Source organism: Polistes canadensis, unplaced genomic scaffold (genome assembly GCF_001313835.1).
Source record: "Polistes canadensis isolate GaletaPanama2010 unplaced genomic scaffold, ASM131383v1 scaffold_14, whole genome shotgun sequence".
Lineage (NCBI taxonomy): Eukaryota > Metazoa > Arthropoda > Insecta > Hymenoptera > Vespidae > Polistes > Polistes canadensis.
Genome location: NW_014569561.1, coordinates 265,988 through 336,978, shown reverse-complemented (window position 1 = coordinate 336,978; position 70,991 = coordinate 265,988). Strand labels below are relative to the sequence as shown.

Here is a 70,991-nt window from a genome sequence, read left to right as displayed (position 1 = left end):
CTTTACGCTCGAGAGACCCCGATTGTCTTGAGAAAGCAAGCCGTTCGTTCGATTCTCTTGTCGCCCTGCCGCAAAAAGACTCATTCATTGCAACGAGAAAAACAATTAAAGAAGTTATATCCGGTGAGGTGAAAAGCCTTTGCTTTCGTGCCCCACCTTCTCTCTCATTCTGTTGATGTGCGCGTTCGCGTTTTACGTGCATACTTTATGACACGCCCAAGCAACAAGCCACCGCGAAAGCCGACTAGGAAACGTATCGTTTAAAACCCCTATAGTTTTCCTTTTCTATGGGATACTAGCCCTATCTATCCTAACCAACATATTTACTGACGTGTCACCTAACTCCGAGCTCGTGCACGATTTGCGCACCATTCCTTTTTGGATGCTTTGCGATAAGCACTGAGACGACGGCTTAAGATTTTCTTCGTAGAAGAACTTTGTAGCCTCTCCTTGGGGCACCCGAGTACCTGCGGATAAACGAACCAACGCTCGGAAGAAGAATGGATGGTATACGTAGTAACGCGTGTGCGTGAGTTGTGTGCGCCCTGCCCGCGCGCGCAATCGAGCACGTGTGAGTGCTCGCGTATAATTGCAAGCAGGTGCCACATTAATCTTGCGGCCACCGTAACCCATTTTCCTCACTCTTCTATTCGCTCTCCTGTAGCCGCGCCGCGAATAATATGAAATAACGCGGAGAAGAGAAAAAGAGAGAGAGAGAGAGAGAGAGAGAAAAAAGTAGTATATATATATGTAACTCATTACTTTGTAATCAACCAGTTTATTTTCTCTTAGAAAATTTCGAATACGAAAACCCGTCTCTCTTCGATTTACTTTCATCGATCCCATTTTAATTCGTTAAAACTTCCGAAAGATTTCTTTCGAAGAAGTTTTGTAATTGAAAAGTTTTCTTTATTCTTCTCTTCTCATCGATTTTACGCGAACGACTTTTTCTTCTACCTCTCCCATCTCTTTCTCTCTCATTCTTGTTTCCACTCGAGAGCTAAGTTTGGCGTGATTCACGAGCGGATACATCAACGGAACGATATAAACCATAAAAAAGAAGGTGGAAGGGAGAGGAAGGAGAGTCATCGTGATGCGTCGTAAGAGTCTCTCGACGGGCTCGTTGTGCCGAGGCAAATCGAGCGAAAGGGTGGAAGAGATGGAGGAGAAGGAGGGGAAGGTACGAAGGACGTGCAAGGTGCCATGAATGCCACTTAGAGGATTATTAACGAGCGACCGATGCTTAAGCCGGCCAATGGCGATGGCAATGGCGATGTGCTTTCAGGCTATTCGAAATTCTTGGCTACGCAAGGCTGTTTAACGACGAGCATGTTGAGATTTACGTTGAGATCCTAGAGGCGAGTCCTTTCGCGCAAAGTGGGCGGCATAATCGTTGATAAACCTTTCGAGGACCTCTTGACCATCGAACAGCGTCGACGTAAAAAAACAAAAAAAAAAGGAAGAATAAAGAGAAGTCCTGAAGATATTCGGACGTGGAAGAAAAATCGATTCTCTTGTTGTCAAATTTTACAACGAATTTCCTAGCCGAGATATTCTTCTTCCTAAAAGAAGAAGAGATGCGTTACCAATTGTGTTTACACAGATTTACCTTTTCAAGAAACTACTCACTTATTTTTCAGACGTTAACAGATCGCGAATGAGATTCTATCTAAATCTAATAAATCTTACAATGTTTATCTGAACAATAAATTCTAAACAATGTTTTTTTGTTACAGCCAGAAACTGTACCACAAGCGCGAATCGATATGACACGAGTATTGGAGGTTGCAGCTGCTGAGGATATCACCGGGCATCCTTACAGCCTGGCCGTGACCTCCCCCGAAGGCGTCACCTTCGTTAAGGGCACGTGTCGAGATGAAACCAGATGGTGGGCCGACGTTCTCCAAGTTTATTCGCGAAACAAAGTACGTCGAGAATCTTTCTTTACTTGGAAAAAAGATAATATAGATTAAAACCTACCATAAACGCGCGTGGCTTCCCTTCACCTAGCTAGCTTACCGTACGTAAGTTTTCCTAGATCCATCCCGTAGTTCATTTATCGATCAATCATCTCCTTCGAAGCGTTTAGGATCCTGTTGGCGGTTACATTGTTGAGAAGGTTTACGACCGTGCGCATATCGATTCTGTTACGCAAGGAATGATCGATCGAGTAAATGGAAACACCTCGTCATCGCGAACCTGCCGTTGGAAACGCGCGAACGAACGATCGCATATGTTAGGAGGCCAAGGCGATGCGTACGTGATATCTCCTGCCGAGAGACCACCTACCTATACATACATACATACATACATACACACACCTACCTATATATTGTTATTATATACACATACGCTCACGCGCGCCCGCGCGTGGAAGAGGTGAACGTACAGGAAATGCGAGGGTTCCTGTGAATTTTTTTCTTCCCCCCTTTTAGTCCATGGATTTTTTTTTTCATTTCTTATTTTCCGCCTTCTTTTTGCTTGTCCTTCGTTCTTGTAGATTGCTATCTCCATAATAGCAATCGTAAAAGTAGCTACTTTCAGGAATAACACGCTTTTCCTTCTTGAGAACAATAAAATTGCACGGGATTATTTTTTTTCAAACGCGTCACTAAAATATCGGTAAAAGTATAAGCGAGAGAGAATGAAAGAAAAAAAAACAAAAGCGAGAGGAATTTCAGGACGAGATCGATTTGCATCGAAGGACCCCACTCTTAGTGATGGTATTTTGATTCGTTTGGATGATTTCTACAGAATTATTGATACACGACATCGAGCTCGGCTAGCTCGTAGATTTCTAACCGAGTCGGTCATTTACGTACGTTCGAGATTATTGCTTCGGACATACGTCGGTGTTCTTATGAATTATGCACGCGGCGAGGGCTACACCTTCGTGAAACATTATCAATGTTATTGTTTATCTGCCATTATTACGATTGCCTACAATGGACTTCTCTTTCTCGCTATCCTACGTTCTTATTCGAGAAAGAAAAGACCTCACCTACGTAGAAATACTAGTACATATCGTAACGTGGAATCTAATAGCAAGATAAATTCGAATTGGATTTTTCAGGGTCGGCACAAGAGAAATGCAACATTTCCTGGCAGCCAGACGACGATCCTCCAAGTTACGCCGAACATTCGAAGTGAGTAGATTTGTCATTCGTCAAAGCTAAAGTTTTGTCAATGTTTTATTTTCAATGGGGTTTTCTTTGAAGGTAACACGCCGAATCCGCCACGGCCTCGGTTCAATAGCTGCCGATCAGAACCTCGAAGCAATGCCATTTGGATTTCGGAAACGACGGGTGGCTCTTCGGAGCTCTGCTCTTCCGTATTTTCATCGACGCCTTCTTTGATCACCACCAGCGTGGTGACGATGACGAGTTGCTCGACGAATTCTTTGCTAAGCAACGGTAACGTAGACAGCAGCAACGTTTCGCCGTTACGAAGCAGTACTCCTTTGGAGAACGGTACGAATGGCCCTTATTTGACGTCGTCCTCGTCGTCATCATCGTCATCTTCATCGTCATCATCGTCGGCAGCGGTAGTAACGTCAGTTTCCATCAACGGAAACGGTATAGTCGTGAGCACGACTTATACAACGACACCGACGAGTACCGTCGTCGTCTCTTCCTTGAATACAACAATCTCGAGCACTTTGTCCAATAGTGGTTCTAGTATCACGTTGACCGAAAAACCACCAATGATACCTAACGATGGTAAAACAACCTACAGGGATCAACCCGCCAGTGGATCCTCTCCACCTACCAGAGACAAATTATGCGCCGAAGACAAGGCTAGACGCAGGTCGAACCATCAACAAGGAGAGCATGGATCCAACGAGAAGTTAGGTCGGTTTTGAACATTCGTTATACATCGGGAAAATGTTCTGTACTTGATATTAATCTATAGATATTCATTCATAGACGACGATGCATGTCGAAGAATATTCTTAGAACACGAAAGAGAACGGGAAGGAAAATTGCGGGACATTGCCGCGTCATTGACTCAACCGCGAATTCGCAGGATTAAGCCTAGGAGTTCCGAGCCAACGAGGGACGTCGTAGATGCCGCTAATGCGGTCCATCGAGACAAACTCGTGAGTACTGTTCGATGTGTAATTAATTGAAAATGAAAAGAAATAGTTTATCGATCTTTACTAATCACAGGTTAGAGGCGACCCCGACGGTTGTGGATTAGATATTTCTAGCATTAGATATTCACCGACCTCCGAATTAAGGGTCGATTTACCAGCGGAAAATGTACTGAATATTAAGAAAGGTTGGCTAATGAAGCAAAGTTTAAATAAGGTGAATATATTTGCGCAAGTTTGAGAAGAAATATTTAATTGGTAGTATACGATCGATTTCTCTTGTTAGGAATGGAACAAGCATTGGTTCGTTTTACGAGGTTGTGGCCTGATGTACTATAGAGATCCTTGTGCGGAGGACAAGGGCATCATGGATGGCGTTATAGACTTGAATACCGTTACTGCGGTTACGCCGTTGCAGGTTGCAAGAAATTATGGATTTCAAACCGTGGTAAGATGCAACAGGAAAATTATACACGAGCGGTGCTTCGGAATTACTTTTTCTTAATTCGTATAGAAAGATCGTAAAGATCTTTAACGTCGGCTCGTATAAAAGAATGATGGTTTGATATTTATTTGTGCGATAACTCGTGATTTTCTTCCTAATACAGGCCTGGGATGAAAGAGGTAGCACCGTCCTATCCGCGGTGACAGCCGGCATTAGATCCAGCTGGATGTCGGCTATCAGAAGAGCGGCTAATCTACCTGATCCCGATAACAATGGGGAATCGTTGCCGATATGTTCGGACAATCAACAAGATACTAATCCTCAATCACCGACAACGTAAGCGATGTGATAAGTGTCTATTGTTTCTTTTCTCCACCAATTGTTGTTCTCTAACAACACGTCTTACAACTAATATACAAAGATTCTCCTTCTATGAAAGGTCTATCAACGATCGTGAAAGAGATTCGGTGGTTCCTCCGACTTCGAATACGCCTCGATCGGTCCTATTTTCCTCCGATGAAGAATACAGAACCGCATCTGAGGGTGGACGGAGAGAATCCGGTGACTGGTCGGAAATTCCGGTTTCGCCCCCTCTTATTAGAAACGGCGATTGGTCTTTACCATTGAAGGGGTCCAACTGGTCAGACACGACGAATCACGAGTGGTCGGAATTACCACCTTCGCCACCCTTGACGAGAACTGCTCTTTCGAGGGTCAAGGCGAGATCGAGGTCGAGTTCGAGATCGCGAGTTTACAAGAGGAGTCGTAGTTCGCCACCGAGTTCGCGACGAAGTACTCTGGATAGTGTCAGATCGGAGGATCTTATGATGGCCTGTTGCGAGTTGGGAGAAGACGAGGAGCAAAGCAACGGACATATTCAAAACAGCAGTCGCCTTTCCGGTTCGAACGACAGTCCTTTAATCGTCGAGCTCTTGGAGAACCAAGTCTCCCTCTTGCGCGATCAACTCGATCACAATCAGCCTCATCCGAGCGCGCTGCTAGTCATCGTTGAACGTCAAGAAAACGAGATAGAGAAATTAAAGTCGCAGTTAAACACGGCGCTGTTAGACGTGGCCAACGCCGAGAAAGAATTGTCCAGATTGAGGCAGCAAATGGCAGAGGCGGTAATCAGAGAAAAACAGGTGGAAGAATTGCTCGGCACGATACAGAGAACGGAACAACAGAGGAACAAGGATCTCGATGATTTGGAGAAACTCAAGAAGGTCTATTCGAGAGAGAAAGAGATACTAGAATGTAAATTATTGGAAACCGAGGCTATTCTTAGAGAAACGAGCGAACGATGCGAGATGCTTACGAACGAGTTGTCATCGAGTCACGGAAACGTCGAACATTTGCAGGAAGAAGTGCAGGCACTTGGCGAAAGACTCTCTCAAGGTTAAATTACTTTTCCTTCTCAGAATTTATATATGCATCATTTTGTATCTTAATTTATTCATTTATTTTCCTGCTTCTCGTATTTTAGGTATCGAAGAAAACGAACGATTATACAATAGAATGAGAGAACTTGAAGAAAGAGGTGGTCTTTCCGGATCTCGGGAACGCGGTAGAAGCTTTGATTCTCTCAGCGATCTAACCAATATAGATTTGGACATGGATCTAAATATGCTGGACAAGGAGAGGTAACTACTACTAATCTACGTGATTCTTAATTCGAAAACTCGTTCGATTAGAATATAAAATTGTTCGTAACTATTTCTAGGATCGTTGAAGAGTACGACGAACTGCGGGTTCGATTCGAGAAGGCCATCTCGGAGATACGTGCTATGCGTAAAGAATTGCGCGAAGCACACTCGACGCAGGATGCATTAGAATTGGAGATATTTGCTTATAAACAGGATGCCATCGGTGTCAGCGAGACGAATCAAGCACAGGTTCAATTGATGGCTGCTCGTATTCAAGATTTAACCAACAAGCTTGCCGCCAGCGAGAAACAAGTCAGAACGCTCAAGCAGAAATTGACGAAGGCGGAAACTAGGGACAAGAGGAGATCGCTCTCCTTGAAGGGAAGAGAATCTTTCCAGATATCTCAGGAAATGGAGGATAAGCTGTTGGACTTGGAAAATAAGATATGCGCTATAGAACGTGGTAAGAGCATCGGTGGTGGTCCGATTTCCTCTACCGGTGCTAGTTCAAAGGAATCGAGTCCTACTTCGAAGAAAGAGAAAGATAATAAGGAGAAGAAAAAGGAAGGGAAACATTTGGATCGCGCTAGATTGCGTAGAAAATCGTTGGACAGCGCGACCAGTTCGGAACCTATGAAAGTGTTAATCAGATTAAGCACACTGGAAACCAAAGTTGCGAGCGTAACCGAAAACATGGCCAGCGATGCGGAAAAAGATTCGAGCGAATGCAGCGAGATGAGCGGTAGTGCGGCGGCGACTTCCGCCGGTAACGAGCTACCTTTGGAATTTCTCTCGAGGTTGAAGAAATTGGAGAGAGTCGTGTGGAAGTCGAAGCGACGATTGGAAAAATGTTTGGGTTCGACTCAGACCGAGGACAAAGCGGAGAAATGCTTGCGCGAGGTCAACGATATTCTCGATTCGTGCTTAGATTGTAAGAAAGGCCAAGTCAGTGGTCAAATCGGGGAATCGGTAGGAATAGTGGTATGTAGATTAGAGGCTATACTTAAGGATAAACTAAGCGAACTCACAAAGAGACGGCAAACGCTCGCATCGAACGACCGCTTGGATGATAGGGAGAAAGTCAAGTTGATCGCCGAAAGGATAGCGTTCGAATCCGTGATACTTGGACGATTAAAGCGCGCAATCGGCGGTACCTTTGGAGATAAGAGCGCCGTTCTCAGTGAACTAATCGAAACTAGTCAGCTTGCCTCAAGCTTAAAGCATAAGATTCATGGAACCAAGCCCAAAACCTACCAAAACACGAATTACATTCAGTATCTTTCTAAAGTCTTAGCGAATAAGTTAGTTCTCGTAGGAGGCGTTCTCCCAGTTAAAATGGAGACATCGCTACAACTTTGCAACGCTAGAAGCGAGAGCTTGAATTTCTTGTTGCAAAAGCAAAAGGAAGTTGACGGTATCGTCGGACGATACAAGGAGACCAAATTAAGAGAGCTGGCCCAGGCCTTGGCGGTCGAGACGCTTAATTTGTCCGATCAAGATGACCATCCCGCGAAACAAATAAACCTTTCGAGCAAAAAATTGCTCGAAGACAAACGTATTCGCGAAGCTTGGGCTCTCGCTCAGGAGACGGTCAACAAGGAGCTTGTGCAAAGCGAGGTGTCACGCGTTATATTGCATTGCGCGCAGATCTACGAACAGGATATCTCGTCTGTCCTCGACACTTGTCTCAACTTTAACGAGGCCGGATGCGTCGGCTTGGAAAACTGGGCGGACGAAACGCGATCTAAATTACGCCAAGAGATTCAATTTTCCGTAGATGAATTATCCGAAGTTTACGAAGATTCTCTTCGAACGATGAAAAGGAACAAGAGTTTCGCCAATGCGGAATACGATTCTCGTCGACTCTTGACTGATTACGCCGATGTAATCGCGCATAAAGCTTTAATAGATGCCAGAATCTCTCTTCTACAAAAAAACACGAAACCGTCAACCTCTTTCAACGGTCAAAGCGGTCAGAGTTTTCTATCTAGTCTCATACGAAACGAAGACCTTCTCTATCATTTAACCGAGGATAAATCTAGTAAATTCGATAACGATCTCGTTCTCGAAGCAGAGTGCAATTATCTTTATCGACAGTTTGCCGAAGAGTGCGAAGAGAGAATATCTGGTAGGCAAGAATCGAAGGAACGACTTAAAACGATAGGACAACATTTAGGATATCTCGAGGAGGACATTTGTGGACTCGCCAAAACAATCAAAGAAAAAACAAGCGCATCGGCGACCAAAATGGTCTGCCAGTTTCAACGTTCCAGTAGTGGACTAACAGATTGGACAAACGTTTGCGAAAAGTGTTCTCACTTACGTGAACAAATCAAAAGATTAGCCGATTACGTCGATCGTATGTCCTGCAAGCAGTGCGAAGAGTTACAAGAAACTATAAAGAGGCTAACGGCTCGTCACGAGGAAGAGCTGAAAACGCTCAAGAGAAATCAGGAGAAGGACATAATGGACATAAAGGGTGAACTCGATAATCAAAGACAATCCCTTAAGACGCAGTACGAGCAAGAAGCGGCTAATCTACGAGAAAGGGCGAGAAAATTGGAACATAGATTGAACGCTATGGATTCCGAACATTATGCTCACGTAAACGAACTGCGTGCCGTTTATCAAAGATCCATAAGCGCAGAATTGGATACCGATGCTGAGACGAGGAAAAGATACAAAGACGAGATTAAGCACCTCAGGGCACTTTGCGAAAAGGGATTATTAGCCATGGAAAATTCACATCGACGTATTATTTCGGAAATGGAAGAAAAGCATCGACAGGAATTGGAAAATTTGAGAGTCGAGAAGGAGCAAGCTCTCTCGGAAGAAACACAAGCGACTTTGGCTGCCTTGGATGCCATGAGAAAAGCGCACGAACACGAGGTGCAGAAAGAGATTGCAAAGTTCAAGCAAGAATTCATTAAGCAAATGCAAGCTAGAGAAGATATCGGTGAGCTGCACAAAGAACACGAGTAAGTATGAAGATTACTTTTTTATTGAATTCTATATCAAAGTTAGAAATAAAAATGATGGAATTATTTCTTAGAGAAGAGATGGAAGAAATAAAGCAGGAAATTCTTTCATTATCTGCCAAATATTCATCGAAATGCGTCGAGTCTGCTGCTTTGGAGGAAAAAGTAGGTACGCTTACAAAGCAACTTGCACAAGCGCAACAGCACATAATGCAGCTAGATGCTAGGAACAAGCAGTTGAGGGCCCACTTTTTGGTCGATTGTAGCGACGCTGGTATCAACGATACTATTCAGATTTTAAAAAGCGGAGAGAATGACACAGTCGAACCGAAGGAGGAACTTTACAAGCTACCACAGCACATAAAAGTATGTAAAATTAGGCTCGTCTAATCTAAGGTATCATTTGTGAAAAAGTAGACGTGGTTAACCAACGTATCATACCTACTATAATATCTTAATATCATTAACTCTGCTGCGATTACACGTTAAAAAGCAAAGAAATGTCGAAGATATAAATGATAACGTATTAAATCGTCTATCATTTAAGTTAACATCGATTTCTAGCTATACCGTGAATTCGCATTAGCCGTACTGACGCATATTTTCGATATTTCACTAACAGCATGGGGACACCCTTCGTGAAACGACCGGTGTACCACAGAAATCTTCGTCACTAAACACCTCGCCAGCGTACTCACCGCAGCGTGTAAGAAATAATCACGAATTGATGCAAGGAACGAGTGAGGAGCAGAAATTAACGAGTGAACGCCCAAAAAGCTCCTTATCCACGCTTCAAAAGTCCCTTTCGGCGGATAAACCGACCAGCTTCTCGTACAAGCTCGAGCGAATTAAATCCATATCGTTGCCTTACTCGAATAATTTAGTTAGGCCGGGGAGTAGTACTGCTATTTCATCGCACGATAGGAAAGATACGATCTTAACGCAAAAGAACGAAGAACATAATGGCATAGCATCGCCATTATGGGACAGCTTAAGACCAAGGAGCGGATTGCCCCATCAGTATCAAGGTACAGAAGAGAGGTGAATCGAAACGTATCAAAAAAGCATCTCTGGTGGTGGTGGTGGATATGCATCTGTATTCGGATTAAAAGTGCTGCTTTTTTTTCTCTTCTTCTTATTAAGTATTCCGCATTAAGTGTATATACATTTGTCAGACGTGTTTTACTCAAAGGAAAAATCAAATTGCTTTGTCTCTGGTATATCGTTTGTTATGCTGTGTGAACTACAATCGTGTTTCGACTTGGATACTTGGAGCATGCAAAAATTCAATCGATTTTTACTTTTCTAACACAGATCTTTTAACCGATATACGAGATTTTATCGGACATAATCCTTATTCCGATTGATATCTAACTGGTGCACTTAGTTAATAAAATTCAATTACCCTCAACGAATTGCTTACAATACGGAGCAAAATATCGTTTAGAAAAATTTATTCATATCATTTTTTATATAAACTTTTGTATTTGTAAGAAAAAAATAATTCTTCGAAAGAACGGTGCAAAGTAAAAATGTGCAATGATAGGAGGAACATGTTTACCAAAGTGGCGCTCATTCTTACACACGAGTATGTTTGTATCTGATTAATCTAACGCAAAATTTGCACGAGCCTTTGATATTATTGTTAGTAGGTATAAATCATATAATATTTATATACGTGTTAAACGTCAAAGCATGAAAGTGATAATGAGTTGAATTATAACCGATAATTATAATATATTCTTATTTGCTAACATGTGTTTGAAAGCAAATTAACAATGCGAATGTTCAAGACGACTGTGTCTTACTCTATCTATATAGATGTCTGATCCTCATACTATATAATACTTAACTGACTTTTCATAGAAATCGTAGTTGTATCTCTATGTCTATGTATACACTTACCACGTGGAATCATAACACTCTTACTTAGCAATTTAGTAGAAGGATATGTGTATGGGATTCAATTAATTGTGATGTTTGAAGCAAAATTAAAAGCTGATGCATTTTGACGTTGAAATACAGGTACGATTTCCTGCATTTTCTTAGAAAGAATAAAAATATGCAAATAAGAGTAATATTTAATCCAAAGAAGTTGGTACGAATAATAATGTATCCGAGTAAAGGGAACATATAACTAAAATTCCTTGGAAAGGTATAATCAAAAGTAACTGAATTTTCACTTATTGCGAGATAAGCTATAATATATCTATATTGCGTATAACATAAAATATCTGTGAGTCTATAAAAGTCCTATTAGCGCATAACTGTATCTAGACAATTATTTAAAATAAAAGGTGGCACAGCAGAGATGCGAATCAACGGTACTGGCAGTCGGAAACAGGAGGACAAACAAAGTAAAAAGCAGCAACAATCGGAGACATACACCCTCCGTACCGACACTCGTCACCCATCCTACCTCAGCTCGGAACCCCCAGCTCTCTCCGTTGCAGGTCTGCCATTCAAACTAATAACGTACCTATATCTTTCATTTGTAATTTTTCGATACAAGCATTATAACGACTGTTTTCTTTTTTTTTTTTTTTTAGAGCTGATGAGGAGGTCTCCATTATTGAGGTGGTCGAGCAGAAATTGTCGTAGCTTGCCTCCTACACCTCTACCGAGTTATCATCAACCGCTCCACCCCCCACTCCCCGCGGTGGGCATGGTTGCAGAGAGGAAGAAGCGTTTCGAACTTTAAGCCCTGTCCATCTTTCGCTTAAATTACCGAATCATCGATTTGTACGCACGAGTCGCATCGTTTTTTACGCTACGTATCCAAACCGATTTTACTAAAGCGTGCAAAATTCATTGTTCTTTTATTCCTGTGCTCATTTGGTAGCTCATGCACATTCTTTCCTTTTTTTTTTTAACGTTTTTCTTTTTTTTTTTTGTTTTTATTGCGCAGAGATTCAGGAATTGAAATGCGTGAAAACTCGACATTTAAAATGCATTCCTTGTAAATGTTATTTCAAGGATACGCATACATAATTAGTATACTTTGATAATGTGCAATAAGTCGTGCTCAAATACGTGCTTACCTTGTATCGCATCACTCTATTGAGCATGTTTATAAGGTAAACATGATTCAATAATAATAATCGAAAGGAGTCTTTAGGCTCGTCTAGAAGGAAGTGGATTCTTTACGTCCATCTTCGTTTCAGGTGGCTTATACTATGAATGTTCATTATACGCCTATTCGTACGATGGGTTGTTTTTGAGAAAGTTTATCCAGAAAGTTTTTCTAATTACATTCATATACGAGATCGACGCAAGATCAACGCGAGATCAACGCGGCGACGACTGTCCTTTGATATGCATTTAAACTTTGATAACAAATTTTTCCGTAGATACCATTAGTCTCTTTGCTACGAACAACTTTATAATATTTGAAAAGCGCTGTTCTTCGTTCTCTTAAAAAAAAAAAAAAAAGAAGAAAAATATCATTTTTAGCCGAAAAAAAAATTTTCTGCGCTACAAGCTTGGTGCGATAATTATATACAATTAAACGAAGAAACGAGCGAAGAATAGGGAAACATTAAGTCATGAATCATGTAAACAAGAAAAATAATTTCGTGATAATTGCTATAGTATATATATCTACTATATCAACGCATACGTATCTCGATGTTTAATCGTCCGAGATAATGATGATATAATCTATTTTAAAATATCTGTTTTGCAGATATCTACCTGTTACACACACACTTCTTATGTTGAAAAAGAGTTAACAGAGAGTTCATTTTAGCTGGAACAAGCTCAAATTTCTATTATTCTGTTATATATTTTTTATTTTGATATTAAAATTTGGTCTGTATTATGAACTTTGTGATCGTGACATGGAATAAATCTAAATTAAAACTGTTAATATGCAAAAAGAGGAATGATATAAAAAAGAAAGGACTTTTGTTGATTTAGAATCGAAAAGAAATGTTATGCTTGTTTTTTCTCTTGTTATGTACAGATTTTGCACATAATTATGCCGTTATATCGTCGCATTGTGTATTATCGCATCTTTCATCGTGTAAATGTTTTCAGATTGCGATTCATTTGATGTTAATACTGTATAGTTTATGATGTTTTTTTTAAGATATCAAATATAAATAGTTTGGAATTAATCATTTTCCATTGTAAATGGATTGATTCTATATATATATATATATATATATATATATCACTATTGTATTTTACTTTACAAACCCCATCGCGATCCGTTATTGCAGCGTAACTCGCATGTTATTAGAACGGTAAACGATATTAACAAAATTCATTATCTCTTATGTAATTACTCAGGATTGTTTAACAATTATAATATATTACGATTATGATATTGTATTTGCATTATAATTTATAACACGTTTGAAATAAAATATGGCAACTATCGTGTATATTTTGCTTTATCTTGCGTTTCGTTGATTATTTTTAATATGTTAAATAACAAACAAGGTATGTCATGATCTTTATTATCTTAATAAATATATTGCAAGAGAGAACGCGCGGTGATTATATAACTAGGATGTTAATAATAGAACAATTTGATGCGTATTCAGCAATTTTCTTGTGATTATTTCGATTAGAACAGGCAGATTTTCATAGAGCTTACTTTCGCGTTTTCATACATCTCCTCATAACTGGCAGCTCCACAAAGTCAACCGAAACGGAGTTCATGTAACAGGCGATCATGATATCCAATAAGTCGACTTACCAAACTAGTCGAAGTAGTGGGTTGGCTTTTGTTAACGACCGAAGCATGTAGCCAATTGCAAGGTGAGGTACAAGGCACTCAATGAAGCCATCCCAAATAACTCTATATATTTATTCGGAAGAAGCCGAAAACAGCTGTTAATCGGAGACTTTCTTGATTTCATACGTCTCCTTCTACCTCCCTAGCTTCACGATGTCGGCCGAAATGAAGATTTTGTAATGGCATAATAGAAAGTGCAAAGAGGTTAACGTTAAGATGTTTTACTCTTATGATATGATGTTTCCCTTGTAATTCGTTCTTTTTGCGGCCAAAATTCTGTCTTTCACGACCGAGAAGGAAACAATATAGCGCCATTTAAAATACATTATAGAACGCTCGAATGCTGATGTCTCTCTTCTTTACAAGTAAATAATTTTCTTCTTATATTTTTGATTATAGATATATAAGAAAGGAATTGATAATAATTTTTATTTTTCCCTAAAATAAATCCTATTTCTAAGCAAAGGCAACGAAATTTACAACAGCAGAAAAAAATGAATGAGTGCTCTTAATTGCACACTTTTTGCTCAACTTTATTTTATCAAATATTTTTTATTTATCGTTAATTAATTGAAAATTTAGAATAATTATATGAAATGGTGACGTCATGAATGGGAGATATGTTATACACATGCGCAACCACAAATTCAAGGCGCAAGCCCACCATTGGAGGACGATAGTATGTGCTTAACGCGATGACGGTACAATACTATCAAATTTATAATTCTTTTAAATTTTCTTACAATATAACTATACTATATATACTATTAAAGAATATTGTATTCTTTGATAGTATTGTACTGTCATCGCGTTAAGCACATCTATTGTCGAATGGTGGGCTTGCGCCTTGAATTTATGCTTGCGCCTTGAATTTGTGGTTGCGTATGTGTATAACATATTTCCCATTAATGACGTCACCATTTCATATAATTATTCTAAGTGTAATAATTATTTTCAATTAATTATCGATAAATAAAAAATAATTGATAAAATAAAGTTGAGCAAAAAGTGTGCAATTAAGAGCACTTTTTCATTTTTTTTTGCTGTTAATGTTCCTTGCCAGCGTTCCTACCATGGAGCCTATGTTTCCTACGGTAATAAAAATATATATTTGATTAAAATAAATTCTAGTTTTAACACCTGCCGCTATTAGTCGCTTTAATCATCTCTCGTTTTGCGATCTGTCGGTAATGTTGATCGAGAGTGTTTGGATCACGAGAATTGAGGTTAAGAGTTTATACTATTTGGTTTAATTTCTTTTATTTGTTTCTATAATTTTGATTATAAATTTTTTTGAGTTTTTATTATTTTTTTATAAAAATAAAAATAATTTTTATGATCAGACTTCTATTAAGATAGACAATTACAAAGAATCTGTTGTGTTCTTATCTTGTTCTAAGTAATATTATATTAGTTTTCAGTCGAATTCAGAACTGTTAGTAATTTTTATTAAAAAAAAAAGACCGATTCCTTGGAAAGTTGACTGGAAAATTGATCAAAATCTACATTGTAAAGTATCATTAATCACTGGTAAAATATGATACCAGTAAGAAGATTAGCATGTACCTTATTTAGGCAAAATTCAATAGCAAGTGTATCTAGTAAACCTTTCTTTTGTTATACCATGACATTGAATGGTAAACAATCTTGTTGGTATTCTACACGGAAGGATTTAACTAAAGCCGATCGTAAAGACGCTAAAAATAAAGTAAGCACGGATTTTGTGGAAGTAGGTAATTTATTTTAAGAAGTTTCATATTATCTGTTAACGATAAAGTCCTTTATAACGTTTTATTATATTTTCTCTTTTATTCTAGTTAAAGAGAATACAATGACTGCTGGATACTTAGTGATTATAGCGGCTGGTCTTACTCTTTTCATCTATATCGGTTATACCTTATTAAACGAATTGTTTTCTAGTAATAGTCCGTATGGAATTTATAAAAGAGCTTTGCAATGTTGTCAAAAGGATTCAAAAGTTTTAGATGCTCTTGGAGAACCTATCAAAGTTTATGGCGAAGGAAAAAGAAGAAGAAATCATTTCAGGTATGTTGAAGCAGATCTTTTTTAATATTTTTATATAAATACAAGATATATTTATCAAACTATTGTAGTCATGGGCTCTATGAAAAAGATGGCATCGTATATTTGAAATTAAGATTTTATATGGAAGGAATAAGACGTAAAGGCATCGTATATGTGGAAGCTAAAGTAAGTATATATATATATTTTATGTATTACTTCGTTGGTTGCTTAAATTTATGTATTTATGTATGCGAATATTCAATTAATTATACAATACAATTTAAATTTCAGAATGTATCTGATAATTACGAATTAACACACATATATATGAAACTCGATGATATTCTAGGAAGTGTTCTTATAATAGATACTAATGGAAAATAAAAATAAACAGTGGCGTTAATTAAATTTATCGATTTAATTTATTTTGTTTACACGTCTTGAGAGAATTACATTAGAAAAAAATTGTATCTATGAGAGATATTGTTTATCGACAAAACAATATATATATATATATATATATCGTATAGAAGCATATTGTGAATTCATTAATCATAATATTTCTTTAGATCTAATATGTAATTATGTATGCATACGTGTTTTTTTCTGAGAAAAGATTATTAAATTTATATAAATATGTCTAAACTCGCTGAGGATATGATTCGAAGAATACATCAATATTCTATCATCATTTTTACACGAAACCCTATCGAAAGAAAGATATAAAAAAGGCACGCGTCCAAACTCGACAACAGAGTAACCTACCAAAAGTAAGAACGTGTAGAGTGTCCGTGAGAGCGGGAGAGCTCTTGAGCGCGCTTCTTTGCCAATACCAGTGGATTCGATCTGACAGTCGTACATTTGTCGGCGAAGTAAGAACGACTCGTTACGCATGCGCGATTAAGTGATTAAAATTCTGCATCAACGGAAAAAGTATTTCTTATTGTTAGTTTTATAAAATATTAATTATAACAACATTGCGATCTCGAAGGATACAGTTTTCTCACATCTTCTTCTTGTGTTACCGATTTAAAGAAACTAAACGAAACAAATTGTTCAATTTTCAATTGGGCATTTGCAATTAATGTATGTTTTTCTTATTATTTATATTTTTTTTCCATACTTGTATATCTCCAAAAAAAGTAAAGTAAAAATAAAAAGTAATAAAAAAAAATTTATCTAATAATTACGGATCACAACGTCACAGTTGTTCGTAAGGAATAAAACTAGCCGTCGACGTCCTTGGCTAAACTAATCATCGATAAGTCTAATTGAAGAATCAAGTTTTCCTTCGGCTCGCACTAAAGGAAATTCATCGGATCGAGTGATCGATAAAGATCGCAAGTGGCACTCAGCGTCCTATTATACGGTGCGCCTCTTCATTATTTCTTCCGGAATGTTTTCATCTGTCTGCTTTTCTTTTCTTTCCCTCCAACAATCCAAGAATCAATAAGATAAACATAAATGCGTAAAAATAACACACCGTATTTTTTCGTATCTTTGTCAATAGGATTATGCAAAAGAAGAATAGTAAAAAAACGATGATATCTTGATAAACAAGAGGAGTAACTATTGGTAAATTAATCGAATTAGCGTGAACTATCGATAAAAAAAATGTTGAAAAAGTGTTGTTCCTGCTTTACGGGATTTAAGGCCGTATTTCAGCCCGAAGAAAATGGCCCAGCTTGGAAACCTAAATGCACCAAACCAGAATGCCTACCTCGTCCCCCGAATGCTTCCGAATCAGGTAAAGATTCACTTACTGTGTACACATCTCCTACCGTTTTTTAATTTTTACTCCCACGAGAATATGTCGTGAGTTATTTCAAGGACGTCACGTTGCGAGTATGGATAACCGATTATTTTCACAGCTTCCCATTTTTTTTCTCTAAACGCAACGATTTACGTAATTAAGATTCTTGATGAAATCGAAAAAATAAAACACGAGAGAATTGCATTATATAATTATTTAAATTATTCATTAAGATCTAAAAGGTAAGGAAAATAAGTCGTTGCACTTTCGATGATGAATCATTGCATTTTCCTCGATCGAGAAATCACATTCCATAAGATGCTCTCGTCAACGATTGTCGTTGACGTTGCGAATGTTATGGAGCAAAGAATTATGGGTTATTAATGTAATTATATAAAAGATAACGGGAATATTCTGTGTCGTTATGATTTGAATTTTTATAAATGTTATTTTTGCATCTTTTTAAAATTCATCGCGATAAAGCATACGCGTGCATCATTAATATGGTATCACTAATAGAAAGATGAACGTCATCTTTGTAGCCTAGAAATTATGCAGAAAATGATTTCACTTGTAGACACGCCTGTTTTGCTTACGATTATCTCCTAATGGTTATATGCACTTACGTGAGTACTTCCGAGGAGTCCCGGATCTTTCGTTCGATAGTATTTGGACAAGTTTTTTCTCTATTGTCTTAGAATCGATTCATTCATCTGTCCACAAATTTTTAGTTAGTTCTACGAAAGTTGGCCAAGGTGAAAATGCCTCGAGCGTTTACACGCCTTTAGGAATATAATCCGAAAGTGCAACAAGCGACGATATGTTTATACTCTTCGCGGGTGTGAGAGTTTTCTGGTCGATGATGTCACTGCACTCTTACACGGCGATATGATGATTATTTAAATCTTTTCTCGTGCTCGAAGATCGGCGTCCTCTATCGATCACGTTTCTACGAATATTATTTATACTCGAATTTCAAACTGGTACATTGAAACTCTTATTTTGTATGCCTAACGTTCGGTCATTTAAATAAGACGAGAGAATAATTAATTTCGATGAACTGTAATTGAGTCATCAAGCGTAGTAGCGTTATCCAGTTAAATTGTGGTATCATTTAAGAGAAAAATGCCCTTGATATGGACCCTTTATACGAAAATTTAAACTCGTACTCTCTCGATGTTTTTAAAGACAATAAAAAAGATCTAGCATAACGTACTCGATGACTCAGAATCTTTAGAATAATTCGATTCGACTCGATTTGCGAAAGAAACTTAACATTTGTACAAACATGTATACGCTCGCAAAGGAATTCAAACACGTTCATTATTTTTATCCATTGGTAATTGAAAGTTCTTAGCTGTCTAAAAAAAGAATTTCGTTAACGGATAACCGTGGATAGCGTGGCGTTTATTTTTCGACGCTGGTTGTGGCCCGTCCCATCGAACAGGGAGAGAGAGCTTTAACAATTTCCAAAACAAACATAGAAAATATCTATAAGTTAGAAATGATGGAGAAGAGATCGTGAAATCTGCTGCCAACGGCTGATTTGAATGATTTAAAGGCGCCTTCTTGACGCGCATTGACGCTTGTGCAAACGCTTCGTCACGTTGATCCCATTTCGAGTTTGACAGATGCGTTGCTCCGAGAATTCGATCGTAATCGTCCACTTTAGTAAGGCTTGGTTGGGGGACTCGGTTTCTCGAGAAAATACAACCACGAGTGATTCATGATTCGACACTCTCGTTAAACTACGCAACAGGTTTTTTCGTCATATTTCATTCATCCTCGCTTTTCACGTTAGATCTTTACCTTCGTTGGAAAGCTGTATCCGGAAAAATTGATATACCGCAAAGAGAAATCTTCTTTGGTTGGTGTACTTTAGCATACCTATAAATACATTTGCGTAAAAATATACGGAAGTGGAGTACGTCATCGCCATGCTATGAGTCAAGCATTGTAGTCCGTCCAAAATTAAATAGAATAATCTTCGTAAGTTAAACAAGTAACGACGCTTATGAAATTGTTAATGGGTGGTGTCTTTAGATTGCTTTGATAAATTACTTAATAAATATGGTAATCGAGGTGACACGTTTTATAGTCGGAAAAATATGCGTCATTGATCCACTTTTCATAGATATCGATCATTAAAATAGATCATAACTCGTTAATCCTTTCTCGATCAAGATTCGATAACGAAACGGTGTTTCTTTCTAGAAAAAGATACCTTTAAGATAGATGGATATTCTATTAATCGACTAATTTGGCGAAAGAATTAGCTTTACCATTAAAGAATGAAACAGACTTTTCTGATATGGATAAAAACGTTCGTTTGAACGCGATCCGAAAATGATCGGTAGATAGATCAATATATTACTATATATCGGTATAGCGATATGTGTAGAGGTACGTCTGGAAAATACGTTATTATCGAAGCTCTTTATTAGTTTCGTTTGACGACTCATTTAACGATCTCTTGTTGGCAATCGATCTTGCCTGGCATGCTCGTTAATTACCCGCTATAAGGAAGCAGGCGTATCAAAGATCTAGATTCGACGAGTCTCTCCTACCTTCGAAACTCCGTTTCGATCTTATCGGGGCTATTCATCCAGCGAATGAGAATCCTCGTAAATTGATCGTGATCTCTAAAGACGGCAGGTAGAATGATATCACTTTTCATAGATCGGTAAATTGTATTGATTCGCGGCAGACCCGCGTAGATCGCATAAAAAGATAATTAATAGCAGGAACAAAGTGGGCGATACGATCTAGGATAGAGAAGCGACCATGTATGGTTGTGTGCTTCGTGCACGTGTCTAGCCTTGCTCCTTCGACTTGCATTGAACCAGTTGCGTTCGCGACTCTTCAGTGCATCGACGGATCTCCTGGAGAACTTAACCGTAGATATTGAATACGAGATCCTACGAGCGTTGCGTTACATCGGTTTTATTTTTACATGGATTCGGTTAGGCGCATGTTTAACAGACATCAACCACCCCAACCGATTCCCAATCGTCGCAGAATGTTTTACAGATTTTACGATCGTTACCGCGTATTCAATGATCGACACTTTCGACCATTTCCATTTAGATTTCATTGTGAGTGCGTTGCATTGATCAAAATACGTCCAATGCTTTCATTTCTATTCGATATTCGTTATTATGTTTTGTTTTTTAGGGGAACATTATGGCGTGCCGATCTTAACGATCCATCAAATCGATCCTTGCATATCAGAGAATGGATACAATCATAAAACTTCGAGGTACGAATTGATGAACCGTAAAGCGGACGAAGCAAGACTCATTGTTAGGCGTGGTCAACCATTTTATTTACATTTGATGTTGTCGAGAGACTACGATCCTAATATCGACGGTATTTCCCTTATTTTTACCGTCGATGGTGTGGAGAAGCCTCAATACGGGCATGGTACTCTCGTCGCTATTCCCGTTCTTAATTCTGACGAGTATTCCGAAGCTTCTTGGCAAGCCATCATCGAGACGATAGAACCGACTTTTATACGATTGAAGGTACAAGAAAAAAAGAAGAAAGAAAGAACAAAAGTAGAAAAATAATGCTTTTAAGCGATGCCGCGAATCTTAATAAAAAATTATTTTCGTAGATCACACCTTCTCCGAATGCCATCATTGGTAAATGGAAAATGGATATCGATACTAAAAATAGAGAATCCGAAGGTGCGGTGAGTTACACGATGGAGCATCCATTTTACATTATTTTCAATCCGTGGTGCGAAGGTAAGTCACACTCTATGAAAATAATAGATATTTCTTTGTTAAAAAGATTACTCGATTATTTTTTCGCGATCTTCCAGATGATACAGTGTACATGGAAGACGAAGCTCGAAAACAAGAATACGTAATGTCCGACGATGGCTTGATTTGGCGCGGTAGTTATAATCGTTTGAGACCGACCGTATGGAAATATTCGCAATTTGAACGGGATATATTGGATTGCGCTTTGCATCTTATGACGAAAGTTGGAAAAGTTCGAATTTCCGGACGAAACGATCCCGTCGTCATATCTCGTATCCTTTCTGCTGCTGTGAGTATAAAAATGGTTGGCACAAATATTGCCTATCGCAGGGATAGATCTGTCATTTTCCAAAAAAAAAAAAACTCGTTGAGAGGGGGAAAAAAGATGAATTCGTAGATTTTGATAAATCGTAAAAATGATATCTTATTCCCTATAGGTAAATTCGCCGGATGATAACGGGGCCGTGATGGGTAATTGGTCGGACGATTACGAGGGTGGAACACCACCGACCAAATGGATGGGCTCGCAAAAAATCCTTCAGCAATATTACAAGACAAAGAAGCCTGTTAAATATGGCCAGTGCTGGGTATTTTCCGGAGTATTAGCCACGGTTTGCCGTACTCTCGGTATACCCTGCCGAGTTGTAACCAATTATTCTAGCGCCCACGATACTCAGAGTAGCTTGACGGTCGATTATTTCGTCGACGCGGAGGGTAAAATTATGGAGGAACTTAACAGCGATTCGATATGGTAATAAGAACATAAAACGCTATCGCGGACTGTACTTTTAAACCACTTCATCCTTACGTCCAATTAATCTCTCGAGAGATTCGCTGTTAAAAATTGTGGCGTCTCTTCGAACAGGAACTTTCACGTGTGGAACGAGGTATGGATGAAGCGTTTGGATTTATCGCCTGATTGCAATGGTTGGCAAGCCATTGACGCGACTCCTCAAGAATTGAGCGAAGACGCTTATCGTTGTGGTCCAGCCTCCGTGGCTGCTGTTAAAAACGGCGAAGTTTTACGTCCTTACGATAATTCCTTCTTATTCGCTGAGGTAAACGCCGATAAGATATTTTGGCGATACAACGGCCCCACTCAGCCCTTGAAGTTGATACGAAAAGATATTTACGGGTAAGATGTGAAAATCAATTGAACTCTATTTACTAAAGAGATTTATTTTTCTCATTTTATTTCTTGCTCGTGTAGAATCGGTCAACTGATAAGTACGAAGGCAGTTGGTCGGTGGGCCAGAGAAGATATTACGAATACTTATAAATATCCTGAAAGTAAGTAACACGATATCTGTTTCCTGGTATGATTCGAAAGCATCATTGTTCTTACAGAATCAGACGAAGAACGGGCTGCTATGATCAAGGCGTTGCGTCAGAGCGAATCTCTGTTTAGTCGCTACTATCTCAACGAAGAGTTTAATGACGTCATGTTCAATTTTGAGCTTCGCGATGATATTATAATAGGGCAACCATTCAGGTATATAGATAGAATCAAAGATTTATAGATATTAACAAAATGGATATTCAGATCGAAAGGTTTTATCATTTTTAGCGTCGTTCTTTTGATCAAAAATCGAAGTCCTTATCAACAATACGAGGTGTCCGTTATATTGAGGGTCGAAACGGTTCTCTATACTGGTCGCGTTGGTACTCCGGTAAAGAAACAGGAAATCGAACGTTTGGTCAAACCTGGGGTCGTCGAAGATGTACGCATGGACGTTTCATGGGAAGAATATGGTCCACGACTGTTGGATCAATGTGCCTTCAATATCGCCTGTTTGGCTACTGTTAAAGATACTAATTTTGAGTATTTTGCTCAGGATGATTTTCGCGTGAGGAAGCCGGACATAAAGATCGAGGTAAAGCGTACATATATTTTCTTACTTGTTAAATATTTCATTTGAAATCATTTTCTTTTAATGATTAGTTAATGGGCGACCCTGTAGTAGGCCAAAAACTCGATGCAAAGGCCAAATTCAGAAATCCATTACCTATTCCTCTGAAAAAAGGCAGATTTTTAATCGAAGGGCCCGGCATGGACCAGCAATTAAAAATCAAATTAACCGAACACGTCGAAGTCGATGCCGATGCAGAATGTGTCTTCTCCATGACGCCAAAACACGAAGGAAGAGCAACAATCGCTATTAAATTCTATTCGAAGGAATTGGAAGACGTTGATGGATTCATCAACTTTATGGTGAAATCTGAGAAAGAGCCTCCGAGTAACGAGGATTGATGCTACTACAAATTTTTGGGAATATTCTTACGTCATTAATAAGTTAACCATAATTTCTGTGCATCGAAGGCAGAAGTTTTATCATAATGGACGAGAAAGAGTACACTATGTATAGTATAAAAATACACAGGGCATATTTATTGTTTCCGCAAGCGGTAGATCATATATTTTTGGATACATATATTTATAAAAGATTTATATTTTTTCCTTACGCATACGTGAAAAATTGTATATGTATATATATGATATATATGTAACATATTACTTATATATTTTTGACGAATGTTTACACTTTAACACACAGAGACTACTTTATTAAAATTTAACTCACTCGTTGTTCTTTATTAAAAAAATCTATTGGAAAATGACCTTTTTTCTTCCATCATTCTTCTTAGTTTGACGTAGGATGCAGTGGAAGATCTCCTACCGGTAGATAATAAAAAATTTAATAAAGCAAATATATTTGAAAGAGAGTAGTAGGATATGCATGATTTTAGAACGGAATGGGATAAATTAATAGCCGTCAATTAGGTATCCTTCTTGTTGATCACGAAGTTTAAGCGGAGGATAATTATTTTTAAAAGAAAAAAAAAAAAGAGGACAAAAAAGAAAGATGATGGCACATTAGAAAGGTACGAGCGATCCTGATGCAAACGATGTATCATCATCCGAAAAAATTAATGTTGAAATATGACTGTTGGAGAATGATAGGAGAGTTATAGACATATGTAAATTTACACTACATCGAAGTTTCCGAAACGAGAAAGGGATACCGAGTCGGAGAAGTTATTGCGAGATATCGATTAATGAATGCCGAAGCAAAATCTTAAGGTGGTGAAAATAGCGAGGCAAATTGGACAGAGAGTTGAAGGGAAGACTGATGAAAGGCATCGACGAAAGCGTTGTAGGTAAAATTAGCCAAACCAACAAGTATACCTCTAACTTTTCATTTTCCTATTACGATCGTTTACGCTGATCTATCAACGATAGTTTACGTATTGGTAAATGCAGTTTTCTTTTTTTTTTTTCGAGAGATCTCGAATTTTCGTAGAAAGTTGACCGACTATTCTTTTGTCCGTCAACTCATTGAAGGAAAAAATATTGTAAGAGGATTGGTGTATGGGACGGAAAATAAAAGAAAGAAAAAAAAAAAGAAAAAGACACAAGAACAAACAGTGAGATATGTCTACGAAGGTCAGCGTGACATTTGATGGACGTGTAGCGGCCCCCTGTCCACGGGGTTCTCGAAGAAGAGGAATCAGTGGAGAAACTCGGAGAGCAGCTTGGAAAGGATCCATACAGGGGGTTCATTTCGGTTCAACGTGATTCTGGACTCGGCACCATGCTACGCGCCATGCATCAACACCCAAGATCCATCCCATTATGTATATCTCATCAAAATAACAAACACGCCTTCCACCGTTAAACTAACATTCCTTTGTTGGCATCGAAAAGCCGGTATCCATCAGAATTGCCACGGAAGATGCGTCAGTGACGTATACCCTTTACTATGAAAGAAAGAGAAAGAGATACAACCCAGTGGGACGTCGAGCGTGGTAGGGGGCAAAATTTAAAGATTTCTCCTCAAACGTTATTAATGCCGGGGATCAAGACGATACGCACAATCAGAGTGCACACATCCCCTTTCTTAGATTTTTATCTCTCTCCTTCCTCTTCGTCACACAATTAAAAATATTTTTTTATTGCTTTTCAATCTTTTTTACAGAAACTTTCTATCTTAGCAGTCAACGTTTCCATTGGCTTTAGTAACCAGTTTTCTCCGAGCTCGTTAGATGGCGCCGCGATACTACATCTGCTAAATATCAGCACTATTAACTTTAGAAGAAAGGAGACATAAATTTCGACAAATTTTTAATCAACCATAGGTCGATTGATTTCATTTCTCGATTCGTTCTTCGAAAGAGATCATTCGCAAAAAAATATTTGTAGAGTATAATTAACACGCATCGTTCGACGACGCGGTAGGCAGATTACCACCTGTCGAGTCAGCTTGCATAGAAGACCACCGAAAAAGACCTAATCGTTTTTCATATTAAAAAAAAAAAGGACAAGAAGGGGAAAAAAAATGGAAAAAAAGGATCGTTTAATTTTGCGGTTCGTCGGCGTGTCTTTCGTCTATAGAGAAACAAATTACTTCCTTATTAGATGGCATACATTTTATGAAAATTATAGTCGGCACATAATGGTCTCTGTTCCCATAGAAATTGGCCCAATTTGGGTGACAAGCGATTAGGACACGCGAGGTTAAGCGAAAGGTATAGCTATAGCAAGTAGTGGTTCTTTCTTTCCCTCTTTCTTTCCCTCTTTAACTCTCTTCGTTGCTGGTCACGCCAATCGTAGTTTGTCTGCAATTTGTGAATGTTTATCTCCTTTATTTCATCGTACCACGAGAAAAGCACTTGATCTTTCTTTTTCACCGATACGCTTTCACCTTCTCTATTACTTTCTCAGCCAACTGTGGAACCAAGTCATTTTTTCTTTTCTTCTGGTAGACTTTGACGCCCTGTTGCGGTTTGAAGCAGTCGGTATTCGCAAGAGAGATCACAGCAGTCGAACGAATACGGTAGTCAGCGCGCCAGAGAGTCATTGTTTCTGAAAAGAAAGAGAGAAATTGGAGCATGGAACATCATTCTGGTCTCGTTACCCGAATGTTTGTGCGACAGCCTATTATTTTCATTGATCATAACCATAGTCTCGGTTGGAATAATAGAGGAACCCATCTGAGCAAAAAGAAAAAAGAAAATATGGTAGTGTGACACAATGGTCGTGAAAGAAGAAGAAGAAGAAAAAAAGGAAAAAAGGACCGGGTCTTTGAAAGTTGGAGCAGGATAAACGGGAGCTTTTTAATCTTGTGTCCGTTGAAGACAATTTAGGGAGAGAGCGTTCCCTCCTACCCCTCCTCTCTCACTCTCTCTCTCTATGTCGATCGAAATTCGTGAAAACTGGAAACTTGATCGTAAACTTTCGTCAAAGATTTTGAAGAGTTGGCAGGAGGAAAAGGAAAGTCCATTCGTCCGGCTGTTGGCGCGGTAGAGAAGTTCGAAGTAAACCCTATTACCGAGGAGATTATGGTAAAGCGAGTAGCAATGGCAGAGGTAGGGCAAGAAGGGCAGGGCGATGCTGTAATTAGGGCGTTACAAGAGGGAGAACCGATGGCTCGCCCGAGGACACGCAAGTAAGTCGGAGTAGTAGTAGTAGTAGTAGTAGTAGTAGTAGTAGAAGAGCGAGTCTTTCGAACAAGTCCTCGGAAGCGAGTTTACACAAGCCGAAGGGGAGAAATAGAGAAACGATTTTCCATGGGTGCGCCTCGTTCGGAAACCCAACAGGAGAAAGCCGATATTTCGACGCGTGTTTGGGTAAACGTTTCTAGTATGTACATTTACCCACAACCTTCCGTCTCTAGATACCTAGCCACCTAACGCCTATGTATATACAAACCTATGGATATAGGTATAGGAAGTAGTGGCTGCATAATAGAGGCGTATAAGTGGGAAGAAGGGAGGTATACGCGTAGTCAGTCAGTCAGTCAGAGATCCTTTTTCGACTGGGGGTGCATGCGTAATGAGGAAGGCGCGCCATTCCAAGCTCCCCTTTTTCGCATATCATCCCTCTTTCTCTTCCTCACTATCTCGAAATCCCTCCTAGGGAGAGCGTTCGTACACACCCCTCTCAAAAATATTCTCCCTCGTTCTCTCTCTCTCTCTCTCTCTCTCTTTTTCTCTATTTCCTTGGTTGGAAAAGCGTGTATCGTACTGCTTTTCGCGAACGTCCAACTTCAACGTAAAGTGAGTGCTCCTCTACGTCTTACCATTCTCGATTAAAATTCCCGATAAGAAAGAGGGAACTGAAGAAGGAAGGAAAGCTGCTGCTGCGTGTATCGTTTCTCTTTGAAAGAAAGGATAGTTAAACCCCTCATTATTATGCGCTCGACATTCTGCCAAAGTCAATCTCTCGCGTTCGGTTGTTCACCGCATCTCCCTTTGTTTGGACAAACTGTCAGCGAGTCGCTAGCATCCCCGTGTAAATATAGTAACGCAAATAACGACGCGTCGAACCAGCCACGAATCATGACACGCTCGACAAAAACGATTTTGTTAGCTCGGCTTTCGTTGGAATAACGAATAAAAAAGATTAAGAAGGGGCCGGTCTCGTGTCCTGCTGCCCGTCCTGTTGCCCTTCCCGCTTCGTGAAAGAGTTTGTGGCTCGCCCGAACAAATACCTAATTATCGATAAGATCTAATAGAGACGTAAAGAAGAAGATTTACAGCTCAAGAGCTCTTCTATTATCTTTGGAAATTATAGATAGATAGATGGATAGATAAAGAAAGGGAGAGAGAGAGAGAGAGGGAAAGAAAGAGAGAAATAATAAGAAGAAAAATAGATCTATCGAGCCAGGTTCTTTTCCAAGGTTGGCCTTGGTGCAGGTAGGACGTACGGTCGATAAAACAATTGCCGAGGGGATAATCGGCATTATTTACGCCGGATTCACTCGAAGATAGGATGGGGGCAGCAGCTGGGTGTTTGCGGCACGAAGAGAGAGGGTGGCGCGGATAGAGAAGATTTCTCCTCGGCAGTTATAAGCCTAGGGTGATCTCCTACAGTGGGTCCGTCGGCTTAAGCTTTATCCCATTCATCCTCTCTCTCTCTCTCTCTCTCTCTCTTCTTTACTATATCTACCCACCTCCCCCCTCTAAAGTGGCCTCAATTAGATATGTCAGTGGATTTCGATGTCAAGCAACTAGCCCGGATCTCGATTCCTCCCTCGGGAGAAATCCTTTCCCCTCGTTCCCCTATACTTTCTTCTTTCCTTCGTCTAGATTCCGCGGAGAAAAGCCTCTTAATTAATAGCACCCTCTATTTTTATTATCACGGCAAATTGCGTGTTCGTGGTTATTCATTTTTGGTACATTCTCCTTGATTATTTCACTTTGACCGAGAAGCGAACGAACAGCTTGCCTTCCATGAGCTTGATAAAATGCGCAGCCGTTCGCTCTCCTCTCCTCTCATTTCCTCCCCTCGCTCCTCCTCACCGCTAATTATGCTATTACTCAAAAACACTCTTCCTCGTTTCTCGAAGCAATATTTGAGCGCGAATTATGCCGATGTTCCTCTTTATCCTCCTCATTATCCCACCACTTTCTTCCTTCTCTTCTTTGTTTCTTCCCTTCTCGATACACACACACACACACACACACATCAGTGTATGTGTACCTATATACCTACTTGGGTATTTCGAGTAGGAAATCTCTCTTTGGAAGACTTTTTGTCAATATTCCGATACTCGATGGTTATTCCACACGATTAGTAGACACAAAAAGAAGAAAAAACGGGAGGGGGGGTGGGGAAAAAAAGAGAATAAAGGTGCACCGTATGTCCGCCATTACCAGTACCAGCCCTGCTCGGGGAAACTAACGACTAAATAAGACTCAACAGTTAAAAAACTAATTTCAAAGCAGAATTCCCGTGCGGCCACTGGAGCCTAGGGGTGTCGACGATCTATCCCAGGTAAATAAGAAAAAAATAGGAATTATTAACTTTGATATGTACGTGCTTGAAAAGGAAAAGGTGGAGTGGTTAGGAAGTTTAAAGAGGGAGGGTTAGAGAGGCAAGCACGAATGGAATTCCAGAAGAGAAGCGACGCCGTGCGCGTTACAACGTATTTCACACTTCGGGCAAGTCGCCCACGCCCAAACAAATATATAATGCGGCATTAGAATAACAAATAGTGCTTGAAGCATCCACGCCTGCGAACCGCGGGGCGCCCTCGGGCCCACGGCACCCACGTAAATACTAATACGCGCATAAATAATTGCATCTTCCGTGGCAGCGGCAGCGGCAGCTCCGATGGTGGCACCGATGGTGGCACCGATGCTGCTCCTGCTGCTGGCATCGACGATGTTGCTGCCTTCTTTCTCGACTTGGATTCGTCGCTAAACCTTTCCAGATATCTACTTCTTCCCAAGTATTATATACTCAAGTATATTATACGTTTCCTCGTAAGAGTTCGAAAACGTCAAACGTCAACGAGGAGGAGGAGGAGGAGGAGGAGACCATCCTTATCGACTACTACAGGAAATGGAAAATTTGTTGATAAAGGGAGTAAGGGTAGAAAAAGAAGGTTTTTTTTTCTAAAGCTATGGGTCCTACCGTTAAGAAAACTACTGGTAGACAAGGTACAAAGTTTAATGTCTACATCGCGCGAGATCCTCCACAATTTCTCAAGTGTCTCTCGAAAAAGGGTAAACGTGCCTTCCTTCCTCTTGGCCGCTCCTAGTAACAACGGAAAAAAGCATCATCCATGTTGCCGATAACGAGGAGACGATGCGAGACGGACGACTTTCGAGAGACTGCTCGAGAGGACGACGTCCCGTCCTGTTTCGTCCCTTTCCGTACCGTTTCATTCCGTCGATGCCCTCTTTCCTCTTCGAAACTCTCAACAAAGAGGAAAGACAAACTTTTAACGTAAAGTCTGTCTATGTTTGCTCTCCTTCTTTATGGTTTTTTTCCCCCTCCCCACGTAGGATTTTTTTGACGGAAAACGTTTTGCTAAATCTTCGCTCATGTTAGTATATCTTTTTTTTTTTACTCGCTTCTTCCTTTTCTTATTCTCTTTTGGTAAGCGCATCGTTGAAATTATGGGACGTGAGTCGAGACGCAAGATAACTAGAGGGAAGAGAGTGGAGAGGACAGGCAGGAAAAGAGGCGTGTGCGTGGCGTTAGAACACGTGTAGGGTGTAAGATCGAGGACTACGTATCCCATGAATAACTCATACGAGCCGCGCACACGCACGATCGTCTTCCCAACATGAGAAACCTTATGCGTCGTTAGTTTTGTATCTAAATAATCGTTTTAATTTATATTATCGTTCATTATTTTCAAGCAAACACGAGCCACCGGTTGTTTAAAAAGTTCCAATTTTTCCTATCGTAACTGCGTAAAAGAGATGCGGAAAGAACATGGCTCGATGAACGAGAGGAAACGAAGGAGGATTACTGGATAGAGATAAGATCGACAGGATGTTCCGAATAGACCAAGAAAGAAAAGTGCTGAGCCATCATCTCTTGAATATCTGATTCTTACTTATCGATAACCCGTGTCTCCGATCGTTGAAGTTTTTCTTAGCTGCATTTCCATCGCTTTTTCCTTTTCGAAATTGGCCAGACTCTATTATAAAAGATACTTTTAATAATCTCGCTAGTATCTTCATACTTTGTTGGGCTAATTCGAAATTGATTTATCTCGCGATCGGTAATCGATACGGGAGATCCTAATTACGAAACGTAACTCGAGATGCATCGTGCGCGGAGAAGGACAGGAAAAAAGAAAATGAAAATTGTGGAAGACTCGTTCGGAAGGGACTAGGTAAAGTAATGTGTCACCAGACACCCTCGCTGCATGTGGCCAGCCATAGTGGAGATTCGCGTAGGTAGGTGGGCGCGCAAGGGAGAGGAACACGGAGAGGGGCAAAAAGAGAGAGAGAGAGAAGCGAGTTAAAAGTGCGTTAGCGCGATGCGCGTGGATCCCCGGCCCTTTCTCGAGCCTCCGGCTAAACGGGCGCCTCGTATATTCTACACCTACACCCGGTGCCGTCTTGCTACCGTCGCTGCTGCTGCCGTTCTTGCTGTTGCTAACGCGAGACGCGACACCAGCAATAGCCACTATATAAAGGTCTCGGCCTTTCTTCGGATTCGTCCCGTTGCCCTTGCACATCGACGACGATGCTGCTCCCCATAGGCGCGCGACGATTTAACGGATTCCTCAGAATCCACCTGATTTAAGAAAACTTTATTACGGAGTATCATGACGAAATAGATGTAAACAAAATTGAAGTAATATCGGTACAATTTTAGGATACGATATTCGTATCCTCTTCAAATTTTAAAGCCAATCGAAAATTTTTAGATAAAGATTGTCAAAGCGACGCCTATGTTTCTGCGTCTACCTGTCTTGGCAGCTACATCGGATACTACTCGGTGGTATTAAGCGATACACGATGCTTATCTAGGTCCACACACGACGCACATCGTTGCACCTATAGTCACCGTCTAGCTTCTTCTCTGTCATGCTCTCGCGCTTATTACCTCGCATCTCTCTACGCCACACTACTCACCGTGCTACTTCTTGAAACCGCTTCTTTGGTAGCCATAATGGACGAGCGAGTGAGCGAGCGAACGAACGAACGAGCGACGAGCCAGCAGTTCCTTTACCTACCGCATTAACGTCCTCTTTATAATCTCGGCATTAAGTATGAACTATAGCTCGAATTTGTATTTTTCAGCTACGCTCGAGATGACACCGTCGAAGCTCCATTCACGTCCATTCGGTCAAGCAAAGCGATACATTCAGTGAGAGAAAGAGAGAGAGAGAGAGAGAGAGAGAGAATGAAAGTGAGTGAGGATTACGCGCGTGTATTAATTCTTAACCGGTGACAAGAGGCCGGACCGGCTAAATCTTCTACGAGATTCGTATACTCATCGGATAACGTCATTAGCTTTCGATCCCTCCCCCTGCTTGTTGCTAGATGGATCGATATTTTTCACAAAGCTCGAAAAGATACTCCGAGTGTTAGTAGACTCGTCGAGATGCCCTTGCTGGCTAGTCAGCGATCTCGAACGTTCCGCGTGGGTGGCCTACCGCTTCCAGACTCATTCCTCCAAACTTCCTTTGCCACTCTTTCTCTCTCTTTCGTTCGCGCGCTCGCGCGAGCTCGATGATGAATGACTCGGTTTCTTCCCCGCTGCTTCGTCGCATGCGTGCGCCTCCTCCATCGTCCAACTAGGAGGGACGGTACGGAGGAGGACCGTCCAGCCTCTTTCTCCTCTTCCTTCTCGATTCCATCTGTTCGCGTCCCTTTTCTCTCTTCCTTCCTTCCTTTTCTCTCTTCCATTCTCTCTCTCTCTCTCTCTCTCTCTCTCTCGCTTTTTTTTCACAGCACAATGGCGCGCAATTTGCATCCGAGCAGCCCCTGTCGATGCCACTGCCGTTGCTGCTGGCAACGCGAACGTATCTCCAAACTCTCCTCCTAACACTTGCGATCGCGAGTCGATATAAAAGATAAAAAGAGAGAGAGAGAGAGAGAATGAGTGAGTGAGAGAGGGTGAGGGAAAGAGGGGGAGAAAAGAAGAGCTCACGCATCCCAGCTCTCTATCTTGAAAGGAAACGCGTGCCGGATAATCGACGTCGTTACGGGCTTTGAAAGTTAGAAAAAGAGAGAAAGAGAGGAGGGGTTGGAAACGAAAACCATTTCGCGTGAGTTCAGTGAAACACGAATTTTGCCGTCGGCAGGCTAGAATTCGAAAAAGCGACGTTGACACGGCGAAGTATCCTCGTTGGGTTTTAAAAGACGTTCGAATACCAAACTAAACGGGGGGTCTCGAGGCTTGGCTCGTTTTCTGCAGTCGAAATACTCAACGTAAAACTCGTCTTATTTTTCCCTCTCTCTCTCTCTCTTTCTCTTTCTCTCGCCTTGTCTCGTATACTCTCGGCTACCTGAAATGACAAGATAGAAAAAGAGCGTAGCGTGGAAGAAAAAAGAGGAAAGAAAAGAAACGGAGAAAAGGAAGCTTCATATTTTCTCTACGAGAGAAGACCCTTTATGCGCTCAACTACGGGGGCACCCAGCGTGTCGAATAGAATTCAGAAGGCCCACAGCTACACACGATAGCTATTTTGACATGACCGAGAAATTAGTATAATAAAGAGGAAACGCTGAGCAAAAGAGGGTATAAGCTAGCCTTAAGTGCCTAAACACACGCCGTAAATCTTCTACCTCTGTTTCTCTCCTTCTCCCTATCTTTCTCTATCTATCTATCTATCTATCTATCTCTTTCTTTCTTTCTTTTTTTTTCTCTCACTCTCCCGAGCATATTCGACTTCCCTTGTAAAGCAACCTCAAATGTTACGCGTTCTTCTACTGATTCTTATTATTCTTCCTCTCGATTGATCAAGACACTTCTGGATAGCTATGGATATACTCGTATACTTACTTACATATCTACAAAACTCGATCGATCACCTTCCTAACGGTCCATCTTTTATTACCGAACAAACTTTTTCGTCCCTTGAAAATTTCAACGCACTTCCCATATATTTTCTTTAGAAATGTTGATGAATTTCACGTTGAAATGATCAGACGACGGAAAAAAGGATAATTTCGATTTTGTTAAGAGTTATTATTTGTAAATTGTAGAAAGCAATAAAATATAGATAATCTTCTCGTTAATAATAGAGAGAGGCCATATTTCAAAGTCGCATTAATCTATTTGGAAACGCTTAATAAAAAGAAGAAGAAATAAGACGCGAAAAGGAAGCAACGAAGTGAAGAGAATTGCATTGCTTCTTTCATAATGATGATTTGGTTGACGAACGATCATTTATAATATCGCGAAATTGAAATAGCAGAAGATGGAAGAGTTATAGGTGGTTAGTCTGTGTAGCAGTGGTAGTTTGGCTCGATTTCCCGTGGTAGAGGGTAAGACGTTTGAGGGCATTGCCGTAAAGCCAGAAGCAATACTCATAGGAGAACACACAGAGTGTGTGTACATAACGAATGCGCACATAGCAAGCGTACATAGCAAGCGTATATAGCGAGTACACATACGGTGGTAGATATTCGGGAACGCGGAGAGTAGGTAACGTCAACGATTCGACCGTTGCGAAATGTCGATCCGTCCGCGACGGCAACGTCGACGTGTGCCTTGCAGTGGGAGTAAATGAGCATAAGAGGAAGAGGGTAGGTAGAGTATAACCAACGCCGGCCATCCAACGAGAGAGGAGGTCGATCGATCTCCCTTTCGTCGTGCGCGCGGCCACCGTTTCACCTCCGCACTCCTCCGCTCCGCACTCCTTCGCTCCGCACTCCTCCGCTCCCCGACGACCCCTCTTCGCGCCGTCTCCGTCATCATCTCCGTGTATAGAGGTATACCTACAGGTATATCGCGCGTAAAGGACACGCTATGCTCCTCGCATCTTTGCCTGGCCCCCTTTGAGCGAATGCGCGAAGCCAAGGTGTAAGAGAGGTAGTGGCGGGTGCGACACGATGACAAGGAGGAGGAAAGCCAGCTCGGTAATTCCGCCGGAGGTGGTTAGCTAGCGTCGCGAGGCGTGGCCTTGAACAATCGGCTTTGCCGGATTGTAAAGAGACAGGCGGGAGAGCGCCGCCGAGGCTCCGCCTTCGGAACGAACGTTATAAGCTGTCACGTGACTACCGGGGTCCGGCCGTTCGCTGGAACGGTTCCGCCCACTTGCTCGCTCGAGTGCCGCCCCTCCCGCCGCCGGGCCTCTCGTAAGCGAGGACGGTGGTGGGGGTTTGAGAGCCAATGTCGGTGCCAACAGTGGTGGGGAGAGGGTGCCGCGTGGGAGGAGGAGTGCCAGGCCAGTGGAGTCCGGGAAGTCGAGTAGCGCAGACGCGTTGTGCGGCTCTTCGTCTTTACGCTTTATTTCGACCATCTTCGTGGTGCTTTTCTCTCTCGGTGAACCAAGAGAGAGATATATTTCGGGAGTGAGAATAGTCGAGAAATTAAAATAAATTAGATAAACGTCGTAATCAGTGTCGTACGCACTTTGGTTTGCTCGTCATGTCGTCGAGCAAGGGAATCGTCGCGTCTCTCTGAGAGACATTTTTCCAAGAAAGAAAAGAGATCGTGGAGGAGAAGGAGAAGAAGGAGGAAAAGGAGGTGGCGGAGGAGGAGGAGGAGGAGGAGGAGGAGGAGGAGAAGAAGGCGAAAGAAAAGAGCGAGAAAGTTGTCGCGCGAGAAGGGATGCCTGCCAAGGGGGAGAGAGGTAAGGCGACGGACTTTAGCATCGCGGCCATCATGGCGCCCAGGGGTCCGTCCTTCGGGCATTACCACCTGCAGGGCATCGGCAACGCCGCGACTAGCCTCGAGTGTCCTACCACTAAAGGATTCGTCGCTGGATCGAATCTCGATCATCGTGAGTTTCTACGATATTCCAAATCTGTCGTATCTGCTTTGGCGTCAGGTTTGCGTCGTCCGACGGCGGCTACTCGTTCACGGTAGGTTCGTAACAATTATTCCCCCTATCGTATTTACTAGTCTTCCGCGCGGTATTTATCTTTCGGATTCAAAAAAAAAAGAATTGATCCTGTGTAATGCTTTCTCTTCCCTCGTAACATTGAAGGGAGTAATTTCTAACGGGAAGTATCGGTTCCAAATTATCGTAAATTATCGTCGAGGCGACGGTAGCGAGCGCATCGTAATTTTCTGCAACCTAGGTAATATCTTTTATATATTTAGGAAGACTAAAAGAATCTTTACGCGCGAGTCTATAGAGTATTCCCCTTAGAATGATTGTTTCTTATTTCGAGCTATCATTACCATATTTATTAACTTGGACTTGCTACGAGTCTTTCAATAGAAATTAATTAAGTCAAACAATCTTGGAGATAAATTGAACGGTTTAACGGCATTGTTCTGGGTAAAAAGATCAATCGAGAACTGGTTTCTTGTCGAGCAACGTTCTCTCGCCTCTCTTTCTTTGTCTCTTGCACCAAGAAATAGGTGTATCTTATTTCTCTGCACTAGTATTCTTTGTCGATGCTCAATCGGTGACAGAGACGACAGGGAATGGCTATTAGAAATCGAAAAACTCGTCACGCGAACACTCTTCGTTTATTCTCGAGCACGAAGTATCGATATAATGATTTGCTTTTTTTTCCTATTTGCGTGGAAAAACGTCGCCTAAGGGAGCACGCATCTATTTATAATAGATGTGCCTACCGTAGGAGTCATTTTCGTGGACGTTTCGTAATAGGAGAGTTCGATCGTGTAAAAAATAAGTCGTCGACGATAAAATCGACGGGTTGGACGAATGGGGATTGTTGCTTCGTAATATAGAAACGTTGAGGGAAAAAAACGAGCTAGGGTAAAAAAAAGGATAGAAAAAAAAAAAAAAAAAGGAAATAGAAAAAAGAACGACGCGGACATATAATTTTCTGAGTAGCGGCGATATTTTTCTGTTAACGGTGCTGTGCAGCGAACGCGCGCGTAGATCGCTCGTGTTTTTGTCCACGGGAACTTGTCCGCTGCTTTCAGCCAGTAATCACATTAGCGCAGTTAACGACGCCATTACGGACTCTCTCGTAGCAATCTAGAGGTTCTTAATCGTTCCGCGGAACAAGTTCTCTCTCTCTTTTTCTCTCTCTCTCTCTACCCCTCAACCCCTAACTCCTTCCATTTCGCTCGGTCTTCTCTCAAAGCGACGAGCCTAGACGAGGAGTGGGCGAGAGGTTGAAAAAATTAAATACCTACTGCAATTAAATTCATAGGGTCTCTCGCAATTGCCGTTCCTGTGTTACGTTGCTTCTAATCATTGTCTTGCGAATAGATTATTCCATTGAGCTACCGGTTAATAACAAAGAACTGCATTAATAATACAACACCGGTAGATTCAAAGATGAACACAGTGGAAGGAGACATTTTGAACCTAGAACAAAATTAACCACCCCTCCCCCGATCCTTTTTTTTCTTTTTTTGTATTCCGAAACGATCGATGCCTTCTACGATCATCGAACGAGCAAGAAAAGGAATATCTATTCATCTTAATCATATTTCATAGAAAATAAGAAGAGGATAAAAGGATGAACATTTTTATATGACATTAGAGTTTTACGAGTCCAGTAAAATTTGTTCGATATCGCTAGGGCAAGTTTGCTGCAAAAGATATATAAGAAGAGTAAGTGTAGGAAAATGTTAGATAGCAGCAAGAGCAGCTCGTAAATGCGACAGTTTGGCGTTTCTTCGTCGATCCTTTTGAACAACATTCTTCGAATGGTCGGGTGGTGACAGGATTCTGGGTGGTCGGCTGTCGGTGGTGGCAAAAGGAAGCTGACGTCAGTAGCTCGGTCATATTTCTTCTGGCCTTAAGATCGTGGGACCACCTTCTTGGCACACGATGTGTACCTCGTACGAAAGATGGAATAAACGAGAGCAGCAAAACGTCTATATCCTATACGAGAGAGAGAAAGAGAAATTTCCAGTTTTAATTTCTTCGTTTTCGAAAAGCTTCCGGTTTGAAACGTTGTAGAATCTCTTACATAGTCCAGACACGCGATTGGACTTTGTCGAAGAAGGATAAAAATAAAAAGAATAAAAGAAGAAGGATGATGAAGGAGAATAAGCAGTCGGGGAGCTTAAACCAGGATAAAATTTTGTTTGAGAGAAAATGCGACGCGGATAAGGAAGGTATTGGTGGTGGTGTACTTGTTGCGGCCTCGATTCGCGAGTTTTAGTTGGTTAAACGGGCATGGATAATTGATCGGCACGTCGAAGGTAACCGGTTATCTTTAAGTATAGGCTGAGATCGAGGAAGCGGGCCGTGGTGAGGCGGAAAGCGGGTTGGCGCGGCCCAAGATAATCGCCAAGAGAAAGAATAGAGATTTCGTGTCCGCAACGAATTATCACGTTCTCGGCTCCATGAGTTTTGCGTGCTTCACAGACCTTTCGATGCCCGGCACCTACGTGTTAAGCGCGATGGAGGAAGCGATAAACGAATAGACCGTATCAAATCGTCCTATCAAACTCGCTCGCGGCCAAAGAACTCAACAACGAAACAAGTGTCCGTTTTGTTACTTTCGATCGATCCAATGTTTCTTTTTTCTTTTTTTTTTCTTTTTCCATTTTTTCGAAAAGACCAGAGAAAAATACTAGTAAATCGGTAGCATATAGGTGTATCTATATTCTATCTATATATTGTAAGGAAAATAAAATGGCGCCGAAGGGATGCGTCAGGGAGTTACAAGGGTAACGTGCACGCGTTTCGCGCATCGCGTGAGCGTTTCGCGCTTTGCGTGCGCTCTCGGCATCTGCGCGTATGTACGCGCGCGCACCAATACACGCGAAAAACTAATAATAACGCGCGAGTCCTTTACATCCGCGCTCGAGTCGTTCGGAGAAGAAGACGACACCGTCCTCTTCTCCTTTTCCATTTTTTTTTCTTTTTTCTTTTCACTCTCGAATTGCAACCGTTTCCTTATTGAGCAATCGAAAATTATTCTTCTTCTTTTCTCAAAGTATGTAACCATAAGTTATACGTGGTGGGATAAGTGAGTAGATGGCTATTTACGTGCGTGTGTCAAAATAACAGCCGGCAATCGGATAAAAGCAAGTGCAAGTGCTAGTGCAAAAGAGAGAGAGAGAGAGAGAGAGAGAGAGAGAGTGAATGGGGTGGAGGGAGGGGACGTTTGCCTCGCGGACGATCCAGCGTTAAAATTAACACCTCAAACGTCGTTGCGTGAGCGCTCTCTCTTTCCGTCTCTCTCTCTCTTTCTCTCTCTCTTTCTCCCCTTTTTCTTCTTTGTCTTGTCCTTCTCACACTCCGCGTGTCACGCACTCGCGATCTTGCAAAGCTAAAGTTGCTTTGGCTGTGCCGGTGGTAGCAGCAGCAGCAGCAACAGCAACAGCAGCACCAGGCTGCTCTGGTAATGAGTCGCTCGAAGAAGAAAAGGAAAAAGAGAGTTAAAAAAAAAAGAAAAAAAAAGAAAGAGAGACGTTGAAAATTGTTGGTACGTATGTACTTATCTACGTTTTCCTTTGTGTTAAAAGTCGTCGAAATTCTTTGGAAAAAAAAGAAAAAAAAGGAAATAATTTCGCAAAAGAATACTAAGAAGGAAGAAGGAAGAAGGGTATATTGACCCTTTGTCGAAAAAATCGAGAAGAATGTAATGGAAAAATAGAGTTACGTTTAGGAAGGGGGTTGTTGTTTGGGTCTTTTGGTCGTACGTGTATCACATAAGGCGATCGAGGAAAGATAAGATCATATCGGACGAAAACGCACTCGATACTTAGCAACCTTCCTTCGTACACGATATAAATATATACTACTTACTTATACGCGCCCATATGGATGGATGGGTTTGAGAGAATAGTGAGACGAGTCGAATTTCCAAAGAAATGAAAGAGGGATAACCATAAGTTAGAGGTTGAAAATGTTACGAAACGGTAGTCGTCTCGAAACGATCAAACTTTAAGATAAAAGGTGTTCTCGAGTGCGCACGCGCGCGCGCGCGCGAGTATCGGTGTGAGCAGAGCCAGTCGATCGTTCGAAATTTGACTATAGGAACCGGTTTCCTCTCGCTCTTCTCTCCTCTTCGTTCTCTTCTCCTCTCCTCTCCTCTCCTCGTTACGACGTCGCATCGTACGAGCACGCGCGCTTTCAAATATTTTTCGAAACGATTGCCAGACGAGAAGAAGTGCGCGAGAATCACGAGAGAAAGAGAGATAAGACGAAGATGATGAAGGAGGAGGAGGAGGAGGAGGAAGAGGAGGAGACCTGGAACGGTAAGCAACGTCGAATGGATGGATACCTTTGCACAGAAGGATTTCGTCGTTGGACGATCTTCATAACGGGTTAAGACGTCAGACCGTCACCATCCGTACCGCGATTTCTTCCCACGCGAATGACATTGTGTCTCTTTTTCTAATAACGGTTTAAGTTTCGCACGAGTTACGATTAAGGTTTAAACGATTAGATTTTCACATCGAGAATGAACATATTTGTTTGTGTATTGTTGGACGATTAAACGAAGGATAGTTCGTTCGACTTGGTACAAGGCGTTAATGTTAATTTGTGCGAAAATGCGCAAGCAGAAAACGAAAACGGAGGTTTCGAGGGAAGCTGTCTGCCAAGGCAGCTTTTGCTTCGACCACGTCGACGGTCAGCCGTGTAATCCGGATGTAAAGACTGGTTTCCCCATAGCCGCGAGATTAGATATTATAATACGATTATTTACGCGGTCCTCGTCGGGTTTCTCGTCGTTTACAAAGTGTCGAGACTCTAATCGAGTTTGGTTGCAAACACCACGGATCTTCTCGTTCTCTTATCTGAAACACTTGTCCGAATGAATGCCACCTTTATCCGTGGATTCTTAGCGATCTTAACTCTAAGATAATCCATTTTTCTTTTGAAGTGTAAAAAAAGAAAAAAAGACAAGAGAAGAAAAGAAAAGAAATACGGAAAAAGTCGAGCAAAATACGGGCCAACTCGGCTGGGCGGTTCGCTCGAGTAACGCACTCCTCTTGTAATTAACGAGTTAATTATTCGACCGGAAATTATAAAGCCACGCGCGTTTCTACTCGTTAGTTCTCATACGTTTAGCGAATTGATACGAGTAAGATACTAAATCTTCCTGTTGCCGCGAAGGGTTTATATATGTAAGTAAGAAGAAAAGTTTATATTTCCGATAGTATCTGAGTGCATGCGTCAACTCGGGCCTCATCGAGTCCTTCTATCTTATTCTTCATCGATAAAAAAACGTGTTTGCCTTTGGCAACCGTTACTACCTTTGCTGGGAATACGCGCGGAGTTGGTCAAAGTCCCGAATAATCCGGTACTCGTTTAATCGTCTCGATCCCATAGATAACTATTGCGCGTCTTCATTTCTACGCTCGACGCCTTTTCTTTATCGAACCTGAAATAAATATTCTCAAGTGTCTTGTTGGGAAGTCGGAGAGAAAAGAAATGGTGCCGGTGACGTTAAATAATTTGTCAACGTCGTGAAACGTATCGTGTCGGTTAGCGTTAGTTTTGCACCCGAGCACACGCGTCTGTTATTCGCGGATCCAATTTGAGATATCGCCTGAAAGGAAGAACCATAATACCGTATTTGCCAAATCGTACAAATGAACGGATCGATATCGAGAAAAGGAAGCAATTAACGTTGTGTACATATTGCGGGTATCGACGTGACTCTCTTGTACCTTTCTTTAAATCTGACGGTTTAATTAGGCGCCGACTACGTAGCAGCGGCAGATGTTCACTCAATTCGATTAATTATCCTCGAGTTTTGCGTATCTTTTGCTTTAATCTCTTCCCTCTCTCTCTCTCTCTTTCTCCTCGGACGATCGCCAGTAAATGCTTATTTACTTACAACACAGAGTAACTTTGTCTTGTGTTTGATTAATTTGCAGGCGCGAGAACGTCCCCGGTGAACATCGTAGCGACTGCTACCGTGGTGACGGACGAGGCTCTCTTGGTCGAGGAAGAGGTCGAGAATTGCGAGGTCGAGGAAGAGGTTGAGAATTGCGAGGAAACGGAAAAATCAACCAACGAGGAAGACGAGGAGGTCGACGTAGACGTGGACGTCGAGGAGTGTAGCAGCGTCGAGGATGGTCCTATTCATGGGCATCCGGACGATCTCAGTACCGGCTCATCCTCAAGCTCCTCGAGGAAATACGAGGGTACTAATGGCGTTTCCAATTGCAACGAGCATCATGAGAGAAAGCACAGACTAAGGACGAGCTGCAACTCGGACGAGCTACGAGACGTCGAGTGTCAGCTCGAGACCAAGGATTTGTGGGATAAGTTCAACGAACTCGGGACGGAGATGATCATCACCAAGACCGGACGGTACGAAGGAACGCGTTACCACGCTTCGTTTACATCCTTTTCCTTATTTTAAAACATCGAGGATATAGGGAAACTAAAGTTTCGGGGAGGACAGTAATTTTCATTTATCATAATCAACGTTTGACCGAAGGGGAGGGAACAAAACCGTGTTCATTTTGAAAGGTTCTAAGAGGGAAGGAAGCGTGCCTCTTTAATTTCCGAGCGAATTACGCGAGAGAGAACGGTTGGACAAAACAAAAAATAGTATAGAAGCGCGTCCGTTGTACGGCGTTAGTCGTACCTGAACTAATGGATTTCATTGACTGACGTTTTACGAGATATTTAAAGGGAATTTTAGATGTAATTTATTGCATCCATTTATGCCGTTCGCTCATGAGCACGCTCGCGCACGAGCTAGCGGATACAACACATAGCGCGGCACACATTTTTATAGGTATGTTAATAAAGTTGAGGCCGCAGCTGCGGCCCGGCAGGATGCGTGACCACGTCGGAATTATGAGATATTTGTGCACGGACCGAGAGGGACCATCCACTCTAGCGTAACTCGACGTCGTCCTCTTCTTCTCTCTTTTACCAACCACTGCTGCTTAGCTTTGGATACTTTCGGAGGAGAAAAAGGAATAAGAAAGAACATTATCAACATTTTACCGAACTCGTATCTCAATCCTTAATTGCTTAAGTAAAATCAACTTTTATAATAGAGCGCGCGAGTTTGGTTTCTCCGTTCAAATATGGATACTTTTCCAACGATATAATCACTTTCGGTTAATTAAAACGAGACGAGAACGTACGGTTTCTCTATCTGGTGGATGATTTTTCACGGCGATAGGAGCATGTACGAGCTCTGGTAAATACGTTAAATAGATTCATACGAAGAAACGAGATAACGGTAGAAAAAATGACGTATGAACGTTGAGAAATAAAGAAACGTTTCGCATTTCTTCGCATTTCTTCCATTTGTCACGCTAGCTTTGCCATAACTCGGACATTATCTTCTCGGGCAAAGAATGGCCATCGGCTTTCACGCTTTTTACAAATCCATGCATATATATCTATTCGCTCTCGAATTATCATCAATCGATTTTGTCATCAATAAAGACGCATCCTCAAGATAAACGTCGTCGATGCGTTATTAACGGTACGATCGTCAGCACGATTTATAGCTATTTACGAGGGATCCTTTCTAACCTCTCTCTCTCTCTCTTTTTTTCTGATGATCGTAAACGCGTATATTCCTAATTGAGTTTTCCTTCGTGGAAAGAGACTTTACGAGGTAAGGGAACACAAAAAATAGATGAGAGATTAAAAGTTGCAAATCGATCGTAACTTAATTCAGCAATACTTTAACGCGAAACGGAGAGTATTTTTTTTTTCTTCTCAACGGCTTGCCATAATTTGTTCGTATCCTTTTAGGAACTTGCGATTAATGCACTCGATTAACCTTTGAATTCTTTGCGAATACGAATCGACGACGAATCAAGAGATTGGATCGATACTTTAACAATTTTTATCCAATGTTATTTCGACCCTACCGTACAGAAAAAGAAACACATTAGATCTTACCGTGTGTGTGGTATTTAAAAAATATATATAGAGAACAGAGAAACATGGTAAGTTGACTGAGCCGATCGATATATCAAGAGTATTATTACACCGTGGGCGATACACGAATAGCGTCGTTAACACCGAGGAGGAAACTTGCCACGAAATCCTGGTTGAACGAAAACGTCAGTCTTTCCTAGAGTGACAATACGAATTCGGACCAATCAGGTGGAATTGTCTGGCTCGACGGGGTGCCAGGACTCGCCGCTCCCCCTTCCCCTTTTTAAGGATCATGCTTTCGAAGCTTTCTTTTTCCCACGTTGATGCCCTCTCTCTCTCTCTCATTCCTTTCGAATATACCAACCGTCGAATTGGCAAACAAAAACCATTTGAAATAAGAGAGAGACTTTTTTTCTTTGCATCAAAATTTGCTTCGATTTACCATGACAGATTATATTTCGACAAGTAAGTAAGTAAGTAAGTAGTTATATTGTAATGACGAAAGATCCTTTCCCAAGCTAGATTTCCGTGCACTGTTAGAGAAACAAGTCGTGGCTGTATGCGGTGGAAAAATCGAGTACGGGTCCTCCTCCTACGTTAAATCGTAGCCTCCGTCGCTCTCAGAGGTAGTAGTATAGTAGGAGGTGTGGACGAGCAGGTCAGGACGCAAAACAGAGAGAAAGAGAGAGAGAGAGAGACAGATAGAGAGAGAGAGAGACAGGAGGAGGATAGCAACGGATATGGAGGGTACTCGTCACGCGAACCCTTCATCAAGGTGCCAGCCAACCTATATCATAGGCGTTCAGCACACGCGTGACGAGTCTCAGCGTACATAGAAAGAGAGAGAACTGTGCGTTTCTCTCTCTTTCTCTCTCTTTATACACATATATATATATTTCCGTATGTGTAGGAGAAGAGGAAAAAGAAAGAAAAAAAAAATAAAGGCCGCCGGAAAAGAGAGAAAAAGAACGGAAGGTGGATGAGATGCAAAAGGACAGATAAAGGAAGCGTGCGAGAGAAAAAGAAAGAAAATAAGAAGGCAAAGGATAGAGAGAGGGTACGATATGGGTTAAAGTATAATTATAATAGCGACACCACCTGGCCAGGGCCAAGAGAAGTCGTTAGCACGGCAAACAGCGAAGAGCAAGTCGGATGGCCACTCGGATCGGTATAATATCCACTGCTTCCGTAATCCATTTGTACGAACCCTACTCCCTATTTCTTCTTCTTCTTCTTCTTCTTCTTTCTTCTCTTCTTTATCTTCTTCTTATTTTGCTTGGCGAGCCCGTTCCAGGCTATATCCTTCTCGACAGTGAATAAGCGACTCTGGCCGCACGCGCGTACGTCAGCGAGACCGAATGCCTGCGCGTGAGAGAGAAAGAGAGAAAGAGAGAGAAAAGGAACTCTGGCAAGGTTTAGGGTGCTTTCCGAACGACTTCGAGGGTCGAGCCGTTCTCGCGATTATGCTCTCGTTAGCCACGGCCTATGGAATCGAGCTTGCTTGCTTGCTAGCTATAGCTAGCTAGCTAGCTTCTCTTTGCGCCCGGTTAATTTGCCGGGGCTAAACGATGATGAACCGAGGTGGATACGTTGCTCTCACTTTCAAAAAGAGAAAAATCAATTTTGACGACGTCAAAGGAGAATGGAAACGGTAAATAGGATATATTACGACGATACGTTGAAAAAAGTGCTCGCTAATCGTTTCTATCGTTACTTTGACGAATCATCTTTTCTTTTATGTATCTTATTTTTTTATTTTTTTTTTGCAAAAGGTGGAAATATAAAAATGGGAGGTGGAAAAAAATGTTTTTCGAAAGAGATGATTGTTCAAGTATACGCAGAAAGAAAAGGTAAAGAAGAAGTAGGAATCTTTGGAACGTACGCGAAGTTGTTCGTCACGCGAGTCGATGCCGTGTTACTTGGGAAAGGTTTCGCGCTCACGGATTGCGAAAGGATCATCCTTGCGGTCGTTCTCTTTAAAGCGGTTGCGGCCTTTGCGGTTTCTTCAACGTTTTCAAACGATTTCTTTTCATCGAGCACGTCCCTCATCTTTGTGTTTCTCGCCTTTAACGAGGATGAGCGGCAACGTACTGGGACTCGAATAACATCAAACGAGATCAAAGAACAAACTAAACGATCTATCTATATCCGGAATTTATCGCAAATTTTCATTACAATGGTATTCTACCGGTAATCTTATAAATAACCAATGCAACGATTCCGCAAACTTGACTCGAAATGAAAGCCTCGTAGAGTGATTCGCGCCAAGCAAATACGGCGAAAATGAAATGAACTATTGCATAAATGCAAACAGCCAAAAGATAAGTAATAGAGGTTGGCAATACTTTGCTTCTCTCAGTATACTTAATCGCGGTATTTTTCGTGCAAACATCGATACAACCACCTGGATATTTGAAGTTCTCTTCTTGTTCCGAACAAAGAGCGATATCTTTATCGTTGTCTTTCGAACAATTTGCAACTTCGGAAATTGCTATTTGCGAGATCGCTACATTGACGAGGACGACATTCGTAATAGTTTCCTCATCTACTCGAGCAGGTAATTCGATGTTTTTGACGTCGACTTCCTCCCTCTTCTCGTCATATTCCTCGTCATCTTCCTCGTCGTTGTCGTCGTCGTCGTCGTTTCCATTCACGTTGAATAACGAACACGGGTGGCACCGTTGCTTCTCGCACGAGTTTTCTGCACGCTTGTATCTGGAATGATTGCACGGCCCTGGACAGATGATCGGTCGACCACGACACGTTCGCCGTGGCGTACCGATCATTTTTTCATCAAATCCACCCCCCTCCCCACAACTCTCTTTTCCTTCGAAGGTATTCCGCACTTTGCCCGGTTACCTATAAGTATAAATTGAAATCGTCAAAAGATAGTTACGCACGCTTGAATAGGCTACTAGGTCGAATCTAACGTTACGCTAAATTTAATAGCCAATCTAATATTTTTTTGTTTTTTATCGCGAATCACGTTTAACCATTTTGCTGATGATTTCGTGTCGCGTCTAATTCGAATACTCGTTAACGTATCTTTAATTGATCGATCAATCAGGATTAGCCAGAGATTTAGCCTTTGGTAATAACATTACGCGAGAATATGAATCATGGCCGATCGAACGTAAATAAATTATTCGATAGATTGTGCGCGATAAGAGAAAGGCACTTTTACGATCGCAAGAAAGAAATATCGGGTTTATATACTTGTGAATAAAATCTCTTGGTCTTTGATGTCGGCTCGGTAAAAAATATTCAAGGGCGCGCGTTCGCGCTTGCCCGTCGACGTTGAAGGTGTTGAAAAGTTGACTGCATTTAACAAGGTTCAAGGGGTCACTCGCTCCTAACGAAAGGATGTCCCCTTCGATCAAAGAGATTTTTGATCCTCGGTTCCGATGATTCTTTCGGTCATCGTTTTTGACAGAAAACAAAGAGGTTATATTATACTAGTTATCGATAGTTCTTTTTTTTTTTTTTCTTCCACTCGATCCTATTTTTTTACGAGCCGAACGATTTAAAGGTGTTCGGGAGAATAAAATTGGAGATAAAAGTGTTGAAAATTAAAAATTCGTGAATATTTATGATTTACAGAATTTTATGAAATAAATTAATTATGTTAATGATAGAGAATCAAAACGTATGATTAAGAAATGATAAATAATATGAAAAAATTGTAAGTAAATCTTGACAGTGAATGTGCCTTGACTTTAATTTAACGACTAAGACAATTTTGATTTAAATCCTTTATTAATTTTCAATAACGAGGTATTAATAATGCTTAAATATTAATTATGACATTTTAATATTTCTTATTTTAGATCATTTTCAATAAAAAATATATTTAATGTTAATTATTTAACGTTCTGAAAAATATAGAAAATGTGACAACACACTGTTAATTTTTTAAGTTGGTTTTACAGTATATTTGTCTCTTGTTTTTCAACTAGTTCTATCCTTTTGCTCTGTATCATATATGTATAAGACACAGAATTTTCTTTATTTCTATCTATCAGGTAAAATATATTCTTGTTCCTAGTACTGTATTCAAAACTATAGTCACATTTTTAGCTCTCATCCGAGTACAGTGTTGCCGGACTTTCTTATACACTAGTTGATTTATCGAGTAAGAACTTGGTTTTCGAATTGTTTATAACTGTGCAAAATCAATTTAAAAGAGTATAAATTACATAAAATAAAAATTTAGGACATTGATTACTCTTTTGATATTGTATTATATGTTGCATCTGTTATGTGACTGAATCCCGATAAGATTCACATGTAAAACAATAATTATTTGAACTTACAATAACTTTTAAAAGACATAGTAGATCAATATGAAATTTTGACTTCGGACTTATGCATTTAAATAAGATATAAAATAATAAAATTCTTAATAAGAAGGTATCATAGGGAATTTGGACATGAAAAAAAGAAGTAGAACTTAATTTTGATAAGTTGGACGTTTCGTCCCTTTATTGGGACTTCTTCAGCAACTGGAAATTTGATTTTTATTGTTATTTTTATATTATGAAATACATGAGACCCATACATTATAAAATATTACATGTTACCTTAATCTTTAAAGTTCAGCGTCTCTTTTCTTTAAGTAGACATACATTTTTATTTTTATTTATAATATTCAAAACACATAACATCGTTAACTTCGTTAAGTCTTAATCCGTTATAATTTGAACACTCAACAGAACTGTTTCAATCTAGACTAGTGTTTATTAGTCTAGATATCTTCACTGCTAAGGTATCCTCTATTACGGTGTTCTATTTATTATAGTTAAATTAAAAAATTCCGTTATAGATGTTGTTTAAATTTTTTGTTGTGTCTGTTCTAAAATTAACCGTGTTATTGTTCGTTATATGATACATTTCGCTAATGTTTCTTTTATCCCTATGATATACCTTCTTATTAAGAATTGTATTTTTCGACAAGAGAAACAACTGATAAAATAATAAATTTGCATTATTTTTCGTAAGATTTTGACACATACCTCCCGAACAATTTTAACAAGGAGAGACGTTATTTTTATGTCGATTCACAGACGGATGTTTCCCACCTGTCGAGTATCCTTCCGAGGATTGAAAACGGAAGGGCGTTACGCCGTTCTGATGGACATCGCGCCGGTCGACAATAAAAGGTATCGATACGCCTATCACAGAAGCTGTTGGCTTGTGGCCGGAAAGGCCGATCCCCCAGCACCCCCTCGTCTTTACGTGCATCCGGATTCACCATTTACCGGGGATCAACTCGCGAAACAAGTCGTCTCCTTCGAGAAGGTTAAATTAACGAACAACGACATGGACAAGCATGGTCAGGTAAGTTATTAATTGAATAATCATCTTTTTTATTTCCTTTCGCGCAGAATGTAACATCGACAAATTGAAAGAAAAAAAAAAAGTTCGATATTGGATATCATCGTCATATTCGAGATAACAGTACCCAACACGATTTTAATTCTATCCGCGTTCCAGTTTGCTAGAATATCCGCAAAACGCAACAGCGCTCGATCGTAAAACGCAATGGGCATCGTTAAGTATCAGATTTCATATAACCAACGTGTTTAGTATCTCCTTCGTATCTGAATCCTTACGAGTGGACATTCGATCTCGTGAAATCTCGAGAAGAAGGAATAGAAGAGGAGAAGTAGAAAATCGGTCCTCGCGAGCTTTGGACACGAGAAAAGAGGATTCACGAGGGACGTTATCCTTTACTCTCGAACGACAGCGCTGAAACGAGATTCGATCGTTTGCCAAATCGACTTTCCTTTCCTTTCCTTTCCTTTCTTTTTTTTCTCTCTCTCTCTCTTTCCTTCGAATAACGCGTCGCATAATTTTCAACCGAACGACGTAACGCGTCTTCATCGACGACGGCCCAGAAAAACGACGATGCTCAAAGATTACAGTGCCGTCTGTCTGTCTGTCTGTCTTTCACGATCTTCCTTCGACTTGCACTTTCGACGAGTTTTCTTCTTCCTTCTCTCGCCGTTATACTAAAAATTGCCACATAAAAGAATGAAAAAAAGAAGGAGAGCGTAGGACGCGGTTTATCATCGATTCACGTTCGATGCCTCCTTGTTAATCGTGGGCGTTCAACTCAAGTCGAACGGTTTACGCGAAACGATTTTTCTTTAGGATTATCGTTCAAAGAATTTCACCGAAAATACACGAGCTCGTTCTCGACCTCTTATTCCTTTCCATTCGAATTAGTCGAACCGATCGGGGCGGGGGGGGGGATGGGTGCGCTGGGGAAAAAAAAAATCGGTAGCGCTACTAAAAATTGGTAGACGATGCTACGCGATTCCGGTTTAAAATTAGAAAGGTGCAAGAGAGTATAATGCACTCGGATATAGGCCTATTCTTTGCTCGTTCCCTTGAAATATCACTGACTGTGGAAGGCTAACCGTAAAAAGTGTAACTCTATGGGAGAAAGAAGAATAACGCGCGGAGTGCGGACGGGGTTGGAAAGCGACGGGGGAGAGGGAAAGAGGGTCGCGTCAGTACGCGGTTCTCGCGGAACAGCCATAATGTTGGTATCATTATAGGCGACCGGTGGTGTGGTGTGGTGTGGTATCGTAGGTGGTATATAGTGGGTACTACTACGCCGGCATGCCTATAAGCTAATAAATTGAATGGATGTTTGCCCGAAGCTTTTGTCATGATGATCACGGGTAGCCCACGCCCGGCCCCGTTGACCACCTTTTGAATCTCCCTCGAGGCCGTTCCCTTGCGTTTTGCTCTTTCGGATCCTCGAGGATACCCAAACTTTCCTCTCTCTCTCTCTCTCTCTCTCTCACTCTCTCACTCTTCTTCTCTAGAATTCTAATTTCGACGATAACGATAACCGGAATAGGAATCTTCTTTTTCTAAAGGACAGATAGATTTTCTGATAATCGTGGAGTCACGAGAATGTTCGTTTCCATTGTAAGTGTAAAAGGGAGAGAGAGAGAGAAGGAAAAAAAAAAAAAGGAAAAAGGGAAGCAAAGCAGTCGAGCTCGAGGAGAACCACGCAACGCAACACCCAACCGCCAGTCAAGTCCGAGTGTAGGGCTCGAGTGGTAGAGAGAGAACATTCCTTCGGTACGGCCGCTATTTCATCGTTTCGTATGACGCGATATTATAAGACCCCCGCCTGCGTGCCGGCTACTACACGGTGGTCCAAAAACGAGAGTTCACCTGCGCCCATCTTATTTCTCTTTTTCCTCCCTCATCGAGATTTCTATCGCTTTTCGCTAAATGTTTCTTTTTTTTTTCTCTTATTTTTCTTTTTTTTTTTTTTTTTTTTTTAATTCATTTAATTATAATTTTTTTTTTTTTTTTTTTTTTTTTTTTTTTTTTTTGATCCCTAACGCATAAAAGCGCCAAGATAATCGAGAATTCCTGTAAAGTTTGGTAACGTATTTAAACGTTTATTTAAAAGTTAGTACGTGCCTATTACTTACTTACTACTACTACTACTACTACTAGTGTTCTTACGTTCGAGGTGAAAAAACTAGCGCGATACTAATTGAGAAAAACCCGCACGGCATCGTGTCCTTCTTTCTTCTTTTTTTTTCTTTTTTTTCTGATTAATGTAGCCTAATCTCGTGGATTAAGGAACGATAAACTCGTGACTTACGTAGCCACCTCTTGTGAATTATTTGATCGAATTAACATGGAGTAAGCTTTTCGAAAGATAGGAATTTGCTCGTACCAAGGAGATTTATAAACGTTTATAAATCATTTTTAATCTATTATCGCTCGCAACACGTTTTTCTATGTACCTCAGTTCTCCGATCTATTCTATAATGATAAGTACGTACGTTATTATTCTCTACACATTCAATGTTGAAACTTTTCTCATCAGAATTTGGGACGAAACACGCAACGCAAGAATATTTCTTGTGTGAATAGAAAAAAAAAAAAAACCATGAAAATTCAGTTCTCACGATCGCATATGCGTTCACTTCGAGCTTTACGTTGGTAGGATTAAATTTCGCGCATACGAATTCGAAGCTCGGGGAAAAAAAAATAGTCGAGAACGTGGCTGATAAATCGAAGAAAGAACATTTTTACGTGGAGAATTTTTTTTTTAGAATACGACGTCGTAGTCGCGCGTGCGATTCCAACACGGTTATACGGGACGACAGAACGAACAGAGTAGAGCAAATTGGACTCCTGACAAGTTACAGTAGGATGTCCTGCCGTGCCAACTCGCCCCGAGAAAACGTATAGAAATGCGCTGCGGGATTCCGAAGGACTATAATCGAGAACATAAAGCGATTCCTTTTCGTGATATCGCGATCGTGATCCTTCCTTCTTGCTCGACCCGTCACCGATTGAGTGGACCTCTTCTCTTAACGCCAATCCTTACTTTTACTTTCCATCACGTATTATTATACACGTAAGTACACTAGTTTCAAATAAATTTATTATGAAAATAAACGATAAACGTAATATCAACCATTACAAGGTTATCTCCATCCAGTATTTTTTCTAAGCAAAATTCCTCTGTGTACAATCAATATATTTACAAGGGGACTCAAGATAAAATTTAATTTATGTACATAGATCGAACAAATTTATTTTAGGATCCGTATTAATTAAACACTTTTTACTCATCACGGATCCCTTTTTTTTTATCACCCTGTATAGATGGTCTCATCTCTCTCTCTCTCTCTCTCTCTCTCACTCACTCACATTTTCTTACAATGGTTCTTTTTTTACCTGGCATACCAGCATTAGGAACTACATTCTAGATTCTTATCGGTGTTTATGTGCGAGCCTCGTTTCTTCCGCTTATGCGAGAAATCTTAGAAAGATAATCTTGTCCCTTAATGGAACTCGTGAAAATGTAAACATCTAAGCATTTTGTCAGACCCTCATCTCGACTATTTCGAGCCCTTTTCTAAGCGACCACCGAGACCGAATTTACGAGCGTTATAATCAATGAGGTTGTTGTAACGGTTGAGAAAGAGGGATAGAATAAAGTTACGCTCGATTACGCTACCCGTACGCCGTTTAATTAATACACCTATAATTCGTAGTCTTTGCGTAATTACGCCCTCACATTTTACTCTGATACTAGTTCGCGGTAGATCCGGATAATCCGTGGAAACGTTCACCGTTTTGCTCGCACGCACGAACGATCTCGATGGAAATGCAAAGAAACTTTCAAGAACACACACGTTTATATTTACCACCCCGTAAACGAGAATACCTTCGTCTTATTTCGTTCGAATAATTTTTCTTCGTGAAAATTGTGAAAATGTAGTCTAGATAATGATAACGTGTCTAACTAAATCGATGGTGAGAATGGGAAGAAATGGAAAGAGAAAAAGTCAGTAGCCGGACTTCTTCTACATTATCGCTAATATGAAATATAGAGGCGGCTGCGGTGGCACAACTGTTGAAACTTAACGGCTGCAGGTGGCCCGAAGAGTCTTTGGGTATTGGGGCCCTTCACGCCAGCCCTGACTTTCGAGTCTCGTTCGCACGGAGACTGGCATTCGTGGCGTCGTAAAGACAGTGAAAGGAAAAGATGAAAGGTGGGGAAGAGAGAGGAAAGAAAGAAAAAGAGAGAGAGAGAGAGAGAGAGATGACTCACGCACACATCACAAAATTTTGCCTGAACATTTATTCTTTATTTTTCTCGTTTGAAAATAATCTAAGAAAAGTGTGACATCAATCGATTATTCGAATGCTCCATTTGTTTTGTTTTTTAATATCATCAAATCGTATCATATAAATTTGTTATTTTTGCTCTACTTTTCTTTTTACAAGAGAAAAACTTAGGATGCCATTAAAAGTTATTTTAAAAAACTAGAAAAGTTAAAAATTAAAAGTGCGCGTCTCTTATAGTTTTCGTTATAAGAAATGAGAATTGTAGTAGGTGTTTGATTTAGGATAGGTACCATACGAACGTAATATTTAATTTCCCGTCGGTCCGGCTATAAATATCGTTGGAGGTATATATCGTAGGATATAGACGCGTGCGAGGTTAATTAGTAAATCGATTAATAACGCACACGTATGGTGTATGTGTTTGGTATAGGTATAGGATGCACATCGGGTCGATAGTTGGTAAAAAGGCGTGCTCGATTGCGTTCGATCGTTCTCCGGGCTATCTCTACCGCCATACGTACACGTAACAACTTTAATAACGGTATTTTCCCGTGGCAAATGTCATGACGTTAAAGTTTCAACTGTAAAAACTTGACTTCCGTATCTGAGTACTTCGCGCCAAGCGTACGTCTACACACGTAACATGTAGTACGTTTACACGTGCGTCTAGGCAGCCAAGTAGAAGCTTGAGGATGCTCGATAAAAGACTTATGATGCATTTCAAATCGATTTTCTGTCCAAGACGATGCCATGGAATAAAACTAGCGGCCCTAAAAAAAATTCAAGTATCCTTAGATTTCCACATATTTCAATAATTATATAATATAATATACGTACATGAGATTTTGTTTGACTTTGATTGCAGATAGTATTGAACTCGATGCACAAGTATCAACCTAGAATACATTTGGTCAGATGCAAACAAACGGATGACAACAATCTACAGATCAATGATCTTCGAAAAGAAGAATACAAAACGTTCATTTTTCCTGAAGCCATCTTCACTGCTGTCACGGCATATCAAAATCAGCTGGTGAGAGCATTGATCATCGAGACTAATCAACCGATTTTCTATATATTATATTACTTTGATAATCTATCCATGCAAAAAATTAATTATTTTTTTCTATTTCTTTTCTCGCAGATCACCAAGCTAAAGATCGACAGTAATCCGTTCGCGAAGGGTTTCAGAGACTCCTCGAGGTTAACGGATTTCGATCGGTACGTAAAAAAAAAAAAATACTTATTCGAAATTCGAAATAAGATTTTTTCACGAGAAATCAGATGAAGCGAGCGATTAGCAAGCATGCCGGTAATTAATAAAGTGTCGTTATCGTGCAAAGTTATTGAAAACGGTATGGTAAGAGAGCCGCAAAAGCTGTCAGGAAAGTGAGCAGCAACGTTACTTCTACGATCGAGAAATCTCACGTATCGCGTAGCAGGTAATAATTTATCAAGTAATTGCTTGGAACCCTTCTTGTTGCTCTTATTCGCTCTCTCTTTCTCTCTCTCTCTCTGTCTCTCTTTCTTATTCTCTTTCTTTATCTTTTTTTCAAGCTCATAGTAATTTATTTATTTATTTATTTTATGGAATAAAACCCCCATTAATACAGAGTTAAATAAACGTCGCGTTGACAAAAATAATACAAAATAAATATTATTACAGATGATTAAGATAATATTTCATGGATGATATAGATTGATTAAATATATCTAAATGCCGATGATAATGATTGACATTTAAAAACATACTATTCATTTCATCTGATTTCTTAATTTTTATCATTAAATATAAGCGCGGATTGGCCAACAATAACAATGTCACAGTCAGCGATCAGCAAAAGAACTTTTTATGTAGATTTACCATGGGCTTCACATATAGATTTGTATGATCAAGTTTATAAATATTGAAGCTTTTTAAGCTAAGTTCATAATTAGAAATACTCTTTTAGAAAAAATTTAACATCATGATTAAAAGACATTGCTGCCAGATTACATTTCAATTTCACTAAACTTCATTCTTAGGTCAGAAACATTCTGATAATGAAATCTCGAGACTAATATCAGTTCTTTGATGGTTGTTAGATTTGAGAATTTTCGGTATATCGTTGATATATCTGATAATCGTATTGATGATTTCATTGTCCGTTAGAGTCCAAAACTCATTCCTTAAGGTTTTTAGATGGTCTTGTTGAACCTAAAAAACAGTGAGAACTTCGTGTTTTGAAGTGAGAGTGATAACAAACAAGATGAATCCGATTAGGATAATCCTTTCTTATTTATTGTTTGTGCAAAAGACTTGATGTGCTAAGAGGTTGATTTTTAAAAGAATATCTATCTATCTGATCTGAACGACAGACGAAGAAAAAAGTTAAATAAATATCTATACGATAACGTTTTGAAGTCGGTATTAAAATTTATCTCGAGTACGATAATATTGCTTAATCGTGTTATGATTAAACCTTGAACGTTGCATAAGTATTTCTCTCTCTCTCTCTGTCTGTCTCGACATTTTTTTTATTTATTTTTTTTCTATAAAATTAACTCTCGAGATTCGTCGTATTTAACTTGACGCGTAACTCGTGGCATATTATTATGATCGGTCGTGAAACGAAATAAAAAGAAAACAAAAAGTATCTCTCGGAAAGGCTTTAATTGTAAACGTAAAACGTCTGATTGCGAGACAGTTTTGTAAAACGAAAGAGACAGGGATCGATCGCGTTCTAGGTTAAGTTACAAAATTTGTACAATGTTAAACGATGCACGACAGCTTGTTAGATAGTTTTACCGCGAGTTAAGCGTGCACGCGTACTCTCTCGACCGATTTCATATTATCCACGATCGTCTATCTGCATGAACGATGACGCACCTGCTCGTAACCGCGTTCCATCCTCTCGATCGTTTCGTATAAACAGGAACACGTAGCTTTTTTTTTTTTTAAAAAAAAAAAAGAGTTTTTATTTATAAATAACCTGTTTATATCACTTTAAGTGGTAATTTTAATCAGACAAATTTTCCGACACTTTCTTGGCCGTCTTTTGCATGATTATCTTTTCGATCGATCGATTTCCTGAATGATTTTTAGGATCGTTAACTTGACGTTGGCCAAGTTAGGCGATAATTTAGAGTACTATTCTTCTCACTCTTTTTTTTCTCTTATTCTCGATCATCTAGAACGCGTTATCCTTATCGCGTTGTCCTCGATTTTCTCTCGGCGATGATGCGAACTTTGAAAAAGGGTTCGCGCGATAATGAGCACGGACACGCGGAGTCCGGTCGAGTCGACGCAAATTGCAAACACGCCCACTAAATTGTTAACGACAGCGCCGGCAGCTCGCTCGAGCGCAATTCAAGGTTTTATGCAAATCGTACAAAGAACGCTACTAACGGCGTGTCCACGAATCGATAACGCTCACCCGATAAACTTTTCTCCTCCCCCTTTTTACGATCGAAACTCGAATAACGCGACCTCTCGTTTCCAACATTTCTTCCCTTTTTTTTTTTTTATTTTTATTGAACCTTCTCGACGACGACGAGGACGAGGACAGACAAGAGTATCGCTACTTGCTACACCTGCGCGCCACGATCGAAAAAGGGCGGATCTTAATTAAATTGTTTGTTCGCTCTTAATTATGAAATACTAACAGCAAAGATTTAGATACAGGGATTAAGTTACCATCGCTCTCTCTCTCTCTATCTCTCTATCTATCACATCTTTTTTTTCTGTATTCGTCGAAAATAATCTAGGCGAATTCGATCTTTGGCAAAAAAAAAAACAAAAAAAACGTATCGAATCATTCAATGATCAAGTCGAGAGATCCGCGGTTTGCCAACGAGAAGCCGGCTTTTACCTCAAGATATTAATCTAATTATACGATCGTAGGTCCGAATCGAAAAGTGCACGACCTCTTCCCGGATTGTTGTCGGTTATCCGTGACCCTCCCCAAATCAGCACCTGCCTAAACCGAGGTCACTCGAATCTTGCATCGTCATTCGAATCTTTTACAAGTTGACCCCGACCGATCGGAACACCTTTTCCAGTTCGAAGCCGCTCGAAAATCCCTTCCCATCATGAAGGAATCCATAGCTACGTAGGTGGGATCTAAAAAGTGCGGAATACGAGGAGTAACCAAAAACTCCGTAGGAAAGAAAACAGATGCTGCTGTTTCGACTTTCTCTCAAGTTGGATACTTCCTTCGCTATATATATATATATTCTTCGGCATTGTCGGCATTCGGAGTTAATGAGAGGCCCCGGGTCCTGGGCGCGATAGCAATACGTTTCGAAATTATGATTCTCGATTTATCCTCACGACTTTATGATTTTATTTAAAAATTTTACTCGATTCGTCGAACATCCGCCCTTAGATCTCCCCTTTCCGATTACGCTCGTGCAGCCGCGATACGTCGAGTTTAATGGGATACTTGTAGAAAAAAAAAAAAAAACAAAACAAAAAAAAAGTGCATCGACATCAAAGAAGATCAACCCTAATCATTTCGAGTGAACTTTTATAAGATCGAAGGATAGTTACAATTAATTATTAAAACGGGACGTAATATTGAAAATCTTTTCAAATTCGACCAAAAAAAATTGCTTTCACATGATCCTCTCAATTTCGATATTTTCAATGTGCACGAATAGATCCCCGTTTACGTGTTGTCGTCGTCGTCATAGAAGAATACAAGTTTTATCCTCGAAAATGTTTTTAAACGTTGTCCGCGATCCCGATCCCGATCCCGATCCCGAGTGGAAATAAGAAATTCCTGACGGGATTTGGAACGCGTTCACGAACCGCATTCACGAACGCATTCACGAACGCGTTATTCTCGAGGCTGGCGGCTACCTCTGCTACCTTTGCCGGCGAGTAGCATCCCTCCGCGATCCTCTGCGGTCCTCTTCGGTCGAACGCGGGCTCCGGCGGCGTCCAGAGTTAATGAGAGACCGGCCGTACGGGGCAATACGGCGCATGCTCCCGCCCACTTCACGCCGGCGCTGATAGATAGACCCTCTCCCTTTCCCTTTCCCTCTCGTATGCGCTCGGAGTAGTAGAAAGAGTAAAAGAGAGAGAGAGAGAGAAAGAGGGATGGATCGCGTCCATTTCGCCCTGCATTGCCGCCACCGGGCAGCTTTCGTCGTTCCTCGAGATGCCAGGAGGAAGAGAGGGACGAGATAGGGGGCAGGGGGTAGGGGGAGGGGAAAGAGAGCGATTCCGTTCTCCCTCGTTCCGCAGGGCAAGGAGGGCAGGGCATTCATCTATATTAGCTTCGAGAGCGGACGGCCTGTCATTACCGCTGCCGCTCCTGGCCCTCTCCCTCTTTTCCTCTCACTTTCCGCCTTACCATCCGTCTTTTCGTCCTCTCTCTCTCTCTCTCTCTCTTTCTCTCTTTCTTTTTTTCTTTTGGGAGGGCGCGCGCGCGAACGTTCGCACACGGACACACTCTTTTTCTTTCTTTCTCTCTCTCTCTCTCTCTCTGTTTCATTTCTATCCCGATGTTGTTCTCGCGGCCGAGGCACGGTGTGGACCGACCCCCCTTTTTCTCGCTACGCACACGACCAAGTTATTCCTCTCCTCTACTGGCATAGAAGTGTATCTTTGACCGCGGCACCGGCAGCACCACAGACATCGATACTCGAAAGTCTTCTCGGCCCATTAGCAGGCCCCATTACCAAAGTGCCAGAGAGCGAGATGAATAGAGAGCAAAAGAGCCAGCCTTGCGGTAAGAGTAACAGAGAGAGAGAGAGAGCGAGAGAGAGAGAGATGAAACCGAGGGGACTGCTACGAACCTAATAACCGCCGTTTAAAACGCAAAAACAAAGGTCTCGCCGTGCATCCTCGAGAGAGAGAGAGAGAGAGAGAGAGAAGAGTATTTGAAAGAGAGAAGAAAGATGCCCAGGTAGTGGTAATCGGAGCGAGAGAATTAGGTGGAGAGCTTCATCCCGCGCAACTTTGAGGGGTGGGGTGGGAAGTAAAGGCGTCAGGGTCATTACCGGATCATTACCTACCATACCTACCGTGCAACGACTATGACGACGACTATGATGACGACTATGACGACGACGACGACGATTTGAACCGTGAGCAACAGGCTCGCGGGGAACACCTAACTTGAACGTTCGGTTAGCCTGCTGCTATCGGTGGGTTATATTAGTATACCTTTGCTGTATGCTATCAACTTACATACATAGAAAACCGTGGATCGCGAGTCGGATCGCAAACGTGCGTGTGAGATCCTACGCATACGAGCGCGCGCGCGCGCGCGCACACGCGCGCCCGCTCGGCGGCAGTCGGGGTAAATTACAGGCTCGAACGTATTTTTCGTTGTTTTGTTGTTTTTCAACGCGCCGAAAGGAAATGAGCGAGCAAACGCGTCACGCCACCCCGAACCTGCTAATTTCTATTCATATTTTATGGCTATTAATTTCTTCGCTGTTACACTCGTCCATCTCCCTTTCACTCTCTCCCTTCCTCTTTCTAGCTGTCTATCTGTATATATACATATGTATGTATACATACATATATATATGCCCCTCTGAAAAAACATTCTTCCTTCGAATTCTTTGACCAATCTCTCGTCCTAGGTATCGTCCTTGAGAGGGGTCACGTTATTCGAAGATTTAGCAATGCGCGCAGGTAATATCGCAAAAAGTAGTCTTTTCGATTGGTCAATGGAACATATAGATAGTCTCCAGGACAAGTCCTTAAAAGATTCGATGGTCGGCCCGTTGATAGGATATCTATATGCGTGCGTAGAGTGCGCGAAGAGAGAAAGCGAAGGGGAGTCAGTCGAACCGCACCGTTCGATGGACTACCTTCGGCCATCAGTGGGGTGTAACCTATTATTATCTACCACTTACCTAATGCCCTGTGTCAGCCCCAGGGTAGACGGAGAATAACAGGCTCCCCGCTCGATGGAATTCATTCGGCATTAATATCGCGACCCGTGCAAAGCCGACTCTTTCACACTCCGCCCTCCGCCGCTCCTTCATAACGCTTCGAGTTTGAAAAAACGTTTGAAAAAGTCGGTCTCTCTTTAAAACGTATTACCTAATGCTTTTAGCAGTAGATGAAAATCAGAGCCACTCGAGTATGGATTGCTCTTGAGACAAAAAAGATGAAGAAGAAGAAAAAGAATAAGAAGAAGAAGAAGAAAAATAATAATAATAATAATAAAGAGAAGGCGACGAGAATATATCCTTTCTTTCTCTTTCTCCTTCTCTATCTCCTTCTCTCCTAAAGGGTGTAGCCGTGCGAACGTCATGGACATTTTAATGGGTAACGGCGGTGGCCTCTAATTAGAACGTTTCGAGCGTAACCGCGCCATTACGGGGAAACGCAGACTCGTCAGATCGATGAGGAATATTTATTGCGGTGTAACAATTACAGGAGCGCCCATAGAGGGAATAGTAATAGAGCCAGAGGAGCCGGGGGCAACTCTTTCGTCCCGACGAAACCACCGTAATTAGGGCTTTTATTGTTCGTACATGAGGAAGCTTTATGAAAACATTAAAGATATAATTCAAGGCCGGAAGGCAGGACGCCGTACGTAGTCGGCATAGTTCTCTCTGGCCCAGAACAGTACGTTCCAACCAACAACGTCATTTCCGTTTAGCGAATATAGGTACAGGTGCTTGCTTTCCTCTTCCTCAATCGATCATTAATCGCGCGCCGGGACAGTTAGAGATGTCCCGATTTTCTTTCTATATCGTATCGATCGTGTATCGTTTATCTCTTTCGTTCGTGTTTCGTTCGTGTTCAACGACGGGAAGAAGAAGAAGATATATCCCGTCAGCTGCCTTTTATCCTCCCGCGTTCAAAGTGTCGACACGATGACGTTATTGGTTTACCAAACGTATCGTCCTGCCAGATCTCCGAGACGATGTTTATCGTACTGTGCTCGTCGCGAAGAAGAAAAAAAAGAAAAAAAAATGGAAAAAGAATCCTTTGCACCTGGTGCTCCGACCGAGGTGAAAGTATAGAGCTCTTAAATGCGTTACAGAACGATCGACATTAAAGATACCGATTGAAAATACCAAATGAATTCGCGTAGATGTCTTCGTCAAGGAACACGAATTAAGATGGATGCCGTTCGATAACGTACGCCGGCGCGAACATTTATAAACCGTATTAATAAACAGGTCGTCGATTATTTCAATGAATAATAATATGCTTAACTCGCGAAAAGCTCATTTCGGTAAGGAAGGAAGGAAGGAAGGAAAACGATCAAAGTCGGTGTGTGGTCTGATCGCTCGAAACGTGGGGATGGGCCGATTAACCGCAGGCTCCCTAATCCCTTTCCCTTTTCCCTTGGTGACTGGGCAAAGGGCCGAAAGCTGCTGCGAGGGCCCAGAAATCGCATGCTTACGTGGCACAGTACACGATGGTGTTGCTGCTGCGTGTATGTAGGTCGAGCGCGCCCAACGTGCCTTTCTCTCTCTCTCTCTCTCTCTTTCTCGCTTCTACACTTGGTGTCGTGTTACATGCTAAGCAGTATGAGGCCAACGCGTAGTAACCGAGACGCAGGAACTGCACACCGGACCCCATTGTTCCTCGCTTACTTCTCTTACGAATTAGCATTTCTCGTCGCTTGATTCTCAACTGTGAACGATTTTAAAACTGCTTCATCGGTCCCGTTTACCGTAATTTCTAGAAGAGAAGAATGGTACCAGAGGTCACGGTCGTCCAAACAACATTTATTTCTTTCTAGCTCTCGGCCTGCTCTCGTTACCCTCTTTATTTTGACGTCTCGATCGTTCGCGCCTTTTTCGAACGTTTCAAAGAGTAACCGAACCCTTCTCGTTTAACCTTTCATACACACGGAGAACGGCCGATAACCGTTTCGCCAAGATCGAATCATACGAGAGAGAGAGAGATGCAATCCTCTTTCATCTTTTCTTTTTCTCAAGCTGGCAAAGAATTAAAATCGATCGTTATCGATTTTTTTTTATCTCCTACCGAGAAAGAGATCCAATAGCCAAGACATTTTTTTCCATCGGAGCAATATCTTTTTCCTTTTCGACGCAATCGTGCTGCGTTTATCGTTATTGTCTTTTATTCGCTTTGAATTACTTTACGACTTAGCGCGTACGTGAGAGAGAGAGAGAGAGAGAGAGAGAGAGAGAAAGATAGAGATAGAGAGAGAGAAAAGGAGAGAGACGAGAGATGCGTACGATTTGAAACGTTGAAATATCAGGCGCCGTTTGTGAAAGACAATCTCCAGACTGGCGAGTAGAATCGCTACGGTGCGTTTCGGGGAAGCAGATGATCGATCGGCGGTATCATCGTCGGCCGGTCGGGTTAAAATTATCGTCCAAGCTTCTAGTATCAAGTTTTCATTCGTGTATTCGACTACTGAAAGACCACGAACAGCATCAAATACTTTTCTCTCGTTTCGAAAAGGATCGTTCGCCGCTTATAGCTGGAGACAAATCGTGCCGAGACGTAACGTTCTTTTTTTCCGAATCGTAAAAAGAAGAAAAACGATAAGAGAAACGTCGCGCGATAATTAAGAAGGCGCCTATCGTGATTGGTCATCGTAGTTGGTACGCGCCGCTCCCGTGCATAATCAGCAAAATAGGAAATGACGGTGCATTCGGATATTTCGCAATACCACAAGCATAGCACGGAACATTAATTATCATTGGCTAGCGGGGTCGCGACACTTAAAAGCACACGAGTTTTCGATGCCGCTCGCGACCGTACCAATAATCCGCTCGTTAGCATTTCCCCTCTTCCTCTCTCTCTCTCACTCTTCCGCGCGCGCGCGACGTAACGAAGCTCGAAGGATCGGCTCGAACGCACAATCGCTCGTAATTAACCCTAATTATGCCTGCGAGGCAGACCGTACGAATTCATCCATCACGTTATTACGATACGCCGCGTTACTGCGATGAGCCTGACCCTCTCTCTCTCTTGCTCTTTCTTTTTCTCTGTCTCTCTTTCTCTTTCTTTCTACATCTATTCGCCGGATGTCGATTAGAAAATCTCCCGCTAATTATCCGCGTTCATCTTCCGCTCGAATTTTCTCCTTTTGTTTAAAGGCTATATTATAATAAGAAGCAACGAGGAAGTCCGATTAGCCGTAACGACATGTTTGCAGAGATCCGATGGAGATGATGGAGCAACAACTGGTGAGATGCGGAGTACCACCGGTGAGATTGTACGAACATCTCGCGATGTCCTCGCCGGCGGCAGCGGCAGCCGCTGCAGCAGCCGCAGCCGCGGCGGCTGCTGCCCTTGGGGCCCAACAGCAGCAACAGCAACAACCGCACCAGCATCAGCAACAACAGCAGCAGCAATCGCAGGAAAACGGTGGACACGCGACGGCTGCGGCTCTGGCTCCTTGGTTAACAGCGGCAGCGGGGGCCTCCTCGGCCCTTCTTTACGGGGCCGCTGTTGGGCAGACCCACCCTGCCACCAGGGCTGCGAGTAGCTCGCCCTCCCCCTACCACTCCGCGGCCGCGACTTTTCCCTACCCGGCTGCCCTTGGGTGGTCCTGGCAACCGTCGCCGGTCGCTATCATCTCCCGACGAACCTCACCACCCTCTGCCGCCCTTAGGTACGCACCCTATCCACATCCTAGCGGGACCCCTCCGCCCACGAGCCTACGCGTCCGCCCCTCCAGTCCCAATTAGCGAGCCTAATAGCTTTTCCTCTCTATTTCCTTGCATCTGTGCGTTTACTTACTTATCTATGTAACATACAACATGGCCAAGTTTTTGCGATAGAAAAGGAAAATGGAGGGAGGATAACTTGCAAATTCCTGCCTAGATTTTAAACAAATGCGTTTTTATCTTTCCGTTAATTGTAGTTTAATCTAGGAAGAAAAATATTACGATATTTCGTCGATCAAGACATTAAATTAATTCTCATTCACGGTATATCATTTTCTGTAACAATTAGTTCGGTGTCTTGATACAAATCGTCGTCTTTTTTTTTTTCATCAAGGAATTCGTTAGTTGCCTAAAAAGATCGACCAAAGTCATCGAAAATAATCAGGAAATTATTTCGATAAATAATTCATGTATGATTACATTCTTAATAAATAAATATTAAATTTCTTAAAAAAGACTCCGAATTAATTGCTTTTTTACGCGCACCTAAAAAGAAATAACGTTCTTTTACTTTTATTCGTTTCACTTTTCGCAGGATATATCAACGATTCCTTGTTTACGTAGAAGTAATTTCACATAGGTGTGTGTCTTGTAATCTTATAGATACGGAAGGAAAGAAGCGACGAGTGTCAATAAATTCTAATGCATGGAGAGTTTTATTCGCCTAAGTCGCTTCGAAGGAAAAATTATTGTATAGTAGAAAAGGTTGGAAACAAATTTATCGTTGTTTCGTTTCGCGAACGATAAGAAATTTCTTCTATATTAGTTTAAAACGTCGAACTTTTGTATATATTGAGGATACATAGACCTGTACGATATAATTCTTGTATGCTTTGTGCGGAGTGAATGTGTGGGTTTTGTTGCGTATATGTACGGCTGTCTGTATTGCGTGAACTTCGAGTATGGAAGAGAGAAAGACTTTATAGTTGTATCATATACCGCGATAGTATTAATGCGTCTTCCTCGAAGACGATATCATTTGTACATAATAAATTCCGATGGTAGAGCATAATTTCAACACCGTATTTCTTGATGTAGATCGACAAAAAAAAGAAAAAGCAAATAAAATGAATTTTCATTAAAGATTTGTAATATTCTTGTTTTTTTTTTTGTTTTTTAAAGATACGTACGAGCGCTTAGCGATTATTATTCCATCGCTCCTGGGTAGGTAACAACAACAACAACAACAAAACATGATTATTATTTTGTGTGTTAGACGTTTAAGAATGGTTTTCTTTTTTTTGTTTTTTTTTCTTTTTTAGCTAAACACACATTTTTTCGAAGATTCATACGCAAATTATGGACAAGGATACAGAGGATCGAGAGATGGCCGAGATTACTGTGGTAAAAGAAAAGGTGGTTAATGGTTTAATCGTTCCTCTCATCTCACAATTAGTAATTACCTACGCACGAACTCATCTCTCTCTCTCTCTCATTCTCTCTCACACCCTTTGTAACGTGCGACGAGAGCAAGGTATATTCCCGTGGCTGATCGATCAACGAGAGAGATTAAAGTAATCCCACGCGTTTATCTGATCGCACCGAACGATCGACTAATAAACTTTGTATTTGTAATCATCCGGTCGTCGTTGCGATAAGTTAGTAACTTTAATAAGTCTCTCGCATAAATAAATACGTAAGTATATAGCTATCTCTGGTACGATTAGTGGAAAAATAAAGCATATCGAATAGGGGAAAAAGATTGGCTCGGGGCTAGAGAAGAAAGAGAAAGGATATAAATCTTTGGCGAAGACGAATGTGGATTGGAGGATGAGTGGCGAGAGGGGAGAGGGAGGGGAGAGGGTTTGGGAAGGGGGGGGGGAGGTTCTGTGGAGCGGCCTTAGAGTTTCGAAGGCGGCTTTTCTACCTTTTAGCTGTTCTCGATTGCGGAGCTCCACCTTTGGCCCCTTTCTTCCATCGGTCGGTTAACGTCGCCAGTGGCCACCGACCGGACTTCATCGCCACCTTTTCAACTGCCGTGTAATTCTGTTACACCAATCTGAAATTAAATAAATTCATTTCACGGCCTGTCAGCGAGCAATTATTTTTAGATGCAGCAGCCACTTTAAAGAAAGGGCGCCGCTTCGTTCAGTCGCGCCTTCGTCGACCAACACGTATAAAACCGAGTCGAGTCTCCTCGTCACGTCCGTGTGCGATTATTATTACTCTTTCTAAAAAGTTCTCTTACAATTATTTAGACCTTTCCAATGTTTCCTCGGTTGCGTATACCTATCGTTCAATTTCATGAAAAATTAATATATCTATAGGATTGGTAGAAAACAAAATATCTCATTATCCTTTGTTCGTTAGAGTTGATGCTTTATCTCTCTCTCTCTCTTTCTCTTTAACACACAAATTCCGTTCGTTCTTTCGGAGAGATCGTCGACCTTGAAAAAAGAGGATATTCCAAAAGTCGCATCGCTCATGCACAGGCTCTACTTTCTCGCATAGCAAGAACGAAAAGATACAAAAGGATATAGAATAAGAGTAAGATGAAAAAAGAAAAGTTTTCAGGAGGAATCGGGAACCTTAGCTCAAAGGTAAGACGATATCCTAGGGCTAAAGGGATGGAAGGTAGAAAGAAAGGTAAGAAAAGGTGGAAAGGGAAGGTAAGAGAGGCGCGAAGGCGATCGTGTGTTACGTCGCGAGATGGGTGGAGCGAGGTGAGAGAAACAGAGAGGCGGCTCCCGAGCTTGTAATTATGTTGATACGAATGATCTGCGGCTTGCCGCAGACCGACGAGCCGGAGGAAGAAGAAGAAGAAGAAGAAGAAGAAGAAGAAGAAGAAAGAGGGGAAGAAAAGAGGAGAAGCCCCCAGCGGTGCTCATCGACTTTTTCGCACGTTCCTTCCGTCTCTTTTTCGATCTTTCCATTCAAGGACCGACGCAGTTTATCTTTCTCTCTCTCTCTCTCTCTCTCTCGTACTTTCCGTAGTTCCCGTCTTAAGAGCGGACTTTAGAACCGTGGCGAAACCAGTTTAAGTGGTTAAGTGTAGATGTAATTGATTTCCATTTTACGAGGCCCTCTTCGAGAAAGACGCTCCACCCGCCACCGCCACCACCCGCCACCACCGCCACCACCGCTTCCACTTTCTTCTTTCGCCGCGATATATACCCCTTGTCATTCTTCTTACTACTCCTCCTTTCTTTTCACTCGTAATCCTTTCCTCCTCGTTTCATCTAGAACGCGTTAAAGTTTTCTAATACGATTTATTAAAACGTATCAGAAGGGGGTGCTGTTTTAATTCCTCGATGAATCTGGCTCGTGTTAAGACTTTGCCGAGTATAATCGTTTTCACACGGCTCGTTCAACACCGAGAGTGGTATCTTCGAAGACAGTCGACGAGTACTAAGGGCCAAGGGTGGTTTAAAGACTTTCTCATCGAGAAACGCTTTCGAAAAAAGAAAAAAAAAAAAATAAAAGAAAAAAAGGAATAGAGTAGATATCGCGAGACGAATGTTCCAGACGAATGTCCGAAGGGAAGTCGAAGGTAAAGAGAGCAAAATCGTTGGGTAATTTCCACTCGAACGTAGTATTTTACGCTTTATTTTGCATTTAGTGTAATTATAGTGTACGCTTGGTGCAAGAGCGCTTGGTAGCGCTTTATCGTTAAAACTCCCCAGGAAGGAGGAAATTCATGGGATGGAATAACGACGAGAACGCGTGTGGTCCGCCAAAGAGAATCTTGGATATATATTCTAATAGTAGTATAAACTATCTATATGCCGATTCGCGAACGGAAATTTCGTTTCATTGAAATTCGGAGTAAAGGAAAGTGTAAATAAATAGATACCTGTCGTTTCATTCAAGAATCGTTCGAGCGAATCTACGATACGATACGATACGGTGAGGTGCAGCGAAATTTCGAATAAAATTGGTCATGCTATAGAAGTGAAAAAGGAATAAGGGAAGCAAGTCATCGGAAATACTTGGCCGTAGCCCATAATTAAGTAATTAATAACATCCTAAACTAAATCGGTCGCGTCTCGATTCCACCTTAAGTGATTTATAATTATATTAAGAAGATGCTATGCTACCGTCGCCGACGTGCCGTTTATCTCGTTATTATTATTTCATTGGCCATAAGCTTTTCTCGTCGTTTCACGAGAATTTATGAATCATTTTTAGATCCGCGCGTTATACCGCGATAGAAATGCCTTTCACAAATTTTACTGCATTTCATTAACGAATAACATTCTCTCTTATTAGATCCAAACTATTATATTTTCCAATGTATAATCGAACAAGTTCTGAAAATATTCCTCATTCTTGGATGAATCAGTTGAATTGAATAATTAATTAAATATTCGAGCGAAGAATAAGTACTTAAATATTTTCAGAAGAAATATTTTAATGAATGCTTGTTGATTTAAATCTTTTTGAAGCTTAGTCGGATACTTTTTCCTATCTTATTTTCCTCTCTTCCATTCTGAAACGAACGAGTTGTGAGAGGACGAAGGCTCCAAAGTTACGATCGATACCATAATTGCAATTGAACAAGCTATTCCGAGGGAGCCAGCCGGAGGTTAATGTACCATTCAAAAGTACACCCTACTACATCGAGAAAACGCGCATACGTTGAATATTCTTCATGATTTTAACTCGACCAACTATGCGAACGAAGATTTCGTTTCTCTCTTTCCCAATTTTTCCATACCTGAAAACTCTTTTGATTTTTTTTCCCTCTCGTCCCATCCTTCCGTCGGAGCGCAAAACCGTTTCTCGGAAATCCTTTTTTCCAGTTCAGATGGATCCTCCAATACCGCACCTCGCGACCGTGTTTCTAATGTAAGAAGAGCGAGAGGGAAAGAGGGAGGGGGGGGGGAGGAGGAAGGAGCTACGAAGAAGAAGAAAGGACTGATGCGAGGTAAAAGAGAGGGAGAGATTCCACGCTGGAGAATATGTAAATTAGAAACTTCGTGTGAATGCGAAGATTTATGGAGGACCGTACACATTTCTGAGCGCAATAAATATCAGTAAGTAGCTGAGAGGAGGAACAGAGAGAGAGAGAAAAGAATAAAGATAGAGGGAGAGGGAATCGGATCTTTGGAACGTATAACGTTTTATACCGCATGACACCGTTCTCCTCTTCGTCAACCGTACGAAAGATTTCCACCGAATTCTATGATATAACCCGCATTATATTTTTCTTTCTTATTTATTTTTTACATCGGAATAACACAAAATCGATTCTCGGGCTATCAGAAATATATATATATATATATGTTATAATTGAGTTACGAGTAAATTTAAGAATCTTACTTTTCCTTGCAAAAGTTTAATGATTCGAAATACCGAAAAGAAGATAGATAACTTCAAAAAGAAGTAAAAAGAAAGGCTACGGTGTTAAGTTTAAATTAAGTATAGGTATTATTATGTTAAATAAGGAAAGTCATTTTGAATTTCGCGCTAACTTGTATTCATTTGTTTGCTTTTAAATCGCGATATCATTTAATCGAGTACGCTTCTACCAATGGTAGTCGATCGAAGATAAATAAAAATAAAAATAAAAAGAAAAATATAGTTAAGCTTAGTCGTTCCGAATAAGGTAGCTAGCTAGTAAAGGAAATTCTTTTTAACAGGAGACTCGCATGCATGCGCTAATAATGCGATTAAACCGACGAATGGGCTCATGGCCGCTTATGGGATTTAAACTCAACAGGTTCGAGAGCCGCAGGCACGCTGTTATCACTCGCGGTATTCTTCGAGTATGTATGGTAACATGCGCACCGTCATCTCTCCGATCGAAATAAGTTTGAAACTATTTTCTACGTTATCGAACGTAGATCGATACGCATCGATTTCCAGAAGATTAAGTAGAAATGAACAGGGTGTTTCCAGTGAGATTACGTGAAACGTCGTAGTTTCATTGGAAAGACCCGTTTCACGTGCAACGACCAATGAAAAAGAACATTGAATTGCCGCTTAAAGACGAGGCTCCTCCACACGCGAAGCATAAATCCACATAAATTCAAAAATTTATTACATCCGCGATCGTCACTCCTGGAAAGAAGCTGGTTTGGTCGGCTAGAGGAACGAACGTTCCTTGTTCTCTGAGCGATGAAGAGAGAGAGCGAGAGAGAGAAGAAAAAAAAATTAAGAAAAAAAGCGGAGGAAGATAGAGAAGGAAGGGTAGCATTATTATTTACAACAGACCGTAAGGCGTGTCACAAAGGCATTGCGGGTTTCCTCTTGAAAGTTCGACAATGTGATCAGGATTTATGAGCGAAACTTTCAACAAAAACGTCAATGGCCCACCCTCGCCTACGAGAACGTTGTGCTACTACCTAGCATGTGAATACGCACAAATATTTTCACCATAAATCCTCCTTTTTATCTCCTTGTCCGCTTTATTTACAGTCACTCTGACCTAATCCACTCGCCTTCTCGTTCTCCCTTTTCCTATCTTTCTCGCTCGCCTAGTTTAAGAATATCTTTTCTCTCTTTTTATTTTTCTTCTTCCTATAATCCGTGAGGAGTCTTGTTTCGATGATGGCGTTCGATCCTTTTTTTTCTTTTTTCTTTTTTTTTTCCATCTTTTACCGTATAAACGAGAATCACATCGTTGGTAATAATAAAGAAAACAATTTATCAAATGAAAAGCGTAATTAATCGAATAGGATTTATATAATGTGTTATTTTGTTCTTATTGGTTTTCGATCGCATAATCTTCATCTAGGAAGAAGAGTGCGGCTAGATAGGTATCTATTTGCGCCATCATGGGTCTTTCCTTCTCCGTCCTACGTTGGGAAAAAAATATTTGTCGAGCTCACTCGCAATGCGAATTCTCGATCGTTGATCTTTGCCATTTTTCTCGCACGTATCTCGCAACTATCACGCACGCATTCGCGATAACTCGAACATTACTTAACGCGTCGTTGCTAATAATAATTAATGTTTATGAAACTTGGTTATTATCTTTAAGACGCCAGCGTTAAGTTTCAATTTACGATAGTATTCTTAGTAAAAGACATTAATGAAAATTTTATCGGTTTGTATTATAGATAAATCGTAGGGAAGTGGAGTCGGTTGAAATCGTTGCGGTTTGTTGATACAACGTTGAAATGGAGGTAGAAATCCGTGCAATTCAAAAAGAATCCAGAGGCTGTGCGTACCATTGTTGAATTCTCGCG

At 41.0% G+C, this 70,991-nt stretch overlaps 4 protein-coding genes across 6 annotated transcripts in view; all 4 read left to right on the top strand.

Moving 5' to 3' along the window:
- Positions 1 to 13,559, top strand: part of LOC106793458 (protein outspread) — a 67,381-nt gene extending 53,822 nt beyond the window's left edge. The window contains exons 4-17 of one of the 2 annotated variants that reach the window (XM_014760406.1): positions 1,737 to 1,925; positions 3,074 to 3,146; positions 3,219 to 3,851; positions 3,927 to 4,099; positions 4,170 to 4,310; positions 4,380 to 4,541; positions 4,702 to 4,874; positions 4,978 to 5,933; positions 6,022 to 6,178; positions 6,259 to 9,159; positions 9,234 to 9,525; positions 9,782 to 10,187; positions 11,457 to 11,612; positions 11,709 to 13,559. In XM_014760406.1, coding sequence (XP_014615892.1) covers positions 1,737 to 1,925; positions 3,074 to 3,146; positions 3,219 to 3,851; positions 3,927 to 4,099; positions 4,170 to 4,310; positions 4,380 to 4,541; positions 4,702 to 4,874; positions 4,978 to 5,933; positions 6,022 to 6,178; positions 6,259 to 9,159; positions 9,234 to 9,525; positions 9,782 to 10,187; positions 11,457 to 11,612; positions 11,709 to 11,860 — 6,564 coding nt within the window. In that variant the 3' untranslated portion in view covers positions 11,861 to 13,559. The remainder of the gene's footprint in view (positions 1 to 1,736; positions 1,926 to 3,073; positions 3,147 to 3,218; positions 3,852 to 3,926; positions 4,100 to 4,169; positions 4,311 to 4,379; positions 4,542 to 4,701; positions 4,875 to 4,977; positions 5,934 to 6,021; positions 6,179 to 6,258; positions 9,160 to 9,233; positions 9,526 to 9,781; positions 10,188 to 11,456; positions 11,613 to 11,708) is intronic. The other variant, XM_014760408.1, reaches the window with a different exon arrangement.
- A 1,532-nt stretch (positions 13,560 to 15,091) lies between these two features.
- LOC106793494 (mitochondrial import inner membrane translocase subunit Tim21) lies at positions 15,092 to 16,581 on the top strand. Its single transcript, XM_014760491.1, has 5 exons — positions 15,092 to 15,129; positions 15,318 to 15,636; positions 15,721 to 15,949; positions 16,018 to 16,114; positions 16,220 to 16,581. The coding sequence occupies exons 2-5, from the start codon at positions 15,441 to 15,443 to the stop codon at positions 16,310 to 16,312; spliced, it is 615 nt and encodes a 204-aa protein (XP_014615977.1). The 5' UTR covers positions 15,092 to 15,129; positions 15,318 to 15,440; the 3' UTR covers positions 16,313 to 16,581.
- Positions 16,582 to 16,773: 192 nt separating this feature from the next.
- LOC106793493 (annulin) lies at positions 16,774 to 24,058 on the top strand. Of its 2 annotated transcripts, XM_014760490.1 has the most exons (12): positions 16,774 to 17,014; positions 17,136 to 17,297; positions 17,439 to 17,675; positions 20,856 to 21,205; positions 21,298 to 21,430; positions 21,508 to 21,737; positions 21,886 to 22,199; positions 22,314 to 22,583; positions 22,659 to 22,738; positions 22,796 to 22,940; positions 23,016 to 23,322; positions 23,391 to 24,058. In XM_014760490.1, the coding sequence occupies exons 3-12, from the start codon at positions 17,543 to 17,545 to the stop codon at positions 23,697 to 23,699; spliced, it is 2,271 nt and encodes a 756-aa protein (XP_014615976.1). In that variant the 5' UTR covers positions 16,774 to 17,014; positions 17,136 to 17,297; positions 17,439 to 17,542; the 3' UTR covers positions 23,700 to 24,058. The 2 variants fall into 2 exon arrangements, with proteins under 2 accessions (XP_014615976.1, XP_014615973.1); XM_014760487.1 differs by lacking the exons at positions 16,774 to 17,014; positions 17,136 to 17,297; positions 17,439 to 17,675 and adding an exon at positions 20,533 to 20,776.
- An 11,389-nt stretch (positions 24,059 to 35,447) lies between these two features.
- Positions 35,448 to 64,117, top strand: LOC106793513 (T-box transcription factor TBX20-like). The gene is made up of 6 exons (XM_014760514.1): positions 35,448 to 35,652; positions 41,646 to 42,084; positions 48,690 to 48,963; positions 54,113 to 54,280; positions 54,392 to 54,468; positions 63,345 to 64,117. The coding sequence occupies exons 1-6, from the start codon at positions 35,481 to 35,483 to the stop codon at positions 63,877 to 63,879; spliced, it is 1,665 nt and encodes a 554-aa protein (XP_014616000.1). The 5' UTR covers positions 35,448 to 35,480; the 3' UTR covers positions 63,880 to 64,117.
- Positions 64,118 to 70,991: the final 6,874 nt, after the last annotated feature.

Excerpts from the sequence above, each read along its gene's own strand:
- LOC106793494 (XM_014760491.1), top strand. The coding sequence starts at position 15,441 with ATGATACCAGTAAGAAGATTAGCATGTACCTTATTTAGGCAAAATTCA. Across the intron at positions 15,637-15,720 it reads CACGGATTTTGTGGAAGTAG|TTAAAGAGAATACAATGACT; the intron begins GTAATTTATTTT and ends CTTTTATTCTAG. Across the intron at positions 15,950-16,017 it reads AGAAGAAGAAATCATTTCAG|TCATGGGCTCTATGAAAAAG; the intron begins GTATGTTGAAGC and ends AAACTATTGTAG.
- LOC106793493 (XM_014760487.1), top strand. The coding sequence starts at position 20,635 with ATGGATTCGGTTAGGCGCATGTTTAACAGACATCAACCACCCCAACCG. Across the intron at positions 21,738-21,885 it reads CTCGTATCCTTTCTGCTGCT|GTAAATTCGCCGGATGATAA; the intron begins GTGAGTATAAAA and ends TATTCCCTATAG. Across the intron at positions 23,323-23,390 it reads AGCCGGACATAAAGATCGAG|TTAATGGGCGACCCTGTAGT; the intron begins GTAAAGCGTACA and ends TTTAATGATTAG.
- LOC106793513 (XM_014760514.1), top strand. The coding sequence starts at position 35,481 with ATGCCTGCCAAGGGGGAGAGAGGTAAGGCGACGGACTTTAGCATCGCG. Across the intron at positions 35,653-41,645 it reads TGGATCGAATCTCGATCATC|GCGCGAGAACGTCCCCGGTG; the intron begins GTGAGTTTCTAC and ends ATTAATTTGCAG. Across the intron at positions 48,964-54,112 it reads ACATGGACAAGCATGGTCAG|ATAGTATTGAACTCGATGCA; the intron begins GTAAGTTATTAA and ends CTTTGATTGCAG.